The 58,906-nt window shown below is 50.2% G+C and overlaps 2 protein-coding genes across 2 annotated transcripts; both read left to right on the forward strand.

Moving 5' to 3' along the window:
- Window positions 1-6,919: 6,919 nt before the first annotated feature.
- Window positions 6,920-28,551, forward strand: CFAP45 (cilia and flagella associated protein 45). The gene is made up of 11 exons (XM_061185847.1): window positions 6,920-7,010; window positions 9,261-9,397; window positions 11,550-11,694; window positions 12,033-12,203; window positions 13,381-13,559; window positions 15,681-15,810; window positions 19,378-19,524; window positions 21,984-22,097; window positions 22,688-22,881; window positions 27,818-28,042; window positions 28,441-28,551. The coding sequence occupies exons 2-11, from the start codon at window positions 9,381-9,383 to the stop codon at window positions 28,517-28,519; spliced, it is 1,401 nt and encodes a 466-aa protein (XP_061041830.1). The 5' UTR covers window positions 6,920-7,010; window positions 9,261-9,380; the 3' UTR covers window positions 28,520-28,551.
- Window positions 28,552-38,292: 9,741 nt separating this feature from the next.
- Window positions 38,293-46,197, forward strand: VSIG8 (V-set and immunoglobulin domain containing 8). The gene is made up of 7 exons (XM_061185848.1): window positions 38,293-38,341; window positions 42,338-42,513; window positions 43,067-43,268; window positions 43,393-43,614; window positions 44,359-44,478; window positions 44,814-44,991; window positions 45,915-46,197. Exons 1-7 carry the CDS (start codon window positions 38,293-38,295, stop codon window positions 46,195-46,197), a joined length of 1,230 nt encoding a protein of 409 aa, XP_061041831.1.
- Window positions 46,198-58,906: the final 12,709 nt, after the last annotated feature.

Consider the following 58,906-nt stretch of genomic DNA (forward strand, 5'->3'; position numbering starts at 1 on the left):
TCCTTCAGCCCTGAGTATGTCAGAGGAGGCAGTGACTGGCTTTACAACACAAAAGTCAGGTTGGAGTAAGCCCCAGAAAGGTGGGCTGTGGAGGGAGGTTTGGGCGTGGGAAAGTAGCTCAGAACTGCAGTCACCACTTCTTTTTGGTCTAAGAGTTCAGTTTATCAGCACTGGAGAAAAAAACAAAAGGAGTTGGTCTTGTGGGAAGGCTTTGTGAGGCTTGGAGCAGGCACAGCTGTGGGGTAAGTCCAATCTTGTCCCTGCAGGTTGGGAGGTATAGGTGCCAAACCAAATTGGGAAAATCATAAAACTCCTAAAAAGCTTTCCAGAACAGTACATACAAACTGGGAAGCATTAAAAGGCAGGTTCCCTAAAGCCATGTCCATAGATTTCGATTCAGATACTCTAGTAGGGTCTACATTTCATTTTTAATAAACTCTCCTAGGCGATTCGGAGCTGGAGGTCTGAGGCCCACATTTTAAGGAACTGCTCCTGAAACTACATACACATCCTCACGGCTGGAAGTTCCTTCTTTGGTCTAACCAGACTCTCTGCTGCTGTGAAACTTGTTTCGTCTGATCCTGCTTGCTTCTCTGCAGACTAAATTCTCATCAGGGTTTGGCTTGGCTCCTCACAGGCACTGGGGCAACGGTTACCATGGTAACCTAGATGGGGTGTAGGGGAAAAACCGTGACCCTGGGCCTGGCTCCTGGAGTGGCTGCCAGCAAGTCAGACCCGCTGGGTCCATGCTAGGACCTTGACGGTTTGGGTCCTGACCCAAGAGTTCAGCCAAAGCAAAGTGAAGAGCGGGGCGCGCCAGGGCGGGTCAGTCTTTCAGAGCCAGTTCCCGCTCGAGCGCCGGCGGGAATGGTCAGAGGGTGGGGCTAGTGTTCCTAAAGCCACAGCGCGCCGCGTCTACCAGCCAGAGCGGATCAGAGCGGAGGGGCGGGGCCGGGGCGGGGCGGGGGCGGGGCCCGGGCCGGAGAACGCGGGCTCTTGGTTACTATGGTAACGCGTCAACACCTAGCGTCGGTGGTGCAGTGGGTGGCGGAAGCGGTGGAGGCGCGGAGTTAGTGCGGCTGAGATGGTGAGGTCCCGGGTGTGGAGGAGAACCTCGGATGGGGGCCTCATGTGTCCTCAATTGGGTTGGGGTTCTAATCTGGGAAAGTGGGCATCTGGGAGATAGACAGAAGTTGGGTCTGGGGTCAGGAAGGCCCAGGAGCGGGGATGACACCCCTGGAAGAGGCAAGGGAAGTCCTGAGGGGGGTCCAAAAGAGAAATTAGGGGTGGGGTCGATAGCGATTGGAAATGTGATCCGGTGCTGAGCAGAGGCAGTAGGGAGAAGGGCTGTCCCAACCTTCTTCCCCCTCCTATCGGTCTGGGGCCTCCATGGGCTGGGGATTGTGGGATGTGATGTGGGAAAACCATTGGTGAGGAGGCCAGATAACAGGTTATGGTACGCGTTCTGCCTCTGACCAGCAGGGTGACAATGTGTAAGTCACCTAATGTCCTGAGCCTAAGTTTTGTCTTCTGTTACTGGGGCTCTGGGTCACTCCTAGGTACTCAACAAACATTTGCAAATGAATGAATGAATGAATGAAGAGGGTACCAGATTTGAAAGTCCCTGGAGAGGGATTGGGACTGTCTAGCAGGTCTGGGGTTCCCCAGGATGGAGAGGACAAGGGTCATGAGGGTTGAAAGGGCAGTGGGCCTGGGAGGAGGTATGAAGGAGATGTCTGGGATCCCATGAGGATGGTGTGGTCCCTGAGGAATAAGTGAGAGGGGCAGAGGATAGGTGTTGGAGCCTTGGGTTACTGGAAATAACCTTAGAATTTCTGCGTGCACACCCGGTGGCAAAGGAGTCTGTGATGTACCTGTGGACACACTTCATGCTCAGAGGTCACAGTGCTTTTCTGGGGCTCAGTGGTTCAAATTCAGGGTCCCCAAGTCAGGATTTCAAGAAGAGCCTTGTTAATTATAAAAGAAACAAATCTCCCACAAAGAGCACTTACGCATTTTACGATGCATATTTATCTCCAGCTCTCCTGGGTGATTTACAGGCCCAGTGCTGTGTGTCTGTCTCTGAGGGCCTAGCATCACACTTGGCATCTAAGGGCACACAGTAAATGTTAGTTCTCTTTTTCTCCTGTTTCAAAAATGTCATATTTCCGAGTCCACATTAATCAGTGAGTTGCACCTGGGCTAGACTTGTGGGCTTTGGCTCATGCAAATCAGGGATTCCCCACCCAAGGGCCACTCAGGGAGGGGTTTTGGTCTGTTGACTGAGACCTTCTGAAGTCCCTTGGACAGGACTGGGCATATGGGCACCTTTGAGAAGCAATGGGTCAAGTTAATGATCTCTGCGCTTCTGTGAGACCAAGAGTGTGTGTGTGTGTGTGTGTGTGTGTGTGTGTGTGTGTGTATGGTGCTACTAGCTTTTGAGAGTGTTTGGAGGAGTGGGGAGAGGTGATAGTTGGGGGGAGGGTCACAATTAGGCAGACCTCCAGGATTCTTAGAAAAACAATGAATAACATCCCCCAGAAGGACGGACAGGGCCTCAGTACTGAGTAGGATGTCATCTTCAAGTGGTACTCCACAGATGGCCAACCTAGTCTTATTTGAGGAAAGAGGTGACCCGAATGTATCACTCAGTGGAAGGTAAGGTGCCTGGTTCATGGGCATCCCCACCTTCTTAGTAACCAAAGTCTACAGAAAGGAGGTAGAATCAGACTAAGAGCTCAAAGCCTGAATTTGCCAGCCTGCGGTGAACCTATATGCAAAAGAGACACTAGATCCCAGGGTGGAGAGGACATCCAGGAAAGGACAAGCCTTTGTCTTTGTTCAGTTGACAGGTGTTACAGTTACGTCATGGAAACTCCACACTGCCCTGTTCCAGCCCTGTTCGAGATCTGTCTTGTCGGATTTGAGCTGAACATCCCAGATCTCGGGACATCTGGCACTGCAGCTTTTTAAGGGCTGCACTCTCCGTGTTCAGAGTCAGGGCACCAGGTCCACTGCTTTGTTTTGTAGTCAAATAAAAATAGTTCCCTCCTCCCCCTGCCCCAGTCATAAAGAGAGTTACCTACTCAGTGCAGAACATTGTTCAATACAAGGAACACCTTAAGATGCTAATACTCACCTGAAATTACTGTTAAACATTCTTGTGAACTTTCTTTTAGTAACACATTCTGGGTGCATACCCTTCATATGAACATTTTTACTGCTGTACTTGCATGTTTCTTATAATCTGCTTTCTTTAACACTTAATATGGGGACTTCCCTGGTGGTCCAGTGGTTAAGAATCGGTCTTGCAATGCAGGGGATGCCGGTTCAATCCCTGGTTGGGGAGCTAAGATCCCACATGCCGCGGGGCAACTAAGCCCACGCGCCACAATTAGTGAGCCCGCGTGCCACAAGGAAAGAGCCCACATGCAGCAACTAAGACCCGACGCAGCCAGTAAATAAATATTAAACAAAAAAAGAATTGAAAGCAGGGACTAGAACATATATATATATATATATAAACTTAATGTGTTAGGGAGATCATCCTGTATCTATAACGGAGTGAAAATCATCTTCTGAATGACCAGCTAATCTTTCTGCATCAGTCTCTCCCAAAGCCCCCAGCAATGGCTGAATTCTTGTAAACCTGGGATAGAATGGTATTTGAAGAGACAGGGAGTCAGCTAGGTCACCAAAAGGAAAATATCAAGGCAGAGCTGGCATCTTTTTCTGTCCCAGTCCTCATCTTTGCCAATCATCCTTGTCTCCTCAGCGGTCTTTCGTTACCTTCAAGAGCCGCCTTGGGACTTCCTTGGTGGTGCAGTGGTTGAGAATCCGCCTGCCAATGCAGGGGACACGGGTTTGAGCCCCGGTCTGGGAAGATTCCACATGCCACGGAGCAACTAAGCCCGTGCGCCGCAACTACTGAGCCTGTGCTCTAGAGCCCACGAGCCACAACTACTGAGCCCGTGTGCCACAACTACTGAAGCCCATGTGCCTAGAGCCCGTGCTCCGCAGCAAGAGAAGCCACTGCAATGAGAGGCCCGTGCACCGCAAGGAAGAGTAGCCCCTGCTCGCCACAACTAGAGAAAGCCCGCGTGTAGCAGCGAAGACCCAGTGCAGCCAAAAATAAATAAATAAAAGAAAAAAGAAAAAAGAAAAAAAAAGAGCTGCCTTCCCCCAGGGAAGACTAGCCGGCTTCTCTCTAGGTATGGCTCAGCTTCTTGGGGATATTTTTGGTCATGCAAGAAATAAAACCAGCCCTTCACCTCCTGAAAGAACCTCTTGGCTATTGCCTCTAGCCCAGAGGGATCTAACTTTCCATTTCTGCTTGGTTCTTCATTTTTTCTAGTACTTTTACACAGTGACCTCCCTAATCCTTCTTGTTGCTTTTGGCAAAACTGCTTATTCTAACCCTGGTGTAAGGCTTGTGGCTTCAAAGTCAGCATTTCCCCAATAAGGTTTTTCAGCCACCCAACCCCAGAGCTCAGGGCTTCCTTATACTCTGCCCAGTGGCCGCTTTTCTGTGGTCATCATCTGTTTTCCTTCCTATGTTCTGACTTCGAGGCTCAGGCAGTCGAGTATCTCTTGTGCGACTTCCTTTTGACCTGGGTATCAAGAGCATAGGAGAGAAGCGATGCAGTCCCAGCCCTGGAGGAACCTACAGTCTGGTGGACACCCAAGGCCAAGGGAAAAGCTTGCAGGAGCCCTTGAAAAGGAACAGGAAAACAAATGCAAAACAACAATAATGCTTTCCATCTGTGCTCCAAAGCCCTTTCTCATACATTATTTTCCACAGTGCAGAGCACATACGTGATATGGAAAATGTGGAGTGGTGGCATACTTGGGAAAGGCTTCCGTCTCAATCTGGTCTGCAGCCCCCAAGAGGTCATCTTGTTTGGCTTCATTCATTCATTCTTCCCCAAATACATATCGAGCTCCTACTACATGCCAGGCACCTTTCCCCTTAGCTGTCTACAGAATTCACACCATCTCTCATGTTCCATTGCCCTCCATCTTTTCTGGTTATTCCCAATGCTTTGCCTCAATCCCACCTATAGTGGTTTCTATTCATTTCCTCTTATTCTATTTTTGGTGGAAAGGGGAGCTGTTGGTCCCCAGTTACCATATAATAACCCTTCAGAGTCTGTTCTTAGGCATCCTTGGGGCTGCTGTATTAACCTTTTAATAAAGCCGAGCTTCTCTGCTCTACTGTATGGGGGCTGACTGAGGCTGTAAAGGGAGGCGCCCTCTGTAAGCCTGTTGCTGGCTGTGCCAGGCTGGGAGGGAAAGGGTGCACACAGCAGTGCTCGTTGTATGGAACAGAGCCAGCTGGAGAATAAGTGCCCGATTTAGTGTGAAAACCTGATACAGGTGGAACAGGTGCTGCTGGGGTGGGAGGGTGTCTGTGTGGTCATGGCAGATCAGAGGGAACTTTCAAAACACGCTGTCCAGTGTTTAGTGACCTGGAATGCATCTCCCCATTCACCCTGTCCTCCTGACAGCTGCTCATTCCCAGGCTTGGTAGACCCGACGTGTCCAGCCCATTCCCCCGAGGTGTCCCAGCTCAGAGAACTGCGGGAGATGTGGGCTCCTCCAGAGTGAGATTTGAATCAGCTTTAGATTAAGCCTGGAGTTGTCCTGCAGTCCTCACAGAAACTGCCTCCTGGAGATAGACTTCTCCTCTTGGGTGTGAGCTGAAGCTGGACTGACCTTGGGGAAAGGAGGTTGTATCAGTCAGGGTTCTTGGTTATAAGCAACAGAGCCAGAACTCGAATTTAAGGAGACGGGAATGTATGAAGAGGATTTTGGAGCGCGCACAGACTTCACACCAACGCTGGGCAAGTAGGCTTGGAAAATGAGAACAGAGGAGGCACTGCAGCCAGAACCTAGGCCTAAATCACAATCCAGAAATGGTCTGGCAAAGACCCTCGATGCACTGTTGCACCTCCAGCACTTGCAGCTTTATTGTGGGCAGTTGCCGCTGTTACCCTTATCAGCATTGCCCCAGACACGGGGTGTGGCTGCCTTTGTCAGAAGGGGTTTCCATGTTCTCCTTCTTGCATCACTAGTTCCCTATTTATTGTCAGGCTTGGGGCATCTGATGGCTCAGCCTAGGGGTCATTTGCCCAGGCTTGGAAGGCAAACATCTGGTGTTTTCAGCTTCTACATTCAGGGATGATCCTTGTCTCTCTCACCTCATTAGATGGTGAGAGAAATCTAGAAAATACTGGATGGTTAAAAACTGACTAATGCACGTTAAAGGGGTCCTGGGAGTGAAAGAGCATCATGGTGGATGCTGTGAACCGGTCTGCCTAACTGTAGCTGGCAGCTGTTAATACACTGAAGTTTATCAGGCACCAACCACCCGCCAGCAGTGGGCGAAGTGCTTTTCCATCCTGAGTGTCCTCAGGTCCCCAGCACAACCTTGTGAGATGGTGGGGACATGAAGGAGGTCAAATAGTAGTGTCAGTTGTGAAGGGGGTTTGGCACTCGGGCTGAGGAGGTTGGAGGTGAAGAGGACACTACGTATCTGGGCAGGAAAGCCCACGTGGCCTCACAAGACTGTGCTTGTGGGAAACTAGAACCGAGCTGACACTGAGGTCATCCTTCTGCCATCCTGTGTCCTTTCTCCTTCCTTCCCTGCCGCACGATGTCTTGGCCTTCTTTAGCCGGGGACCCTCAGGAGTCCTCCTCCTCACTGAGCTGGTGTGCCAGCCTCTGCTCCTGTGGGGTGTCCCCTACGTTTCAGGGCATACCCAGGTGCTTTCCCACATGCCCATCCAACATCCCCCCAGCACGGGCTGGCGAAGTGTCTACCTTGCCCGGGGTCCAGATGGCACTCAGTGCTGATGTCCGCAACTCTCTGCCTCTCCCTGCAGCCGTTAAGCACAGCCGGCGTCCTGAGCTCCTCCTCTACCACTTCCAACAGGTCAAGGAACAGGCCTTGCTATCGGACCAAAGCCCTGAACTCCGAGGTGGATGAGAGCCTCTTCGGAGCTATCAAGGTAACCCTCACCCAGCCCCTCCAGGGAGCTGCCACTTGGAGGCAGTGACCCAAACTAGCGTTACTCAGGACAATGCTAGCTCTGGGCAGGCCACCCCCTCCCAGGTGATTCTCAGACTGAAGACCGGGAGGGGTTCTGAGGCTCGAGTGCACGAGCTCGGACGCCTAGTGGGGCCCAAGCAAACAGGGCACCTGGCTTCCTCCACCATGAGATCCTTACGTCTTCACAGCATTTAAAAATCTGTTATAACGTTGAAGGGAGTCTCAGCTGCAGAGCGCTCAATATTTGCTATTTGTTCAGCGAGTGCCCCGTGATGGAAATGTTTGAGGGCCACTGGCCCAAGCTTGCAGATACAGACCAACATAATTCCCCCTCCATCCGAGAATAGCATCAGAGTGAAAAAGCACAAAATCATCCTTCTTTCCCAGTTGCTCAGCTAAAACAGTTACTTTGCTTTGGGAAACAGGCAGGTGTTTATTTGCAAATGTCATCCCGTCCAAGAGGCTGACGACTAGAGAAGGGGAACCAGAGTGTAACTTGAAGTAACCTTGGTACACGTGATGTTCAGGCGGTAAGAAGGAAGAGAGGCAAGGAGAGAAGAAAGATGAGACATGGAGAGAAGGGTGGTGAGCGATTGAGAGAGGAAAGGGACACTGCCTGTATGTTATCTATGAAAGTTGTTAGAGTAAATCCTAAGAGTTCTCAGCACAAGGAAAATGTTTTTCTCTGTTTCTTTAATTTTGCATCTGTATGAGATGATGGGTATTCCCTAAACTTATTGTGATTATCACTTCATGATGGATGTAAATCAAATCATTATGCTGTACACTTATACAGTGCTGTATGTCAACTATGTCTCAAGAAAACTGGAAGAAAAAAAAAAAAAGAAAAAGAAGCAGAGAAAAGCGAAAAAGAAGAAAGATACCAGTGGTGGTGTGAATACTAGTGTGAATAGCTCTGGCTGCAGGCAGACTGGGGAGACGAGAGTTGATGTCTACCCCTGCCCCTCACTATCCTCATTGCAAACAAAAAAGGACTTTCCAGAGTGTTCCAGATGGGCATCTTTATCCATTTAGAAGATGCCCACTCTGCAACAGTTTCCTATTGACAAGGGAAAGAATCAAAGCAATGCAATTTCACTTACAGACGTGTCGTTTATTTGTTTTGAGTCCATGGGGAGTCTTCTAGTTAAAGTGAAGATAGATTTGGAAATGGCCGAGTTCTCCAGACTTAGTCCTGCTGACTTGCAAGAGTGTGCAGGCAAAGTAATGCCTATTCCTGGCCTGTTCTTTGGCCTTTTTGCTGGGTGAGAGTCCCGGAAGTCTCCCAGCCGGCAGTAGGGGGCAGAAGTGGCCTGTGACCTGACTGAGTTGTGCCACTTGGAAGCAGAGGTGGGCACCAGGTGGCAGCAGCACTCCAGGGACGGGTGTGCAAAGCGGGATTCTCCAGACAGGAAGGACCTCCACCGAAGCCATGCCCCTGCCTCTACTCAGGACCACAGATACTGCGTTCATGACAAATGAAATTCTCTCCTGTGTTCAAAATTTCCTGAAAAGTGATTTCATTTTCTTATTATGTAACTCCTTCATGGTCAGAACGTTTTAAAAAAACCTCATATATCTAATTTGTATTCTCCTTGCTGAATTCTAACTCACTGACTTCCTCACCCCATTAGATTTAAGGGCAGGTCTCCACCAGGGCCATTTAGCTATTTCTAACTTCCTCCATATGGCTTTTTTTGGGGGATGAAAGTAAATGAATCATTAGAAAGGATTAAAAATAACAAATTTCATAAATTGGATGGGTCCGTAACAAATTGTATGCTTCAAACCCACAGTGTGGTCAGGAGAGCTAATTATTTTTTCTTTCGTAAACCATGGAGGGAGGAGAACCTAGAGACCCCAAATTTTCATTCCTGATGGTTTTAGGTTAGGAATGGACGTACGCTAGCAACCCTCCCCCCGCGCCCCCATTGCTCTGGGAGTATCTGTACAAGGTATAAAGAAACCTTGCTCTCAGAAGAGTTGGTCGTTACAGAGCACATTTGGCCATGTTCAAGGGCAGAGTACGCTGCTGCTCTCTCAGTGCCCTGGCTACTCTTGGTGGTCCTGCAGTCTGGGCCCCAGCCAGCCTCCCCTGCCGCTGGATGGGGTAGAAGCCCCAGGAGAGGGGAAGGCTGAACTTGAAGTTAGGGCTGACCAGCAGGAAGTGTGGTGACCAGCTTTTAAGCTGTCCTTCCTGACACCACAGCCTCTGACCCAGAGCGACAGCCCCCTCGTGCTGCTCCGAGATAAGCATGCCATTCGGAAAACTCTCACTGCCCTGGGCTTGGACCACAAGCCAGAGACCGTCCAGCTCATCACCCGGGACATGGTCCGGGAGCTCATGTGAGTACCTAGCGCACGGAGCCTTTCCTCTGAGGACCTCTGCGGGGAGATGGGGAAACCCACCTGGTCTCATTCTGTCATTGCGGACCCCACCTCTTTCCTATTCATTCCCCCCTTTTGTTTCTTGGTTCTCCTTTTTTCTCCATTTTGATTTCTTTTGTTTCTCCCCACCTTGTATCTATTACTGCCATTGTCCTTGATTCTCTTTCTCTTCCCTTTCTTCTGGCTGCCGTGGGTCCTATGGGGCTGGTAGAGGGGAGGTGCTTAGGGGTCCTCTCTGAGCCCCCATTAGTGCACTTTCCCACTGGTAAAGGGAAATGTCCAGATGAGTCACTTCCTTTTGGCTGCATCAAGAATAGGAAGCAAAGGGAAACTGACCAGATGCCTAATTAGCCCCTTGGCTTCTTCCCAGGCTCTGAGGCCAGAAGAGGAAATTCCCAAGGGCTCTTGGGTTCCTTTGGGATTAGCTCAGCATGGCTTCCTGACTGGAGCGGTCCCCTTGCTTGGGCCCCTCCTGTGGGGTTTAGGCCCAGCTCAGCCATGTGAAATGAGCCAACACCATCACTCAGTGGTTTAGCTCTTGTGCTAGTGCTTCATTCTCCAAACCGTTCTTCCTACTCTGGCTCCACTCACTAAAAACTTGAATTCCCAGGAAATGCAGCCTGTGTCACAAGCTGGGGAGGCATGGCTGGGACACAGCTCCAGGAGCACTCCGGTCAGCTCTGGCATCAAATGGCCAGATGTGGTAGCAGCCCTGCAGATACTCCTGGAGCCCAAGAAATGTCTCCTTCTTGGACTGGTCCAGTCCTAAAAAACACGTTGGAGGTGAAGTTGCTGGTGACTTGTCAGGGCTGCTGAGAGCAGCGTGAGATGCTGTCTCAGATTTAGATCATTTTTTGTTATTCCAGATCCCAGATGTTTGGGGCCATGCCACCCAGTGAACCACAAGATCTTGGCTAAGCCTCAAGTCCACTTGCTCATTCGTCCACCTCCTGGACACCTTCCCTGCACCAGTTTTATTGGAGGAAGTTTAACTTCCTGCCTCCTAGCCATGTACCTGTTACATCGCCTCACCCAGAGGCATCTTTAATGCCTCTGCTCCATCTTTAATGTGTGCCATTTGTTTGTAATTATTATAATTATCTATTGGTTTGTTGAATGTGTTGGGCGGCTAGAAAGGTCTATAAACACGTCTCTGACTATTGTTGATCAGAGAGTTTAATTAATATTTAGGGTTCAAAGCTTCCCTCTGGGCTGGATGCACAGGGATGTTTTTGTTTCTCACTGGCATCCGCTTCATCCTTGTCTGGCATCCCCTTGCTCTTTTTATGTCATCCTTGAGGAATCATCTTTTTTTTTTTTTTAAATTAATTAATTATTTTATTTTTGGCTGTGTTGGGTCTTCGTTTCTGTGCGAGGGCTCTCTCTAGTTGTGGCAGGCGGGGGTCACTCTTCATCGCGGTGCGCGGGCCTCTCACTATCGCGGCCTCTCTTGTTGCGGAGCACAGGCTCCAGACGCGCAGGCTCAGTAGTTGTGGCTCACGGGCCTAGCCGCTCCGCGGCATGTGGGATCTTCCCAGACCAGGGCTCGAACCCATGTCCCCTGCATTGGCAGGCAGATTCTCAACCACTGCGCCACCAGGGAAGCCCAGGAATCATCTATTTTAAAAGTTCAATTCAATAGCTTTATTTATCCTCACTCTGTGCCCAGCACTGTGCCAGACACTGGGTTGCCTGTGGGGTTAAGACAGAGTCCGTATCCTGGAGGAGCTTGTGATCCAGCAAGGGAAACAGAAGTTGCCCACAACACTGGCAGGGAGAGCAGAGGGAAGGAGGTGGTCTATGTATGTATACATGGGGGAGGGTCATACACGGCGGTGCAGAGAAAGTAGCATATGAACTGGACCTTTTAGAAAAAGTCCTTAAACTGTCCCTTTTTTAGCCCGTGACGCTACTCCACCCTTGCCTGGGACCCCTTTTCCCCAGTGGACCCGTTGCGCAGTTGGCTGTCTTTCCTGTCCTTGCCCGAGTCCCTGCAGGTGGTGGGCAGTGATGAAGGGCGGGGAAGAGAGCCGAGCAGCCTGCAGTGTGGTGCTGAGAGCTTGCCCTCCCCTCCCCTCCCCTCCCTAATTTTGTTCAATCCTTGTGTCAGCATCCCCACCAAGGACCCCTCCGGGGAGTCCCTTATCATGAGCCCTGAGGAGTTTGAGCGGATCAAATGGGCATCCCACGTCCTGACTAGAGAAGAACTCAAGGCCAGGGAGCAGGCCTTCAAGAAGGAGAAGGAAGCCATTGTGGTAGCTACCCCCGTCCCCCATCTATGCAGAGGGGGGTTGGAGAGAAGGGCTGGGGAGAGGCCGGCTTCCCACAAGACTGGGAGCTCTAGTTAGGGGACCCTGAAATGGGGCGTGAACGTGCTAAAGAGGACATGTTGTAGAATTAAGACTGTGTGTGTGAGGAACCGCAGGGCAGCGGGAAGGGTGAGGAAGCCAGGCTGAGAAACCCCTGGGCTCTGACAGTGGTGCGGTGGGGTGATGCGAAACTCATCTGGGGTCAACCGTGGCAGCCAGGCTAGTGCCCAGGGCACAGGGCACAAGGAGTAACCCCCCCACTAATCCCGACGTGGCTCCCATAGGACGCAGTGACCACACGCAAGAAGATCATGAAACAGAAGGAAATGGTTTGGAGAAACAGCAAGAAGCTCAACGATCTGGAGGAGGTGGCCAAGGAGAGGGCCCAGGACCTCCTTCAGAGAGCCAGCCAGCTGCGGATGGAGCAGGAGGAGGAGCTGAAGGACATGAGAAAGGTGAGCCCTCCATTCTCTCTCCCTCCTCTTATCTCTCTTTCTCTCTCTTTTTTTCCTTTGGCCGTGCCACACAGCTTGCGAGATCTTAGTTCCCTGACCAGGGATTGAATCCATGCCCCCTGCAGTGGGAGCACAGAGTCTTAACCACTGGACCGCCAGGGAAGTCCTCCCTCCTCTTATCTCTTATTCACACACCTGACAGCATGGGCTCCAGCTGGAGACAGGGTGCAGTGATGAAAGGTCAGGGTCTGGCCTTGGCAGGGGAATGGGGTGGAGAGCTGCACTTGCCACGTGCCTGCTGTGTGACCTTCAGCAAGTCACTTGGCCTCCCTGAGCCTCACTTTCTTCCTTTGTAAAATGAGGGTGGTGAAACTACTTAGCAGAATTATTGGCAGGATTAAATATGCTAATATATGGGAGAGGCTTTGCGAACTGTGGGTTGATAAAGGCATGTGAGGATGTTACTTGTATCTTTATCCTGCTAGTTCAATTCTGGCCACGTATGGTGGTCCCAGGCAATTGGGTTCTTCTTGTCATGTTCAAAGTGCTTCCCTTAGCTGAGAGCATAAAGACCAGAGGCTCATTTGGAATTCTATTGTGTAACTCAATTGCATGTGGTTCACTTCCTGGCCAAATGAAAAATGCTGACTCCCCAACCCCTTCATCTACAGTTTCTGTCTTTCAGGTAAATCTTCTCTACTTCCTTTTATTTTCCAAAGCTTTTACTCCATAGTTCTTATTGATGGCTCATGGTTTTTCATTCCCTTATGTGTCATGTTGGGCTCTTCTAGCTTAAAAATCTAGTGGCTTGGCCTCTGCAAGAATGTTTGTTTCCCCGAAGTGTAGAACAGGGGGTCTTCACTTGGGGTTCATGGGTCTCTAAGGGGGACCATGAACTTCTGAAGTTTTATGGAAATTTTGTGTGTACAGATGCAAATGAATTTTATGGAGGCGAAAGCCCATAGCTTTCATCATATTCCCAAAGCGTGATCCATGACCCCCCAAACACTAAGATCCAATACCCTGAAAGACGCTATTGCTTTTCTGGGCTTGTGAGCACACTCAATAAGATTCTACTCCCATTTCTCCCCGCTCCAACTTCCACATCCCCGTGATGCATTTCCCCCCCCATCCTTACTCCCAGGCCTAGTACCACAACTTCATTTCCACTCCCCAGATCATCCTCAATGCTAAGTGCCATGCCATCCGGGATGCCCAAATTCTGGAGAAGCAGCTGATCCAAAAAGAACTGGATGCAGAGGAGAAGCGGTTGGATCAGATGATGGAGGTGGAGCGCCAGAAATCCGTGCAGAGGCAGGAGGAGCTGCACAGAAAGAGGCGGGAAGAGAGAATCCGGTAAAGAGATGGCTTTGGCACCTCCCTCTCTGAGTCATTTCCATGTGTCTTTAGGTCCATATAGCCTTGCAAAGGGGGAAGACGCGAGAAATGGTCATTACCATCCTCTGTTATTATCTCAAAACCTTTTTGGAGTCATTCAGAGAACCACAGAACTTCTTAAAGCTTATTTCCAAGATCACAACAGGTGCTTCATAATCTGGCCCCAATTCAGCCTCATTTTGCACCCTTTCCTGCCATCCATTCTATGAGGCTTTCCTTCATTTCCCCCAACATGCCAGGTCTTGACAAAAGCTCATGACTTTTGTTGTTCCCTCTCCTTTGAATACCCTTCTCTTTCCTTTCCCCCCGAAAAACGCGCTCTCTTCCTTTAGTATGTAGCTTTGCTGTCTCCTCCCCTGAGAAACCTCCCTCACTTCACCTGGCAGGCTTTAGGGCTCCCTTCTCTGGGTCCCGCCACACGCTGTTTATACTCTGGCACACCCCTCCTTGCACTGTGGCTCCCTGACCCTCACCAGGCTATATGCTCACTGAGGACAGGGTCCCTGTCTTATTCATTTCTGTAGCTTCTGGGCCTACCAGAGTGCTTGGACTGTAGTAGGTGCTTAATACATGTTAGAATGAATAAATTCAGTCCCCTTCATTTTGCAGGAAAGGACAAGTCCCAACGCAGGTAAATTATAGAATCATAGTATCCTGGATTTAGAACGCCAACCATATAATTCAAGAATTACCTCTATAAATAGTCCTTGTAAAAAAAATAGTCATTGCACCACGCTGAGTGGCAGTTCTTTCTCCCCATCTGTATTCTGTTCTCATGTACCATTCATCTTTGTACTTCTAGTAGGTACCTGGTCCACTATAGCAGGCTCCCAATAAAAGTTTATTTCATGGCCAAGTGGCTCTTCATTTTTTGCATTAACAGTTCCAATGAAAGGAAAATCCCTGCCTTATCAGCAGCTCTAATGATTTGACCTGATCCTTATATTGAGTCTAAACCTGCTTCCATATAACTCTTACTCATTGCTCTAGTGTATTTCATCTGGAGTCATGAAGCCATTCAAGAGCTCTATCTGAATGCCAATCTCGTACTCCTTCCCGTAGAGTCTTATCCTAATCCGTGTCTTCTCCCACTCTCCCAGCCTTTACTCCTATATCACGGTGTCTGGATGCTTCCAAATTTATTGACATCCCAATAACACATAGGGAGTCACTGGCAACACTGATAGTAGAATCTGGTTTCTCTGCTTTCCATTGTTGAGCCAGGGCACTGCTGAGTGGAGAGACTTCCTCAGACTCAGCCCTGTCCACCAGCAGCTGACGGTCTTAAAATATACGATTGGGTATAAGAAGGACAGTTAGCAAACTAGGCATGGGAGGTGGAGTGGGAAGACGAGATACGTTGGGTGATAGCAGATGCACCAGAGACAGAAGTCATGGGCTTTTTAACTCTGGGAAGCTCTGTGAAGCCAGCTTGAGAAGGTCACTCCCTCTGATTACTCTGGGAAGGCTTGGGAGGTGGTAGGATTTCAGAAGCTCTTACACACTGAAAGGGAGAGGGTGTATTACGATGTGGGTGCCTCTTGGGCAAACAAATGAAGTGAAGGAATATCAAGAAGGGTGAGGGTCTTCCCTGGTGGCACAGTGGTTAAGAATCCGCTTGCCAATGCAGGGGACGCGGGTTCGAGCCCCGGTCCGGGAAGATCCCACATGCCGCGGAGCAACTAAGCCCGTGTGCCACAGCTACTGAGCCTGTGCTCTAGAGCCCGCGAGCCACAACTACTGAAGCCCTCGTGCCTAGAGCCCATGCTCTGCAACAAGAGAAAAGTACAATCTATGAAAGAAAAAAAATCAATAAAGTGGACTGCATCAAATTTAAAAAAAAAAAAAAAAAAAGAGAGTGAGCTCCAGAACCAGGAGTTCAGAAGGGAGAGGACCAACCTGCCAGGACCCTCTGGGGAAGGACTTTGGTCTGGGTTCATGAAACATAGCCATGTTTAAGGGGCACTTGTCACATTGTTCCTACGATGCCTCCCATCTTGGGGGTTATTTGGGTGGAGGTTAGAACAGAGAGACACAGACCCTTGGTTTCTAAGACACCGTGGCACTGTTTCTTCCCAGAGGAAGACGGCACATAGTGGAACAGATGGAAAAGAACCAGGAGGAGCGATCGCTGCTTGCCAAGCAGCAGGAGCAGGAGAAGGAGCAGATGCTGGCGTATAGGGAACAGCTCCAGGAGGAGGATCTAAGGGTAACAGGGCCGCACAGATAATGCCAAGCTCCACCAGCAACAGCAAAAAAGCCCTCCAACACTGTGGGGCTTGAGCGTGTGGGCTGATGTTCCGTCAGGCACATGCTCATTTCACATCATCGTCACCATCCACTTTTTATTGCCAGATGAAACATTTGTTGGGCTGTGGAGTCATGCTGGGGGAGGAGCAGTGATTTGGATACCGTCCCTGCCTTACTGGGACTTGGGGTCCAGGACTGACATATCCGTGTGAATGGACACATGAAGGAAAGATATGGCTACATGCTTTGCACAAATAAATGTAGGGATGTTTTATTGTCTTCCTTCAATTATCTAGGGATATTATAGACTTTGTAGGTGAAGAGTAGCAGTGTCTTAGTTCCAGACTCCCTGCTGTTGCCTCATCCAAAGTACATTGCCTCCCAGTGTCATTAATTGTGTTGAGGAGCCAAACCCTTTTTTCCTGTTAGCCTAAATAAAATTAGTAAGCATAGCCATTACAAAAGAAATGATGACACACCTGTTCAGACCAGGTAGACTTAAACAAATCTTCTTCTATTGGCCTTATCTGATCTGTTGCAAAATACGAAGGCCCCTGGCACAGTGAGGTACATGGCAAGCATTTGGTGTGTTTATTCTTTTTTCCCCCTCAATCTTTTACTTTTAAAAAATTTTATACACACAGACAAGTTGAAAGAACTGTACCACCCCCATCAATGCTTCACCTATATTTAGTGGTTGTTAATCTGCCCGAGTTGCTTGTCTCTTTTAGATGTATATACATATTTTGATATTGTTAAACTCTTTGAAAGTAAGTTGCCAACGTCTTGACACTTTGCTGCTATGTGCTTCAACCTGTATCTCTGAAGAAGGACATTCGCTTACAAGTCAACAATACCATTATCAACAAAATTAGAATCCAATGATTCTATAATATCGTTTAATATTTACTCTACGCTCAAATTTACTCAGTTGTTACAAAAATATATTTTCAGTTATTTTCTTTCATCCAAACCAGGATTCAATCAAGGTTCACACATGGCATTCACTAAGTCTTTTTAGTCTATTTTGATCTAGAAGAGTTCCCTCATTCATTCATTCATTCATTTTTATAGCACTGATATTTTGAAGCATCCAGGACATTTGACTTGAAGAATGTCCCACATTCTGATTTGTCTGATTATTTCCTCATGGTGCCACTTAACTTGTGGAACACATATTCTTTTATTGTTCTCCTCCTTCCTCATGTTTAGGGGTGATTGAGTTGTCATCTCCCAGTGAATTTGATGGTGAGGAGCGACAGGGGGCCCTGAAGGATCTCATGGGGGGCCTTATAATTATGAGGGCTTCTCGAGCACTTGCAGTATGAAGATCTGTGTGAGGGGTGGGGGGCTGATCACCAGATGGTCAGGGAAATGAGGGGCAGGCAGCCTTGTGAACTGCTTGAGAAGGGGAACAACAGGGCCATGAAGACAGACAAGACCTGGCCAAGCTTCTGGCTCAGGAGAGAGAGGGAAAGGGCCAGGAAGGACAGGTCTGGGGTAGATATGCAGGAGACTGGAAAATCCAACTTGATTGTGGGGAATGGGCATTGGTGGGTTCATTGAGAAAGTTCCAGGTGTCACTGAGTCAACACAATTACTCTGGTGTTATGTCATTGTCCTTTTCCTGTCCTTCTAGGCACTCCCTAATTCTCCAGGAAGTATCATTAGGCAGAGATGGAAATCTCTGCCTCCCCAGCCTAGAACTTCATCATCTCCGGGTGATGCAAGGGCAGCTTTCCCCACCTTACTAGCAAGATGGAGAGAATGAAGGGAGTTTATCTGGGGTTGCTTTACGATGGCTTCAAAGATGAGAAACAGGGGAAGTCCTTTGGTTTCTTGGAAATGAAATGAACCCACAAAAACAACAAACCAAAAAGTAAATAAATAGGCAAAGAAGTAAGTAAATATATGATTATATGTATGTCATAGATCAGAAGTCAGCAGCTTTTCTAGCTTTGAGGGTCAGTGGGATTAAATACTGCCTGGGGTACCAATGGCATGCGTAAAACTGATGGGAAGAAGGTAGGAAGGAAAGGAAGAAAGGGAAAGGGGAAAAAAGAGTGGAGTTGGAGTGTCAGGAGGGGAACTGTGGCGTGAGCAAGGAGGCAGGTGCTTGGAGAGTGAGGGGATGCTGGCGGCCGTGACTCAGGCACCACGTGAACCTGGGGGGAGGCACACAGCACTGTGCTGGTCTGGTTCAGGAGGCTTCCTGGAGGAAAGAGCCTTGCACTGGGCAGTGAGCCAAGCTGGGAGAAGGTCAGCAGTGTTGCCTGGGATGCGTCAGGGCAGAAGCTGGGCTGAGGAGGAGCTGGGAGGCCAGGTAGGGGTTAGTCTTTGAAGAAATGGAGGGAGCTGGGAGCAGTGTGGGAGGTGGGGTGAGTTGATGGGTAGGAGAGTTTGAAGCAAGGAGTCCAAGTTTGAGACGGTAGGGAGGCCACTGCCCAAGGTCCCAGTGCCCCTCCACACTGGGACCTGAGGATGTGCTCAGAAGTGGTCTGATCACTGGGAGCTTTCAAAGGCTCAGGCTCATTCCTTAGAAGGGATCTTGTCACTCAGGGTGATGGGGACTCTGATGTCCATCACTCATTGTTTTTCTCTCAGGTTTTTTCTCTTTCTCACTTGCCACTCACCTTGGCCCCCTCTTCCCTGCCCCATTATTGGGTATTTACTGTTTCCCTCTCAGTATTGGGAAAGAGAAGAAGTGTTACACATGGTCCCTGTCCTCTGGCTGGGACAGAATGAACACACAGGAAGCGAATGGGATCCTCACGGCAACGTATGATCAAGTCCGAGGAGGTGTGGCACCATCTTAAGTGCAAAGGGAATTCAGAAATGCAGAGAGAATTAAAACCTGGGACAATCAAGTAAGAGCTCCAGAGAAGACTGGAACTTTAGTTTAGACAGACCAGGTTCCAAAATTCTGGCTCTGGAGTTCATTAGCTGTATGGCCCTTGGGCAAGTCGCTTAAACTCTGAGCCTCAGTTTTTCCACCTGTACAAGAAAGATAACAAGGACTACCTTTCAGGGTTTTTGGGGCACATTTCGGTGTTAGACGTAGGTTATATAAAGTGTCTTATGAATAAAAAGTACTCAATTAGTGCAATACTCTATTTTATCTATTTTAATCATCACTGTTGAACAGAGACCAAAAGTTTGGGTTTGAATAAGGGAAGGAAATTGAAGGCAGGAGGAAAGCATAATGAACAAAGGATAGGATTTTGCCTGACATGGGGAAGACACTGAATAGAATTTTAAGAGCCTCCACTTCCTGAGAGTGCATAGAGATCAACAGTGTCAGGGGCTGCCGCAAAGTCAAGGTGGATGAAGACTGCAAAGGCCCATTTGGCTAGAAGAGGTCATTGATGACCCTTGAAAGAACAGCTTTAATCAAGGGCAGTCATTGGAGCTAGACTTCAGAGTGTGCATCTCTCTCCCTGCCTCCATCTGTGTCTCTCTGTCCTGATAGGCCAGTATCTTTTGATCTTTCCCCTTCTACTCTGAGGCTCTCTCCTTTCGGTGGCAGGACTTGGAACGAAGACACCAGCAAAAGCTGAAGATGCAGGCTGAGATCAAACGCATCAATGATGAAAACCAGAGGCAGAAAGCAGAGCTGCTGGCTCAGGAGAAGCTGGCAGACCAGATGGTGATGGAATTTACCAAGAAGAAGATGGTAGGGACCTGCTTACTGATGCCTGGGACTTCTGAGCAGGAATGGAGTGTCTGTCTCAGGGAGATGCAGGCATGAGAACTAAGCTAACTCGACAGAAGATAGTTATGTCATCATCCTAAAATTCATGTCCTTAGTTCAAGGGCCTGGCTTCTTTTTCTCTTCAACTTGGCCAGTCCCCTTGTTCATTACCAGAGAGTAGCCTGGAAAGGACACCCCAATTAGGGTGTTATTGTCCTTGTTAACACCTTTGATTAGAAGTTGGGGTGAGGGTCAGGTGCAGGCAGGGAAGAAAATTAAAACTATTGGTGAAAGTAAAGTTTTCGTGGATTCCTCATGACCTGGATAATTATATCTTCAGTAATCAATCATGAGTCAGCTTCCCCATAAATTTCTTGTGAAAATTCCTATATTGGGCGTCCATCCTATACTGGATGCTAGGCTCAGAAAATAGAGCCTTCAACCACCAACCCCTGTAGTACTTATAAGAACAAATGCACCATGGAACAGGGAGCAATACCCTCGAACAGTTATAGGGAGATGCAGCTCATGAATGTGTGGACTCATTCTGGGGCAAGGATGAGTAATGGCATGATTGGGGTCTGTGAGGAATGGAGGGCAAGAGAAAGCTTTCAGGCATGGTTTAGATGGAGTGAACATGGATTTCTATAAGAAGAGAAGGAAAGACTTGAGGTGGCAGGAAAGTTATTCAATTCCTCATGCGTGAGTCCTGCCTTCCCTGCTAGCTTTGAGGTTCCATGATGATACCATACTTCTCTATGGTAGGGATTTTTAATTATGGGCAGGCGGAGGGTGTGGGTGCAATTGGAAAAGGCATATTTGATATACCTCTATACTCCAAATGCAAACGATAGAAAATGAAGCTCAGCAAAGCTCATTTATTGGCTCTGGCTTCCTTACTGGATGCCAGGGATATGCAGGCAACAGAGTGAGAACGTGAGACTGGGGACATGGGGGTTCCAGCATAATAACGATCACACAACTACCATTAATCAAGCACTTAGTCTGTACACAGGCTCTGTGCTAAGGGCTTTGTGTGTTGTCTTATCTAGTCGTTACAACAACCTTGTGAACCTAGTCATTGACTGATTGAAAAGATCCTGAATGCTTCAGTGTGTGTTCAGTATCAGACAGGATGAATGTACCTAGAGTAATGCTATGTACAACGTATGGAACTCAGCAACTGTTGCCCTGAATGGGCGAAGGTGGTGATAATAAGCCAATCACGTGTAGGAATTGGTGAACAGTTTCACTGGCTGCAGCAGAGAGTCTCTGGTGGTTGTGATGGGAAATGAGGTAGCGAGATGATGGAGAGCTGAGAGCAGTTGTTGGGAATGTCTTGGACCTTGAGCAGAACTGGAAGTGTGGAATGATGAGGAATTGCCATTGATTTCTGAGCAGGAGAGGAATATGTCTTGTCTTCATACATGAAAATGTCATTGGCAGGAGGAGCTGGGAGAGGCAGGAAACTGGCAAAGGGATCAGGCACTTGGGCATGCCCACAGCCCACCATAAGTATCCAAGTATATCACAAGCCCTTCCCTGACCTCACAGTGGTCTCTGCTCTTACAGCCGGGGCTGCCGCTTTAGAGCTAAAGGCAGAGATTGGTGGTGGAAGCCTCCAGAGTTCCCTGCCCTGCCATCTAGGGCAACGTGGAGCAGAGAGACCAGCTTGACACACAGCCAGCTGTGCACAGCTCACAAGCTGACAACTCATTGGGTGCACAGAAATCTGGAAAGGTGGAACAAGGCTAAGGAACGTTCTTTGCGGGATGATCACATTTCCACCCAACCTAAGCCATTAGTCTTATGACTACCCAAGAATGGCAGTTGGGAAGCTGTGTATGGAAAGCTTTTAGGGATATGTCTGCTCTTTCAGAGAAGTGGCAAAGGGAGCTAATTTCGATAGTTCATTCCTTAGGTATCTGCTAACCACTGGGGGACCGCACATCGCACGGTTGGCCATTTGCCCAAGGACTAATGAGACAACTTCCACCTCCTGTACTTTACAAAACAGGCAGGAAGCCACAGTTGTTATTTCTAGAAACTTGGCCCAGCAGCCTTGCAACTTGGAAATTGTGAAGTAGCAGACAGAGCATGAAGGCTGGGCTCACCTGCATTTGAATCCGTTTGGTAGTTTACTAGCTGTGCCATCTTGGACAGGACCCTTGAATTCTATGAACATCAGTTTCTTTATAATATCAATCTAATGAGATGTTGTGAGGACCATCTGGGATATTACAGGAGAAGGCATTTTGTAAGCAACGAAGCATCTTACAAATGCTGATTAGTTTCATGTCAATGCATTGCTAGTCATTTTGCCCTACCTTAAAAGGAGTCAGGAAAGGGTAGGGGGAATATTGAATAGACAAGGGGCTCAGTTTCTCTCTGCAAGGCTGGGGCAATGGGAGCCATTCTGTGAGGCCTTTTCTTCCTGGCAGGCTCGAGAAGCAGAGTTTGAGGCTGAGCAGGAGAGAATCCGGAGGGAGAAAGAGAAGGAGATCGCCCGCCTGAGGGCAATGCAGGAGAAGGCCCAGGATTACCAGGCAGAGCAGGTACCTATTCAGTCTCAGCTTCTCTCGGCCTCTCCCATCCCCTTAACTATTCCTTTGACAGCCTGTAGAATGGTCTCAAGGGTGAGGGTATAGAAGAGAGGATGCAAGTTATCTCGACTTCAGTAGCTGGAGGACGGAGGGATGGGCCTCCTTCCAAGCCTATGGCAGCAAGGATCGAGAAGTGTATTACGTGCTTAAGGTCCAAGAGAAAGATTTTGGCTGCCACATAAAGAACTTTCAACCTCAACTAACCATTGAAATGTGTCACCAGAGGAAACTGTGCCATCTCCATCATTAGCAGTTATTAAAATTAGAAGCAATCGCAGGACAGCCGGGAGGTGTTTCAGGTATAGGGAAAGAACTGGGATGAGCTGGGGGTGGGGGAAGGACAAGATGACCCCTTAAGGTATCTTCTGACCTGAAAGTTCTATGACAGGATTCCCTTTATTCTTTCCTAGCATAACCCTGCTGCTAGAGAAATTCGGGGGGCTTCTCAAAGCAAGCTGAGGCAGAGTCCGAAGTAGGTGTCTTCCTAAAGGGACCTGAAGTTATTTTGCATCCTCAGTGGTCCCCCCCCCCTCCTTTCCCAGGATGCCTTGCGGGCCAAACGCAACCAGGAGGTTGCCGACAGAGAGTGGCGCAGAAAGGAAAAGGAAAACGCACAGAAGAAGATGGAAACTGAGGCCAAACTGCGGAAAAGTCGGCTAGAACAGGTGGCTTTCAAGGAGCACACTCTGGCCATTCAGGTGCAACGGGACCGGGATGAGTTCGAGAGGATTCTTCGGTAGGTGGAGCTGGGAACCTCAGCTTCCCTTCCTGGTACTGTGGCAGGGATGGTCCGTACTGGGCGGAGAGGCAATTTCTGGCATGTCCACGGACAGATGTGCATCCACCTTGGCCAGGTTGGTGGGGTCATTCTAAGTAGATGGATAATTGAAATATTTCAAAGACACTTGAGCCAAGAATTTTATTAAAGAATTGGAAAATAGCACCTGGAAGTGATTAAGGAATTGGGGATTATAGGGATTATTTCCCCGGGAGCATTAAAAGTGTAAGTAAAGGTATAAATCTGGTCCCTTTTGCCCTCCCCACCTCCATGTCCCTCGACAACTTTGGGCTGAAACTGCAGCAGGGGAGGTTGAAGAGAGAGGGAGAGAAGAACTCACACACTCAGGGTTGCGAGTCATCAGAGCAGGGCTTTTAGGGAGGTCTTTTGACAAATATGTACTAAGCACAGAAAGTCAAGGCTCTGTGTTAGATGCTATGGGAGATATTAGAGATGAATAAAACACCATTCTTGCCCATTCATCTGAGAAGGATGTTAGAGACTCGTATTTGGATGGACTTCACCTATATTTCTCCATCTTTCTGGCCTTGTCAGCTCTTTATCCTTTTATTTTTGTTCTCTCTGTTGGCTCAGTTATAATTCCAACACATAAGTGGAAGTTAAGTGTTCACACCTCTCACTGTCTGTCTCCCTTCTCCTACCCCAAAGCAGTGAGCAGTCTCAGTAGTTCTACTTTCTACCAGTTAGATCTGCCACCACCAGACCTGGCCCCTGGGACGTTCTACTGGCTCCAAGTGTTCTGGCCTAACTGGGAAAGACTCTCTTCTTGCTCTGGTCCAGACTCTATAACATCAAAAAAATTTTTTAAAGGAAACAAACCAGGGAATTCCCTGGCTGTCCAGTGGTTAGGACTCGGCACTTTCATTGCCAGGCCCATTTTCGATCCCTGGTCGGGGAATTAAGATCCTGCATGCTGTGCAGTGCAGCCATTAAAAAATAATAAAATAAAAAATAAAATAAAATAAAATAGGAAATAAACCAAACAAAATTTTAATTAGGGTGGAGGGCTACAAAAATTACAGAAATTTTGCTCAGATAAGTAGAGATTGAGTGATGCAGCCCATCTTTCTTTTTTTTTTTGAATTTTATTTAAATTATTTTTTTATACAGCAGGTTCTTATTAGTTATCCATTTTATACATATTAGTGTATATATGTCAATCCCAATCTCCCTATTCATCACACCACCACCCCACCCCTCTGCCACTTTCCCCCCTTGGTGTCCATACGTTTGTTCTCTACATCTGTGTCTCAATTTCTGCCCTGCAAATCAGTTCATCTGTACCATTTTTCTAGGTTCCACATATATGCATTAATATACAATATTTGTTTTTCTCTTTCTGACTTACTTCACTCTGTATGACAGTCTCTAGATCTATCCACATCTCTACAAATGACCCAAGTTTGTTCTTTTTTATGGCTGAGTAATATTCCATTGTATATATGTACCACATCTTCATTATCCATTCGTCTGTTGCTGGGCATTTAGGTTGCTTCCATGTCCTGGCTATTGTAAATAGTGCTGCAATGAACATTGGGGTGCATGTGCCTTTTTGAATTATGGTTTTCTCTGGGTATATACCCAGTAGTGGGATTGCTGGGTCATATGGTAATTCTATTCTTAGTTTTTTAAGGAACATTCATACTGTTCTCCATAGTGGCTGTATCAATTTACATTCCCACCAACAGTGCAAGAGGGTTCCCTTTTCTCCACATCCTCTCCAGCATTTATTGTTTGTAGATTTTCTGATGATGCCCATTCTAACTGGTGTGAGGTGATACCTCACTGTAGTTTTGATTTGCATTTCTCTAATAATTAGTGATGTTGAGCAGCTTTTCATGTGCCTCTTGGCCATCTGTATGTCTTCTTTGGAGAAATGTCTGTTTAGGTCTGCCCATTTTTGGATTGGGTTTTTTTTTTTTTTTTAATATTGAGCTGCATGAGCTCTTTATATATTTTGGAGACTAATCCTTTGTCCGTTGATTTGTTTGCAAATATTTTCTCCCATTCTGAGGGTTATCTTTTCGTCTTGTTTGTGGTTTCCTTTGCTGTGCAAAAACTTTTAAGTTTCATTAGGTCCCATTTGTTTATTTTTGTTTTTATTTCCATTACTCTAGGAGGTGGATCAAAAAAGATCTTGCTGTGATTTATGTCAAAGAGTGTTCTTCCTATGTTTTCCTCTAAGAGTTTGATAGTGTCCAGTCTTACATTTAGGTCTCGAATCCATTTTGAGTTTATTTTTGTGTATGGTGTTAGGGAGTGTTCTAATTTCATTCTTTTCCATGTAGCTGTCCAGTTTTCCCAGCACCAATTATTGAAGAGACTGTCTTTTCTCCATTGTATATCCTTGCCTCCTTTGTCATAGATTAGTTGACCATAGGTGCGCAGGTTTATCTCTGGGCTTTCCATCCTGTTCCATGGATCTATATATCTGTTTTTGTGCCAGTACCATATTGTCTTGATTACTGTAGCTTTGTAGTATAGTCTGAAGTCAGGGAGTCTGATTCCTCCAGCTCTGTTTTTTTCCCTCAAGACCACTTTGGCTATTCGGGGTCTTTTGTGTCTCCGTACAAATTTTAAGATTTTTTGTTCTAGTTCTGTAAAAAATGCCGTTGGTAATTTGATAGGGATTGCATTGAATCTGTAGATTGCTTTGGGTAGTAGAGTCATTTTCACAATATTGATTCTTCCAATCCGAGAACATGGTATATCTCTCCATCTGTCTGTATCATCTTTAATTTCTTTCATCAGTGTCTTATAGTTTTCTGCATACAGGTCTTTTGTCTCCTTAGGTAGGTTTATTCCTAGATATTTTATTCTTTTTGTTGCAGTGGTAAAAGGGAGTGTTTCCTTAATTTCTCTTTCAGATATTTCATCATTAGTGTATAGGAATGCAAGAGATTTCTGTGCATTAATTTTGTATCCTGCAACTTTACCAAATTCATTCATTAGCTCTAGTAGTTTTCTAGTGGCATCTTCAGGATTCTCTGTGTATAGTATCATGTCATCTGCAAACAGTGACAGTTTTACTTCTTCTTTTCCAATTTGAATTCCTTTTATTTCTTTTTCTTCTCTGATTGCCATGGCTAGGACTTCCAAAACTATGTTGAATAATAGTGGTGAGAGTGGACATCCTTGTCTTGTTCCTGATCTTAGAGGAAATGCTTTCAGTTTTTCACCATTGAGAACGATGTTGCCCTCCCTAGCTTTAAGTTCAATTTCATCTTTTTCTAGGTTAGCATCTGGACCTAGGGTCTCCAGGGCCATGTGACCACCATGATGCGCATCTCCAAGTGCTAGGAGCGTCTCTTCCATGGCCAACATTCCAACTTTTCCTACTTCGAGAGCATGGCCTCCTCTGTGGCCTATATATGGACTTCCTGCTTCTGGACAGAGGGATGCCTTTAACTGTCAGCCTGTTGACTAAGCAGAAATAGCCGACCTTCCCTACCCAATGGTTCTTAGAAATGCCTGGCAGCTTTCAAAGAGTACTGGTGCCCAGGAGCCAACTCCATAGATTCTCATTTAACTGGTCTGGGGTGAGGCCCAGGCATCAGTAGTTTTGAAAGCCCCAAGATGATTGTAATGCAGCCAGCCTCCAGGATCCGTGCCCCAGCCCTGTGAAATGACCAGGCCCTTCCCTGTTTAGTTCCAATTGCCTGCCAACCCAGGGGCTCTCTGTTGACACATACAGGTTCCCCATTTCCACCCTGTTTCACATAATGTGAAACAATAGAAAACTGCTCTCTATATAGGAAAATAATGGCAAGGCAAGGAGGAGAATCTTTCTGCTTTCATAGATGTGTCCGAGCAGTGGGGATTTGGTGTATAAGTACAGAGGGGCAAGGAAGTCAGCAGTTTTCTTCTGATAAACCTGGAAGGTACAGAATTTTAAGAGGTGTCTACATGGTGTAAAAGAGTTGCTGAGCACCGAGAGGACATGCCATGCATGGTGGAGCTTGGAAGATAGCTAGAGGGAAATGAGTCTGTGAAGTGGTGCTTTTGGTTGGGGTATGAGTGACCCCAGCTGAGAGGTCCTGGCCTAAGGTGATTTTACATTTAGTTTTTGTTTTTGATTACACTGAGAAAGAAAAAAGGAGTTAGCTCAGGATGGCCTATGACTGCGTTTCCTCTGAGATGTGAATACATTTCATTTGAGTTTTTTTTCTCGGAACATCTGGTCTACATTAGCCGTTTTCCTTCTGATGTCAGGGTTCGTGAAGTTTTCTTGCAGAAGAGGCTCCCGAGAGTTGGAGACTTGGAGCAGTAAGAGAAATCAGAGATAACAGGCTAAGTTCCTTCTTCTTCCAGCAACTAAGAAGAGCCAGCATTGCAGACTTTACAACTTCTTTGAACTTCCTAAACATCCTCTTTGTTGGTTTTGTTAATGTCATTATTATTGTTAGTGGAAAGGAAGGAAGAGAGAGAGAAAGAAAGCTATCTCAGAACAAGCTGGAGAGGAGTTAGGCATTGTTATAAGAGAGAAGAGTAGGAACAATAGCTTCCAGTGGGTGACATCCTGGGTGTAGGGCCAGCTACAAAATTTGCAGGGCTCAGTGAAAAACGAGAATGTGGAGCCCTTTGTTCAACAATTAAGAATTTCAAAACAGTGACAGCAGAGCCTTAGCTCTGGGCCCAAGCACTGGGCCCTTCTAAACATGCCCATGGCATCGAGTCACACGCCATGAACCCGGGCCTGGCTGGGATCAGCCTTTGGGGCTGATCTCTGAGCCACAGAAGAGGAGGGCCTGAGCGTGGAGGGCCTTGGTCTCTGCAGCGTGTCCCCTGGAGGAGGCTACCCAGCAGCTCCCCCAAAGACTTCCCTGGGCTGGGACAGCTCAGCCTAGCCCATTCGACCGTGTCCCTCCTCTAGGGCTCAGAGAGAGCAGATTGAAAAAGAGCAGCTGGAGGAGGAGAAAAAGGCCATGGGGCGCTTACAGTATGCCAATGAGCTCCGGCGCCAGGTGCGGGAGAGCCAGCAGCAGCAGGTAAAGGACCGGATTGCCACCTTCGAGGAGGGCCGGCGCCTCAAAGAGGAGGCCCAGAAGCGGCGTGAGCGCATTGAAGACATCAAGAAGAAAAAGATAGAGGAGCTGAGGTGTGCCGGAATCCCTTCCTGCCCAGCTCCTCTCCTCTTCCCCAGGGAGGTGGGCTGGAAAGTGTGGGATCCGGGGAATGAAGGGATGGTGACAAGGGTGCGGGGAGGGCCTCCCTCCTGACTCCAGGCCCACATGGGCTGTTGCCCTCTGAAGGGGGCTCCTGGAGAAAGTTCTGGGATGGGGTCTTCCTGGCTCTCTGGGAACTCCTTGGCAGGATGCTGGAGCCTCGACAGGGATGTGTTTGGGGGATGGATTGGGGGACCAGGGTTGGGGTACAGGTCCCTAGGTTCTGTAAACGCCACCCAGAGCCTGCCTCTGCTGCCTCCTCTTTGGTCTCCTCCTCTATCCCTACCCATTACACCCCTTACACCCCCTTACACCTGTGTTTCCCCTGCAGAGCCACCGGCCTTCCTGAGAAGTACTGCACTGAAGCTGAGCGCAAAGCTAACATCGCACCCGACACCTCTGTGAACTGAGGGTGCCTCTCTGCCCCTCGGGAGGCCTTCAGGGGGCAGCTTCCTCCCAGGCTCTCGGTGTCCATAACTGCTGCTAATCTAGACACTTCTGAGTTACGATTAAATCTATTCTACTTCTCTAAGGAGCAGTCCAGCTTTCTTGCTGCGGGGATGTGGCTGCCACGGGCACTGAACGAGGAGCAAAATAGGTTATGGGAGCCCCAGGCTGTGGGCGGTATGATGCTCAGAGGCAGAGAATAGAAGGATGCTCTCTCATGGTCAGACCTCCTAAGCCAGATGGTCCCTTTGTCCTGGTGTCTCCCGGCTTTTCTGTGACTCTCTGGGATGCTGTCATCATGTCCACTTTCAGCTCAGTCTTTTTTTTTTTAATTTTATTTATTTATGGCTGTGTTGGGTCTTCGTTTCTGTGCGAGGGCTTTCTCTAGTTGTGGCAAGCGGGAGCCACTCTTCATCGCGGTACGCGGGCCTCTCACTATCGTGGCCTCTCTTGTTGCGGAGCACGGGCTCCAGACGCGCAGGCTCAGTAATGGTGGCTCACGGGCCCAGCTGCTCCGCGGCATGTGGGATCTTCCCAGACGAGGGCTCGAACCCGTGTCTCCTGCATTGGCAGGCAGATTCTCAACCACTGTGCCACCAGGGGAGCCCTCAGATCAGTCTTATCTCTGTCTCCGTTCCACGGCCAGCTCAGAGGCACTTCAGGGCAAGGAGCTAGAGATGCTCTCTCAGGGTGGGGCTGGGGCAAGGGCTGGGCTGGGCGGTGCTGGGGAAGCAGGTGTCAGAGCTCTTACCAGTTGCATGCCTGTGACTCAGATCATGAATGTGGAGAGGGTGATGTTTGAACCTGTGGCTCACACTCCTGTCTCAGCCCTCTCATGCCAGAGCCCTTTAAATGCCAGGCAGTGTCACGACATAGGCTCCATCCTCCATCGGGGCATGACCAGGGCCCAGCGTCTCACCCTGCCAGCCTGGTCCCCTCACCCAAACACAGCCCCCCACCCCACTCAGGTGGCCGGCTCTCCTTAGTCGACCTCTCTCCAACAAGTGAGGCTCCGCAAAGCTTTATCCCCAAAGATAAAGATCTGTGTTAGCTTGCCTCGCTTTTCCCCCAAATATTCTTCATTCATTCATTCACTCATCCAAGTACCTCTGAGTGCCTACCATGTGCTAGGTACATGCTAGTGAAGTCAGTTCTCAGTGAATCAGCAGACCTGTTTCCATCTCCACAGTAGCTTCTCATCTGTGTCAGTCAGTCTGCTCTAGCTTCCCACTGCCCCCGTGCTGCTTCCCACAAAATTTCTTGTAGCTTTAGAAGAGTCTCACCCTATTTGGAAGGACCTGGACGATCAGGCTCCCATTTTGGGCTGTGTGCTAGCTTTCAGGGATGGAGCCATTTCCCCCATTTTTGTATGCCTTTGAAGGGAAAGGGCCTCCATCCGGCTCCCATCACTATGGCAGACTCCTTCTCCCTCGGTTCCATTTCTCAAATCCAGAGCCAAGTCTTGTCTCCTTCGGTGGGTCCTGCACTAAGAGGAGGCAGAGGATAGCTGCTGGGTGCGTCCCCAATGTTTACAATGCCAGGTTACAAGGACCTCTGGCAAGAATCCTCTTTTCACAGGGCCCAGGGAGAGTGGGCAAGCTGCTTCCTGTGCTTCCTCTGCCTCAGGACAACTGCAGCTTCCCCAGGCACCTTCCTCACCTTCCCCACCAGAGAAGACTGCGGCCCCCTTTTCCCCCAGACCAGGGGGGCAGCCCCACCAGCTGCTAGGGGAAGAGGCTTTCTCACCTTCCCTGCTCCATACCCCTAAGTGCATACCTCCTACCTAAAGAGGTTAATCCCTTCCTCCCTAGGGGTCTTGGGAAGATGTGGTACCCAGCCTGGGATGGGAGAGAAGACATGGCAATGCCACTGAGGCAGCTGGCATACTTGCTCAGGTTCTCTCTAAGCATTCCTATTGCATGATTAAGAATACCTGCAGGGACCGAGGAGTGAGACTTTACTTGTTTCAGGGGACCCTCTTCCCAGGAAAGCCAGAAAGGACCTCAGGTGCCTGGAGTTTGCCCAGCTCCCTACTGATGTCATCCATCTCAGGGCTGAGAGGAACAAACTCCCTTGGAGTACAGGCCAAGAAGTGGACCTCCCCCCAACTGCCCCCACCTGCCCTGCTCGGGAACAACCAGCCTCAGACTTGTTGCTAGAGGTTGGACTTTTGGGTGGGCAGTGTTTTCTCCTAGGGATGGCTTCAACTTTCCCTCCTAGGGCTCAAGGGTAGAAATAAACTCTGTGCACCCCTCCAAGCTGCTGAATCATCTTCAGGGTATCTAGGAAGCTGTGAGATTCCAAGCTGTAGAGCAGCGCTGGGGAAATCTGGAGATGAGTAAGAAGTGCTGTTTGGTGGATTGTCTTTGTTGATGTAAAGATATTAGAAGCTTGCAAAAAAAAAAAAAAAAAAAAAAGTGCCCAAGCTACTAACTTTGTGGTATGTGTACCTGATTGACTTCCCAGCTTCCTTCTCAGTTCCTTGGGTCTACCGGTCTTTTCAGCATCAGACTGGGCTGGTGCTGCCTGGAATATCCAGTGGCTGGGTGCCACCTTGGAGCACTGAGTCAGGTCTGCAGGCAGCTGCCTCCTGGGAACGTATGCCCCAGCTCCTGGCTGGGCTCCATGCTCTCCCTGCCCATGTGTGCGTGTTGCCTGAGTCATGCTGCACTGGGGCTTGGAGGCGGTCTCAGAACATTTGCACCTGCTGCAGGAGCAGCACCAGTTGGGCGTGACTCAGCAGCCCACCCTGGTGGCCCGGCCAGGCTGTCCCTGACTCAGTGGAGTCCTGGGATGTCCTCCAATACCCCTGAAAGCCTCAGCATCCCTGTCAATGACTCGGGCCCCCCGCTGGGCATTAACTGGTTTCAGTAAAATCACTCTGATTAAGCTCGAATGAAAGGGGCTCAGGAGATTTCAAAGCCAATCAGGGCTTTTGGGGTGAGGGAGTGGCAGCTGTTGAGGTGACAGTGGAGGGGAGACACTTTAGTCTCAGACAAGAAGTCTGGGTGTTGAGGCCATGGAGCGCCTCACTCTGTTTTCTCACTCATCCGACCCCACTGCTGCTTCTGGGGAGCTTGGGGCCTCGGAGAGGACTGTTGGGGAGGGGATGGGCCACTCCAGACCAGAGGTCTCTCCCCAATTCTAGGCTGCCGCCAAGGTGACCTGCCCCCCTTTCCCTCCCCCTCCCACACTCTGAGAGATATCCTGGCAAATCACACCAAGGTTACCTGGAAGAAGCTCATGTCCAACATCACAGAAATCTAGAGTCCCAGAAAGGGCTAAGTTATTTTTGATTTGATTGGCTTTAAATAGCTTAGACTTTCCCTCTGCCTTAGCTCCCAAAGCTCCCAGCCTCCCAGCTCTGCGTTTCTTCCTGCATTTTCCATGTCCTCTTGGGAGCGGGGTAGTCATCACCTCCCTGCCCTTTGATGACTTTGAGGCTGGGACAGGAATAGGGTTGAGATTTTGGGTGACTTTCTCAGGAGACTCCTGGAAAGAGGAGTCAAGGGGGTGGGTGGGAGTGGGGAGTCAGAGAAACTGCCCAGAGCTCATGCACATTTTTGCATGGCTCCTGGGGAAAGACTGTTTGTCCCCAGGCTAGTGGGGGTGAGCACCAAATTTTAGAATGTCGAGGCTGGAAAGGACCTCCAAGACTCTCTGGTCCTTGAATCTCCTTTGTAAACAAATCCAATGGTTGGACAGTCTGAGTTTGCACACCCTAAGTGATGGGGTGCTCATTACCTCATAAGGCCAAACCCAAATTGTCTCAGATCAGCCCTGATGCTCAGACATTTCTTAATGTTGAGTCAATACGTGTCTTCCTGAGCATCCGCTGTGGGGCCCTAGTTCTGCCCTTTGGGATCACATAAGTTTTCTTCATGACACTTGTTCAGGTATCTCCTACCCCAGCTGCTGTGTGGCCCGACCCCATGTGGGGAAGTGTCCGAAGTTCTGGAACATGATGCTCTTCTGAGCATTTGGTGGGGGGAGAGAGGGGTGTGCTGGAGGGAGGAAGTGGGAGAAATTGAGGAACCTTCCACTTTATCCCTTGGACTGGGCATGTTGCTCTCCTGTGACAGTTAACACTCCCACTGTCTCAGGCAGCCTTGGCTAAGCTGTGTTGCCTCTGAGCCCCGCCCCCTCTGGTACCACCTTCCCCTCTCCCAGTGTCCAGGAAACAAGAAACAAACTGGAAGAGCAGAGTGAGGGCTGGTTGGAAGGACTTAGTGGGGAAGGCTTTGAAGCAGACACACACCCAGCTTTGCTCTGCTACCTGCCAGCTCCACACACCTTCCCTGGCAACTTCCAAGAAGGCCAGGCAGGCCTGGGGCTGCCCCAGGGGCCAAGGGGGACCACAGCTCCCTTCTGTGGATATGTGTTGGGGGATCCAGATGGCAGAATCCAAGGCAAATTTTATTTCTATAAATTCAAAGGTCAAAGTCCCATTGGACACGTGGATTAATCCATCACAAGGTCCTTCTCTCCACACCCAAACACACACGGTTCAGGATGATCAATCTTAGTTGCCTAGGCTATCCTGAGGGTCTGGCTCTGACCCCATTGAGCACTCAGGAGGTCCTAGAGGTTCAGTTCTCAAGGATCTTCCCTCCTCAGTCCAAAAATACCCATCAGCTATCTATCCTGACTTCACTCTCTTCTCTGCCATGTCTGGCAGGGCCCTGGTTTATTTTTCAAGGACTGAGATACTCTTCCGGCCACCTCTCTCCACTCTCAATCCTCCTCGACACATCCTTAGTTATCCTTCAGATCGCCATTTAAAGGTCATTTCCACCAGGCCAGGGGGTCTTGCCAGATATCACCATAGCTCAGCAGCCTGTGATGAGGGGTTGGTGCCCCTTCCCTTGTCTGTCTCCCCCTCCAGACTGGGCGCTCTAGAAGATAGAGTTTTGTTAATCACTGCTTCCCCAGGGCCTAGCACAAGGCCCCGCTGGTTTGTTGAATGAATGAAGGATATGGTTGATCTCAGCCAGGTGCAATATCTTTTATCTTCAGGGTCTCTTAATTCTTCTTCAGGTTTGTCATCAGGGATTCACATACTCTTTAAAAGCAAATTCTTCTTTCCTCCACTGTTCCCTTGATAACAGTTCAGTTTATAGCATTTAATCAGCCGCCCTTTGCTAAGATGCTTTGCTGATAAAGTAGGTTAGGCCACTCCTTTTAGGGATGGGGACCATTTCAGGGCTGTTTGCTCCTATGAGTCTGGGTCAGCTCCAGGATATCATCACCCGCTGGGAGAGAGCTGGGCATATCCAGGCTCCCTCCTAGGATCCCCCTTCTTCTGAAGTGGACCAGCAGGGATCACTGAGGCTTGGGAAGCCTGAGCCAAGACCCAGGGAATCCCTGTGTCTCACGTGTCAGAAGCTCTTGTCCACTAGCCTTGATCTGGGCCTCAGTCCTTAAACCCCAATCCCATTCCTGAAACTGAACCCCACACGTGGATCTTGTCTTTCTCTCTACAACTAACTGTAACCCTTCCTCGTCTCAACGTAATTGCTCCCATCACACCACCTGTACCACCTCTAAGCTCCACCACTCTTGTCGTCCAAGCCAGGGCCTCACCTGGGGGTCCTCCAACCCCAAACCTTCACTGAGAGCTGGTGGAAGGGCAGCAGCTGCTGGGGCTCCCTGACTTCTCTGTGACTGTGTGTGCCCTGTGCCTCTGTCCGTCCTCTCTAAGCATGGCATTGTCTATCCCATGGCCCTCCTGCTCCCAGACCATTTCCTCTGAGGTTTTCTCTACATGGCCACTCCAAGGGCTGCTTCTCACTCCATGGATGTTGCAGGGGTGAGTCTGGGTCTACAGGGGGACTTGGGAGAGGGGCTCAGGAGCCTGTTGACTGTGTGTGTGAGGGCTTAGAAAGGGTCAAGCTGCAGACCCGCGGCCCTGGAGGGGAAATGGGGAGCTTGAACCTGAGCCTGGGAGGCCTGGGGAGAGGGGTTGGGGGTAGGTCCAGGCAGGTGAGGGGAGAGCCTACAGGCGTTGTGCAGAGTTGCTGTGAAGGGCACTTTGGAGGAAGAGTAGATGGGCCACATCCTTGGCCTGTCCCTCCCCACGATGTTCTGGGGTTGGGCTGTACCTCCTCTCAGAAGCAATCTCTGGGCTTCTCTGGGTCCTTGTCTCACCTCTTCCCTCTGCTTCTGTACCTCTGTTCACTCCTTTCCAAGCTTCTGTCTTTGTGTTTCTCCTTCTGCCTTAGAACAGGAACAAATACAACCCAATCTGGGGGTGGGGTATGCAGAAAAGAGAGGCCATTCTGCCCCCGGGGAGCTATGGATTACTCAGGGAAAAGCAAGGGGCCCTTCTGGAAATTGGTGTGCTGGGACCCTGACTGTAGCCTGGGCCCTCTGCCTCCTGTCTCTCTCTCAGTCTCTGGTTGAGCCATTTGGATGGCACATGTGTTTCTCTGCTCCTTTTCTAACCACTGCCTCTCCCAATCTCTTTCTCCCTGGGGGCACAGAGGGAATCGCAGTAGTCTCCGAGATCTGTCCAGACCTTTATGGGACCTGAAAAGGAAGTGGATGGGGCAATGGGATGTTTGGGGCTGAGACTGGTGGGGAAGAAGAGAGGGAGGAGTTGGGGGAGGTGGCCTCCCAGGAATGGGCCCTCTTCCTCCGCTGAGGATGAAGCCCACAGAGAAATGTGAGCTGCAGGCTGGTCCCAGGGGAGGGGCCATGGGCTGGACTTGTGCTATGAAAACTGAGCTGATGCCCCAGTGCCCTCACTCCAACACTGCCCCCTCAAAACCCTTGCAGGGCTCAGGGCACAGGGCAGGAATGCTGACAGTTTCTTTAATGGGCCCCAGATTGCAAGGAGGTGGCAATTAGACCTAGGTGGGTCAAAGGAGAGCAACAATGTGCCCTGCCTTTTGAGGCTTTGAGGGGCCCCTGTATGGAGCTCTCAAAAGTGGCTGTTCTTCCGAGAGCATCTAGGCCCTCAGTCTTCCCCAACTCCCGTCTCCTAGACTCCAAAACCAGAACTCCCCTCCTCCCTAGTAAAACTGCCTCTGATGGACCCCATCTTCCAGTTCAATTTGGTGTCAGAGCCCCACTCATTGCTGTACGTTCCTGCATCCCCTCCCCAAATGCCCTTCTGGGAGCTTGACCAGGTGGTGAGCTTAGGTCGTGGAGCAGAATTTCAGAGGTTACATTTGTTGTGGAATTCAGTTGCTTTATACCCCTGAGATGGGCTCATGTGTATCTGGAACTCTTGCCAAAATCTTGGGACCCCAATCAACATGTGCCATTGGTACTCTCCCAGAGCAAAGGGATGAAAATTCTAACCAAACTTAGATTTAGTGAATGGAGGCTAAGGTCTTTCTGTATCATAAATAAAACCTAATTTTTGATCCCCATGAATCCTCTGTCCATATAACTTTAACCCAAGTTCTAACCCTAACCACAGCCTATTCTAACTCAAATCCCAAACTGAAGTCTAACACAGTTATAAATCCAATCCTAAATCAATCTCCGCAGCCTTCAGTTTAGCTCTAACTGTATTCCCAGGCAAAGCTCTAAATGAAGCTAAAACACTATTCCTTATTGTAACATGAATCCCAGCCATAAACCCTAGCCTCAGTTCTAGCTGTTGTTCTAGGCTTAATCTCAGTGTTAACTCTCATCCCAACTTCAAATCTGACCTCAACCTCATTCATCATTCCACCTAACTAACCCCAACCTTAATCCCAGCTCCAGCCTTCACTCCAACTCTAACATCAGCTAAAATCCAGAACCCAGTTAAACTCCAGCCTTATACTTCAGTCTAATGGAACCACGAACTTACTCCTCTCTTTTCAGACTCCCTCTTCCTGGTCCCACCTGTTCACCCCTCCACCCATCACTGACTTTCCCCATGGGTGGGTCTGGTAACCCATAGGGTCACCATGCCCTTTTCTTGGTCCACTCTGGATTGAGAGTCGGGACGCCTGCATACCCCCCACGCAGGCCCCAGCAGCATCATCTGTGCTGAATCCTCACGTTTCTCCAGGCTTCTGTTTCCCCATCTGTGAAGTGGGGATAATGATCCCTGCTCTCCAGAGTGCGCAGGACAACCCCATAATCCTCAAAATAAATAAGGAAATAAGGCTATTCATTGTGTACATTTTGTGGGTCCCAGAGCGCCCTGTTATCGTTGGGAGTGCAGCTGGGGGGCTGCAATGCAGAGATGCACGGAGTCCTTGTGCTTCCTTATTGTTCTGTCTTATTTTTTCCCAGGGGGTGGGCCCTGGCAGCATCCTGAGCCCCATAACTCTCTCCAAAACTCTTCGCCCCCACCCTTCTTGCGCATCTGTCAGCGACGGGGGCAGGCCCTTGATTCCTTTGAGAGGGCTAAGCTGTTGAACAAGGCAACTCATGACCAGACCCTTACTATTGTTGATGGGGCAGTCCTGGAATCCAGGGGAGACTCAAGGCCTGTTCTGGGACCCCCTGGACCAATAAGCAAGGGCTGGCCCTCCATCTTCTCCCTCTGCCCAGCAGGACATCCCCACCCCAGCTCCAACCTGCCCAGAACTGTGATGGCTTAGTCACCTGATGCCTGTCCAGGTTATGAGGTCCTTGGTTTCCCTTCCTGTGCATAGAAGCCAGGGCACCAAGCGATCCCTAAAAGAGGGGCACGTAGAGGGGCTTGGCGCTCTTCAACAAAGATGCACGGACACATCCTGGTGAGGGGGTATACAGGCACTCAGGCACACCCTTTCCTGGCCCTCCTGGCGCTATTCTCCCTAGCAGCCCCTCAACCACCTGCCCACTCACCTCGCCCACTCCACGCACCCTGGTCCCTCTCCTCTCAGGCCTCACTGAACTGGTTGTAGATCTGTGTGGGAGGTGGGGGTCTGGATCCCCTGTAACACCCCCAGCTCCCAGGGATCCCCTGCACCTGAGGGTGACCTCACGTCAGGTATGGGTGGGGGGTACAGCTCCAGAGGGGGCAGCCAGGGGAAGACCCTGTTCCCCTACACACCCCTTCCCTCCTTCTTTCAGCTCAGGAGGCCTGGCTCCCTTTGAAGTCCTGGGGCCCTTTCATCTGCCAGGACCTCCCCTCCAGCCCCAGTGACCCCTTCCCTGGTGCCCTTTCCCACAGACTTTGACCTGGGTGGGAGGGCGTCTGGAGGGTCAGGGATAGGAGGAGGGGACCGCAATTTGGAATGCTGGAGCCTGCGCTGGGCGGGCTTGTCAGACACCAGTGCCCTGGGGTCAGTGTGAGCCCTTCAAGGCCTGACCACCCTTCCATCCCCAGCCTGGCTTCTCCTTCTTCTTCTCCCTTTCCCCTGGGGAAGGAGGCAGTAAATGTGTGGTGAGGGGAGCTCCGTGGACACTGTAAAATTGGGCAACTGTCGTCACCCCGAGGCTGGGGCCGGGAGGAAGTGGAAGTTTAACAGGTGTCTAATTACATGTCCCGTTGGCCGTCCTGCACCACTCTCAGCATAGGGAAGAGCTTGGGGAAGGGCTGGGTAATTCCCGGGTAAGCCACTCTGTCACCCTGCTAATTAGGGCTCCTGGGACTCCTCCCCAAGGTGGGGACCAGGACCCCTCCCTCTCATAGTAATAACTCTGGCTGCTCCCCAGCCGGGCCCTCACTGCACCTTCCTGCCACTCCGGGCAGCGTCTGGGCCCTCAGCTCCCCCTCCATCTACTGGTCCCTACGTACCCAACACCGCCGGCCCCATAGCCCCTGGGCCCCAGCCCAGGCGGAGGAAACACCGAGCCTAGAGACATGAGAGTCCGAGGAGCATTCCGCCTTCTGCTAGTGTGCCTGAGCCCAGGTATGGGGCTGGGGAGGGGCAGGGGTGCCTGCACGACGCCGGATGGGCAGGAAAAGGGCAGCGAGGGGCTCACAGAGGAACCTGGAAGGTGGGCTGAGATGCCCTGGCAGGATGCCGCTCACCCTCGCCCTGCTGCTACCGGGGTTTGGATGTTGCCAAGGGGGACTCTCCCCAGGAGAACCCTGCACCTGAAGGTTTGGGGCATGTGTTCTTGGATGGTTCTTCATCGTGTCTGTGAACGTGTGGGGCTCATACATGTATGCACATGTTGTGCATGGGAGCATAGGGCTCGCCCTGAGTTACTGGGGGATCTGGGGGTGGGGTAGGAGGGGCAGGTGAGCAGCAAAGCTGGTTGGGGGCTGAGGAAGAGCCTGGGAAAGATCCCCTTTCCATTGGTCTCTGTGCTTCCAGCAGGAGGGCCTCTCCCCCAACCCTGCTTGCCTCGAGAGGGCAGAGCCTCAGGCTGGTGGAGTGTGAGTGGGCCAGGGAGAGCCGGGGCCTGAGACCTCTGCTCAGGTCCCCTGTGCTGTGAGTGTTCCAGGGTAGCACCCACCCCGTCTAGGATAAGCCTGGGAGGGTGGGGAGGGTAACTCCCAGAGCCCGCTCCCTGGGGCAGTCTGCAGGGCAGGGCTCAGGATTGGACATCACGGCTGCCTGCCTGGGATGGGGCAAGTCCCAGCAAGGGCCCATCTGTGTGGGCATTGCTGGAAATGGCTCTGAGACCCTCCTGGGGGTCTGGGTTCAGGCTAAGGGGGCCTGGGGGAGGAGCTCAGGAAGGGGGGGGTGCATTTTCAGCCTTGGTGTGAGAGTGTGACTATGTGTGAATGACTGCATTTCTAGCAGGATGCCTGCAACACCCTCTCTGTCTGGCAAGAGCTGGCCGGGCAGAGCTCACTCAGGGGCTGTGCTGTGGGACATCTCTGTGTATAGTGTCTTAATGTCATAATGCACCAATACCCTCTGTGGGAGCCACCTTTTCTCCCCTCCCTTTTCTTGCCCTCCCTTCTCTTCCCCTCCCTCATCTGCAGAGGGAGGGTTAGGAGCTCTGGAAGAAGCTGAAAAATTCACAAAGGACTTACAAGCTTAGAGTAGACATGACTATTGAGGTGTCTGCCCTCTTCCCTGGAGAGCCTGTTGTGATTTCCTTCCCTCCCTCCAAGTCTCTGCGCCCACCTCTCTCTCCCACTCTGGTCTTCTTCCCTCCCTCCAGCCTCTCTCTTCTCTCACATTCGCTGGAAGTACTTCCTCAGTGCCACAGCAAGAGGAATGAAGGTGAGACACCAGGGACGACTTCCCCAGGAGAGCGAGGGGTGCAGAAAAGCTGGAACCCTTGGCAGGAGGTTGAGAAAGCTTTTAGGGAGACGGAAAGGCTAGGGTGAGGCTCCCTGGCCTGGGACAAGGGCAGACACTCTGCCTAGTGCAGGGTGGAGGCACTCTCTTCCAGCTTGTCCTTCCTTCTCAAGCCCCCTTCCCGGAATGCTTACCCTCCTGTCCGGCTGGCTCCCAGGGCATGGAGACCATTCTCTTGTTGTGGGTTGCTTTCGGCAGTCCTTCCCCAGGGTGGGGCCTCTGCTCTCTGCTGAGTTCTGGCTCATTCCTGGTTTGCCTTGTGACAGCCCAGGACCTGGCAGATGGCATCAGGATCCTTATCTCAGGAGTGGGCTGGTGTTAGCTTGGCCTGGCGCTTTAGGAGGCATCACCAGGTCCCGTTAGAGCCCCAGCAGCTAACCTGCCTGCTCTGGGTTACCCTGGAGCCTAAGGGGTTAGGACATGGCTGACGGCCCAGCCAGGATTCCGAGGGGCAGGTTCAGTGATGCCTGAGTTGTTAGGGGTGTTGAAAGGGTGCCTGCTGGCTCTCTAGAACCGGACTAAGCTTCTGCAGGTATGTTTGGTCTTGCATGAATACACATGCGGGGCTCTAAGTGTGCACAGCGGGTGTGTCTTCTGGATTAATACGCACTTGTGTTTGTGTGTAGATGTGTGTCTGTATGGATCCGACAGTGTGTGTGTGTGAGAAGGTGGGACTGCCTAGGTAGGTATCTGCATTTTGAAGGCTTATAAGAGTGTGTCTATGTGTTGATCTCTTTGGCTGTGACAGTGTGCAGTTGTGTGTGTGAGATGCTCTCTAAGTGTGAAGGTGGTCCCAGGAGAGAGCCAGAGAAGGGCAGAGCAGGATGAGTTGCTGAGACCAAGGGCTAGGGCTCCAAAGGACGTGCTGACTCTCACAGGAGGAGACTGAGTCAGGCTGGGTGAGGGGCCGGCAGAGGGAGGATTGCAGGAGGCTGGGAGGTGGCATGCTGCCAGCCCAGCCAGGGTTGGGGCCCTGGGCACACCTCCACCTTCATATTCCTCTCTAGGTCCAACCGGTTGGGGCTAGCACTTGCCTGGGGCTTCAGGGTAGGGAGGGAGAGATCAGTTCTGAGCTTCCAGATCCTGGCTCCTCATCCCAGGCTGACTCAGTGGGGCTGAGGCTGGCAGTAGTGGGAGAGGCCCCAACTGGAGCGAGCACATGGAGGTGGCCACACGGTCACACAAGGGGAAGGACGCAAAGCGCACAATGCCACACGCCTTCACACGAGGCTCACCTGTCCTACAGATGCGTGTGGCCATGGTCCCCGCACCATCGTTCACTGTCACACACAGACCCAGCTAGGCTCGCGGTCACAGTCACGCGCAGGCACGCACTATCACTCAGAGCACTTACACAACCAGGCATTCACTGTCACACGGGCACACAGCCGCAGACACGCACTGTCATACACAGACACACAGAGACATACGCATTCTTCTGCTCCTTGGGCTGGAAAGGGACTCCAGGGGCCATGGTGTCCATCCTCCTGCCTCTAGACACGACCACCTCACTTGGTCCAGTCAGAGGTGGCTTTTTTTTTAAAATAAATTTATTTATTTATTTTTGGCTGTGTTGGGTCTTTGTTGCTGCTTGTGGGCTTTCTCTAGTTGTGGTGAGCAGGGGCTACTCTTCGTTGTGGTGTGCGGGCTTCTCATTGCAGTGGCCTCTCCTGCTGCAGAGCACGAGCTCTAGGCATGCGGGCTTCAGTAGTTGTGGCACACGGGCTCAGTAGTTGTGGCTCACGAGCTCCAGAATGCAAGCTCAGCAGTTGTGGCGCACGGGCTTAGTTGCTCCGCGGCATGTGGGATCCTCCCAGACCAGGGCTCGAACCCGTGTCCCCTGCATTGGCAGGCGGACTCCCAACCACTGCGCCACCAGGGAAGCCCCAGAGGTGGCTTTTAACCAACGAGTCTCTTCCATCAGAGCATTTAACAACTCTATGTGCTCCATGTGCCTGTACACACACACACACACACACACACACACACACACACATGCACACACATGCGCTGTCATGTAAATATATAAGCAGACACTCTACCTGGTCATGTGCATGAATCTCCCTACAGTACACATAAGCGGCCACAAACACTCGTAAACATACAATGTACATATGTGTATACACCCATACATGGATACGCAATCATGCAAACATACAAGCATTCTTTTTTTTTTTTAAGATTCTTTTGATGTGGACTGTTTTTAAAGTCTTTATTGAATTTGTTACAATATCACTCTGTTTTATGTTTTGGTTCCTTGGCCGCGAGGCATGTGGGATCTCAGCTCCCCGACCAGGGATCAAACCCGCACTCCATGCATTGAAAGGCGAAGTCTTAACCACTGGACCACCAGGGAAGTCCCCCATACAAGCATTCTTAACAGCTATATATATATATACAAACTGTATAGATGCAACCCTACACAATCATAGAATACAGACATGCTTACACAAGTCTGCATAGACATGCGTCTATCAATTCACGCACACACCTATGCACACGCTCAGAGCAGCCCCTCCTCCTTGTGGAACCCCCACTGAGCCCTGGGTTGCCACTGACAGGAATGGTGGAGGGAGGGGGGCTGAAGCTGACCACCCAAGCCCTGGTCCTGCTCCCCTTACCCCGTCTGCCCTGCCTGTGTCCTAGCACTGCTGTCCGCTGTGCAGATCAATGGGGATGACAAGGAAACCCTGCAGGTGGCAGAAGGTGACAGTGTGAAACTGGGCTGCCCCTACACCCTGGACCCTGAGGACTATGGTCCTAATGGGCTGGGCATCGAGTGGATGCAGGTCAACGCAGAACCCTCACGTCAGGAGAATGTGGTAGGTGCTGGGCACAGGATTCCCCTTACTCTACACTTCATGGTATCTACCTGTTGGGCAGCCAGCACCCTGAGGGGAAAAGCAGGGCAGATAAGAAAACCAAGGCCTTGAACTTCCCCCAAGACTTCTCAGAGAATGAGGGAACAGGGAGGAGCTCTGCAATCACCAATCAAGTCAGCCAGTCAGTCAGCTTCCTCCCACCCCACTCCAAAGGGAAGACGAGGCACTGTCCTGGCCCAGACAATATACTTCCAGCTCTGATCGTCTTTGATTTTGAGTACCAGCCAGCTTCTCTGTGTGCCAGCAGCTTTATACACCTCATCCCATTTAATCCTCACATGCCGCTGGAAGGTAGACGTTAGGCAGATAGTGCTTGATCTCATCTGATCTCACACATTCTGTTAAAAGTCAGTGGATCAGGCATCATGGTTCCCATTTTTCAGCTGAGAAAGCTGAGTCTCAGAAAAGTTCAGTGAATTGCCCAAGACAGCCAATCCACAAGGCCTTCCTTGGCTCTGCCTGTCTCACCATCTCTGTTTTCTTCTCTTCACAGTTCCTTAGTTACCAGAACAAGAGGGTCAACCATGGCGGCCTCCCCAGTCTGCAGCAGAGGGTCAGCTTTACAGCCCCAGATCCCAGCCAGTACGATGCCTCCATCAACCTCTCGAACCTGAAGGTATCCGACACAGCTACCTATGAGTGCCGGGTGAAGAAGACCACCGTGGCCACCCGGACGGTCATCATCACTGTCCAAGGTATGACCAGACTCCTCTGAGCTCCTCTTCCCCAGACTTCAGAGCCAAGGGCGGCTTGGCCACCCTGAGCCTGGCTCTGCCTCTTGGCTGGACCCTGGCTCACAACTGCCCCCCTTCCCTGCAGCACGGCCTGTGGTGCCCAAGTGCTGGTCTGAGGGCCGCATGTCATTCGGCAACAATGTGATACTGAAGTGCTCTGTCAGTGGGGGCAGCCTGCCTCTCACCTACAAGTGGAACAAGATCAGTGGGCACACCAGCCCCTACCGTGCCAGCTCTTACCAGTCCCAGGGCAGCTTCCATTCTGTGGCCTCCTATGACGAGTCCTTCTACAGCTCCACAAGTCAAGGTGAGGGGACCCGGGGAGAGGGGAAGATTGGGACGCTGGGTCCCGCTGGGGCTTTCCTGGTTCATCAGTGGCACCAAGTCAAACATAAAACCCCTGTGGGAGACCCCTCCTCTGAGCCTGTTCCAGAAGCTGCTATTGAGGGAAGAGGAGGCAAAAGGGGAGAGTCAGTTGAAAGCAGTATGGTTAATTTGGAAAGAGCATGGTCTGGGATAGAGCTGGGCTTGAATCCTGGCTGGACCACGACTGGCTACAAGACTCAGGCAAGTGGCTTAACCTCTCTGTTTCATTCTACAGTATATGAAAAGGGAGTGATAATGTCTATCTTCCAGGGGCGTGTAAGGATTAAATGGATGAGGTGTATAAAGCTTCTGGCACAGGCAGAAGCTGCCTAGTACTCACAATCAAAGACTATCAGAGCTGGAAGAGACCTTAGACTTCCTCTGGTGTAACCCTGCCCTCGCTGTACAAATGAGGAGACCAAGGCTCAGGGAGGGGACATATTCCCCTAAGGTCACCGAGTGAATTCACAGTTTCTCTCCTGTTGCTGGAAAAGGGCCCCTTCCTTGCCTCTCTGTTTCAGCAGGGGGAAGGTGACTCACCTGGAGGGTGGGGTGGACCCGTGTGTGTGCATACACCCTTCCCTCCTTCCATGCCCCACCCTGCAGTGGTCTAGGCTGGGGTGAAGCTCTCAGATACCAGGCCCCTCGGCCTCACCACAGCCCTCTGATGCTCCTTCAATTTCAGACCTGAACGATGGTGAGCTGGTGTTGACGCGCATCTCCTACATGGATGATGGGCTGTATCAGTGCACAGTGGCCAACAATGTAGGCTACAGCGTATGTGTGGTGGAGATGAAGGTCTCAGGTGGGTGCAGGGGCAGTGGCCCTGGAGGCCCCGTGGCTGGGAGGGTTGGACTGGAGGAACTTGTGCTGTATTTTGGAGCCTCAGCTGGCTCTGCCTTCCCACTGCCATCAGCGCATAGCTCTGCCAGGGGCAGCTGGGAAGCCCTGGGAGAAACATGCAAACATGAGGGGTTAACTTGCATCTCCCCATATATTCCTCCCTGTGTGTCCAGGGGCCCTGAGATCCCCTGGGTCCCCCATCCTCTTTCCCAGAGACACCCTGCCCCTGCAACTCCTGGTTAGCCAGCCATCTGCCAGGCTGCAGAAAGCCTGACTAATCTTTATTTCTCTCCCCAGCACGCTGGCGCATAGGAATAATCATTGGTGCAGTGGTGGGCTCTTTACTCCTGCTGGGCTGTCTGACGTTGGGCATCTGGGGGCTCGTCTGGGGCTGCTGCAGGGGGCCCCGCGGTGCCTCCTGCTACAGTGGCAAGGTCCGCAGAAACGCCTGCTGCGACTTGCCTAATGATATCAGGTAAAATCTGATGTATGCTGCTGTGCGGCAGGGGGCTGGCGCCCTGCCCCTTCTCACCCCTGCCTGCCACCGGCTGGCTGGGACCCCCACCCCATCCCTGCCTGCCATCACCATGGAGTGCTGGGACCCCAGCATGTTGACCGGCCACTCGTTGTATGGCTTTTCTCTCTCCGCCTTCCCATGTCCAGTCTTCACTTCTGCTTCCCTGCCCTCCATCTCCCTCCCGTCTTTGCACCTGTCTGTCTGTCTTGTCTAGACTGTAAGCTCCTGCAGGGCAGGGCCTGTACTTATTTTCTCACTTTTCCCCTGTATTGCACCAGTGAGAACTCTTGGACATGCTTACTTAAGAAGAGTTAATTAATATAAATAATAGCGCTAATAACTTATATTAGAAACAAACTAGAAATAAAAATAGAACAAGACTAGCAGTGCTAATGATTGCAAGGCCCTGGGTATGGAGGAAAAGAGGGAGAAGATTAAGAGGCAGGTGAGGAGAAGAGAGAGAGAGAGAGAGAGAGAGAGACAGAGGGCAAGGTCAAGGTTAGTTAAGGAAAGGACAGGGAAAGCAGCTCCTTCTGGATCTCCAAGGTGCCCTCTCTATCCGAGCCGGTGGTCTTGCGAAAAGATCAGAAGGGGAGTGGAGGGCGCCTAGATGGGGCTGCCTGCCTACCGTGGGCTGTCCGGACACGTGTGGATAAGCCTTGTCTGGAGGGTGGGGATGGTGCCCCCGGGAGTGCTGCGGAGTCTCTGGCCCAGGAAGAGGCAGAGAAAAGAGTAGGTCGAGGCTGAGGTTGACAGGCGAGGGGAGGCGGAGGGAGGCGCGGGAGAGGAGAGGTTGCCAAGAGCCCCCGGCTCTGCCCAGGGCGTACCCACGCCGCGCCGCGGAGGAGCCCGCTCACCCGCGCGTCTGTTGTTTTCCACAGAGAGGACGACGTGGCGCCCGGGTGCAAGGCCAAGGGGCGCGGCAGCAGCGTTACCCAGTTCCTGGGGTACCCGATGCAGAAGATCAGGCGCTCCCTGCGCCTCAAGTCCGCGTCTCCTCACTGCGAAGGCCCCGAGGACTTGGCCCTGCCGTCCAGCGCCGCCCCCGCCGCTCTGGACTGCGAAGCGGACCAGTCCCCGGTCTACGCCAAGGTCAAGAGTGCAGAGCCAGCCGACTGCGCCGCCGAGGGGCCGCTGCCGTGCAAGGACAGCCTCCTGGTGTGAGCGCGCGGCGCCGGCCTCCTGCCCAGCCAGGAGGAGGGTGCGGGCTCTCTGCCTGCAGCTGGGGACGCGCTCGGGCCGGCGCCGACCTCGCCTGCCCGGGGCCGCCCGGCGGCAGGGGGCCTGGAAGAGTTTCCCTCGGGAACTGAGTTGGGCGGCTGCGCCTCCTCCCCTAAAGTGGGAGGGGGCGGGGGAGGGAAGAGAGGCCGTCTCGGCCCTCTCCGCATCCCCGGGGCCATGAGGCTCGGGCAGAGGGAGGGAGGAGGAAGTGTCCGAGAGCGCTGGAGGCCGGAGGCCAGGTGTCCCCAGCCAAGGGAGCCCCGGGGGACGGGTGGGTGGGGGTCTGGACTGAATTGTGCGTGTGAGGTCTGAGCTCCGAGGCGGCAGTGTTAGCACAATAAAGAAAATGTAAGACTCGAGACTGAGGTGACTGGTTCCACGGAGGGCTGGGCATGGGGTCAGGGTGGTGGGCCCTGCTCAAGGGTGGGGGGGAGGGGCGTTGCTCCCTGTCGTCCCGCATCATTTCTGCACCATTTCCCCCCTCCCCCTCCTTAGATCGGGAACAGTTAGAGCTGGAAGGGGCTGTCTAATCCTATCCCTTCCCTATGCAGATGGGGAAACTGAGACTCCTCAGGCTTGATTTTAAATCCAGAATCCCACTTCTCTCTTTTATTCCAGAAATCAAAAGAAAGGAAACAAGGTAACGGCAGGGATGACCTCTCTGAATATTCCCTGACCATTCTCAGCATCCTCCTTCCTTCTCCCCTTACCTACCAAATCTTGACTTCCTTATCTCTCCCAGATGTATGCCATCCTTCTCAAAAAACCAGGAAGGGTTCCAGAGTCATACTCTGGGGGTAGAAAGACCAAATTCATCTAACCTAGTCCCTTTTTTAATGGAAGGGGGATTGACACTTATTGGGCACCCTCTGAATGCCAGGTGCTTTCCCATATTTTGTCTAATTTAATCCTTACTTTAATCCTATGAGGTGCAGTATCCATTATATAGATGAAGAAACTGAGGCTCAGAGGATTTAGTTATCTTAACCAAGGCCACAAAGGTAATAACAGGTTTTGATCCGGGCATGTTTGACTCTAGGACATCAGGATTTTTCTCTGACATTTGAATTCCTTCTACTGCATTCCTGACAAAAGATATTTTCTTGACAAAAGATCTCTTCTTGAATACCTGCAGTGGCAACTCACCACCTCCCAAAGCAGTCCATTTGGCCTCTGACGGTCAGAGATGTATCCATATTTCTCCTATTCAACCCAATTTTGGACCCCACGTAGTTTTTATCCCTTGGTCCAAGTTCTACTCTTAGGGAGCCCTAAGCATCACATTTCCAATTCAGCTGCCTCTAGTGGACCAAGTGGTTGTACTCCGTACAGGATGACTGCAACAGGCACACAAATGGACCTATGCCTAGTCTAGGGGTTGAGGGTCTTCTGAAGAGCATAATACTTGAAGGTCACTCTGTTCTACCTGCCTCTGCCCAGCCACCTGCCTGTTGAGAGCCCAGGCACTTCCTTTTCTTTTTGCCTCTTCTTCTCTTGAGGAGAAGCTGGGCTTCCTAATTCTTTCTGCTTCTACCCTGTGGCCATGTGAAGTGTGGGGTATGGATGGACCTCAGAGTCTGTTGGTCTGTTGACAGAGGAAGCCCTGAAACCCTGCTTGGTTGTACATAACTAGGAAACCCTTCTGGTTGGCTTGGGTATTTGCAAAAGGGTGATGGCATCTCTGGTTCTGCCTTGATAGAGCTTGGGAAGAGAAAGTAGAGATGATGGTGGGACAGAGGGAGCCAGGAACAAATGTCTTGGAGTGAGGGTGGGGAGGTGGGGATTACTGAGGATGGATGGGGATACAGCGGGTAAGGGGATTAAGCAGTGAGGGGAACAGAACTGCAGGAACCATCCATCCCCTCATTTATTTGGAAACATTTATGAGCACCTATAGGATGATTTGTTCATAAATAGAGAGTTAGAGCTTCAGCAGGGTGCTGGGCCTGGCACACTTTTGCCCTAAGGCAGGGGATTGAATAGGGTGACTTGGGGAGGGCTCTCCCAGTCTGAGGAGCCTCCAGCTCAGCTTCCTGCAAGGAGGTGAGGGACAGAGGCAGTCAGCTGTACAGGTTGTGTTGAATGACATCATCTTCCCCATTCTAGCAACCAGGGAGCTGGGCTCAGACTTAGCCTTCCTTCGAAGGGTGAGAACAGCGAGGCTCTGGCAAGAAAAGCTCATTAAAGTGCAGTAAGAGATTTTAGAGAGACTCTGCAAACAACTTTTGGCAGGGTGACTCGACAGGGAAGCCAGGGAAGTTCCCAAATCTCTAAATAAATTATCACTGCACTCATCACCTCTGGGTGAGGAGGGAGGGAAGTTTCTGCTTCTAAGGTTTTGCTTCAGGGACACCTTGACCTTTTTTCATTTCTCCTGCATGAAACGTTGTCAGTGTTAGAGGAGAACATTTCTGGTGGTAAATGTTTACCAGTGCCTTTGGGAGCGAGGTTGAGGGTATAGGGGGCTGGGAAGCCCTGATGTGTATCATGTGCTATTTCCCTGAAGAAAATTCTCCGATCATGGCTGCTTTCAGGCTACCAGTGTGATGTCCTGGCGTGGAGTCGTGAGAAATGTGCAGTATCACACCATCCGTGCTGAAGTAAATAACCTCAAGAACTGAGACAATCATGAACTATAGAAACTAATTAGGAAGGGATGAATTTTGAGTACTTATCTCCTGTGTCTCAGTAGAATTCACTTAATTGTAAATTGATATAGTTTAAATTTTAATAATGGCTGCATTTAATGATTGGCTTGCAAAACTTAGGCAGACCACGTCCCCAGGCAGGCAGAAGGCTGTGTACACAAATGTTGCTTCACGAGAGGGAATCTTGGGGCTTCCCTGGTGGCGCAGTGGTGAAGAATCCGCCTACCAATGCAGGCGACATGGGTTCGAGCCCTGGTCAGGGATCCCACATGCCGCGGAGCAACTAAGCCCGTACACCACAATTACTGAGCCTGCGCTCTAGACCCCACGAGCCACAACTACTGAGCCCACATGCCACAACTACTGAAGCCTGCACGCCTAGAGCCCGTGCTCCGCAACGAGAGAAGCCACTGCAATGAGAAGCCCGCACACTGCAACGAAGAGTAGCCCCCGCTCACTGCAACTAGAGAAAGCCTACGCGCAGCAGCGAAGACCCAACGCAGCCAAAAATAAATAAATAAATAGAGAGGGAATCTTAAGTTCAGTCTTGATTTTTCTCGTTTTTCCAGAGAGACACAGACAGCACCAAGTCAGTTGTCTTCATCCCACTTCCTAGTTCTGCCTTTTTGTGTCCCAGCCTTGCGGAAACTGAATTCTAGTTCCTCTGGTTGATGAAAACTTATTCAGATAATTTATATGTCCTTGGTAACCATCAGAAACCTAACTTGGCATCCACAGAATTTCCGTGAATGGGTCTCCCAGGGCATCCAACCCTGGAAAATCTACTCAAGGGACATTCTGAGTCCTTCCTGACTCAGTTCCTTCTCTAATCCTCTTGCTTAGGTTTTAGGAAATAATTCTCTAGTCATCTTCTCTTAAACCCGAAATTCTCAACAGCATGACTGTATGGGATCCCGGTGATTTTTCTTCTGTGTTCCTAGTAGAATAACTATGCTTGCTGCCCTGTTACATTTCAGTGACTCTAGGCCCAGTCACACTGTGTGACTCTGGGGAGGGATTAACGTTTTTTTTTTTTTTTTTTCCCATGCTTTGCTGGAAACAAAGGAGTTTTGAGAATTAATTACCCAATCACAACTTAGGCAGCAACCTGTCTGGAGGTTTAGCCCTGTCGCCTCTGCTCCAAGGGAGCCTCAGGTGAGTCTCTGGAGTTCACGCGCTTTGTCTATCCAGCCCACCTGGAGGAATCATTTCATTTATTCCTGGTGTATGGAAACAAAATTGTTTCCATTCAGTTCCTTGCAGTTAGATTAGGAAAAACATGGCAAAGGGAAAGAGTGTTGAGAGATGTGGAACTGTACAGGCGGGGAGATGGTGGCTGCTTTGGAGAATCTGGAAAAGCATGGGCATGGTCTTTGTGCCTGCCAGTGAGGAGAGGGCAAGATAGTCTTCTGCCACTCTTCTGTGGCCATTGCCCTCAGCAGCCTTCCCAGGTGTATTTTATTTGATTTATTTTTTTAAATTTAAATTTTTATTTTTATTAATTTATTTTTTCCGGTTATGTTTTAGAAGGACAGCAGGATGGGACACTGTTAAGGAGGAGACTGAAGCCCTTGACAAAGGCAGGACATTGAGCAGAGGAGGATGGGGTGAAGCTGTAGAGCTCATTTTTATAGTGGCTGAGTTTGAGGTGATGGTGGGCCCATGCTGGGTGTCTTGGGGAGAAAAGAAGGAAAAGAGGGAGGAAGAAAACTTGTACTAAATATTTGTGATTTAGTCATGCCCACATATGCAAAGGAAAAGTCCTCCGTTTTGGATTCAGACAAACCTAGATTCCTCGTTATTATTAAGCTCCCAAAGCCTTAACTTCTTCATCTTTAAAATGGAATAGTAATAGGGCTATTTTGTGTGACGTGCTTATTACAGAGCCTGGTATATAGTAGGGGCTCTGCAAATGGTTGATCCCAAGCCCCTAGTCTTCAATGTAATTTCATCTCCCAGAGGAGGGCAGGCCTGGAGGCAGAGATCTAACCACACAGGGGTGGGGGGTGGAGGCTGAGGCAGTGGGAGATCCAAGGCAGGGAGGGAGTGAGGAGAATGAAGCCTTGGGATTGAATTTGGAGATGGCTCACCATCTGGGGGATGAGTCAAGCAGCCCAGGAAGCAGCAACTAGAAAAGTAGGAGAACCAGGCCTTGCCTCTGAATCCTGGGAGCCACGTGCATGTATTAATACTGATGACAATCCTCCTTAGTAATAGTGATACTAGTAATAACAGGAAGCACCTGAAACACAAGCTCGGCAGGGTCCAGAGCCAGGCCTGAGGATGAGCTGCGAGAATTCTCAAGGCCACCTCCTTGGACCAGGGTGTGCCCTCTGTGCCCTTTCCCATCTATCTGCCTGCTTGCAGTTCCTGGGGCTCAGGCCACATCCACTGCCCACTGGGCCCAGTGCCCACTGCAGCACCCCGTGGAGCACTGACCTGACAGCCCCTCCAGCAGGGTCTCCACACAGCTCTCCCAAAGCTGAGGAGAGACCCTCCCAGCTGAGGGCACAGAGATTTTCTTCAACGTTTTTGGGAGAATCAGTTCCACCTTGGAACTGAACTCCTTCAGTGATGACAGGCCCCACTTGCTGCCTATCAGGCCCCACAGACACCCGTGGTCAGGGCACCCCCCCCTTCTTCTTCTGGCACCCCCTGGGTGCCACCTGCAGCCTGTGGCGCCTCCCCTTCCTGCCCTGACTCGCCTGAACTTGCTCACCTCCTTGGCTCTGCAGATGCTGGAATTCAATGCAGCTCCCAACCCCGACTCCAGACCCAGCCCCCAGCGGGACTCAGCCCCTTGGTCAAGGCTGTTTTCCTTGCCTGTGACTCTCTCTCTCTCTCCCCCTCTCACATCCTCTTTCTCACCCAGCATCCGTTCTTCAGAAAGGTGGCCTGGCCATATTCTGTTTTATGATTGCAGTCTCTACCCTGCTCCCAGGTAAGGGGAAGTGGTGTTTACTTTGCTATCTTTGCCCTGTCCTGGGAATGTCCTGTCATCCTCTTATATCCATCAGATTAGGCTTCCACTGAGGGCAGGGCTGTGTCACCTCTTTTCTCAATCTACTCCCTTCAAGAGTTCAGAATCTCTTCATGAGCTGACCTTCCCTAAACTTAGTGTGATGGATACAGATTGGACTAAATACTCCTCTCCTAACTTAGGGTGACAATAGCCAATGCCCGTAATGACTTCAGTGGCACATGATGGACAAAGCCACACATATCCCCCCAGATCCTTCTCAAATGTACATGTGAAAACTGCCCTCCCTGAAAGGGCCTGGCAGCCAATGAGCAGAGTCATGCAGGACCTGGGAAAGCCCCCACTGATGCTCCAGGCCTCCCTGGACTGGGGCAAGTGGGCATGCCAGGCATGGCTCTACTGAGCAGATCAAGGTGCCCCTGTTCCTTTGGCTAACAGGCTCCTTAGGAAGCTCTTTCCTGTACAGCATGCAGGCTTCCCATTCGGTATATTAAGGACTTGTGGAAATACCGTCTTCTGATTACTGCCATTAAAAAACTGAGCAACAGGTTCTCGGGCAGGAGCCTAATCTGCTATGATAACACGGTTCCTGTGGGGAAATCGGATTCCTTCCTTTCAATACCCATCAGCCTTTCCAGGAATGGAGCACTCAGTCGGAAAAAGTGAGGGATGAGGATGGGAATCATCTCCTACCTGGCCCCCCACTTTTCTATCTATCCATCCATCTAAAATCGATATGCCCAAGGACCTCTCTTTAGTCCTGAATGGCTGAGGTTTTTCCTTCAATTACATGGCTTGGCCCTGTACTTGTGCTCCTGAGTATATAAAGTTATATAGTTATACCACACCCTAGGTTGTCTCTAGTTGTTGACTACATTGTACCTTAAAACTGCCTGTCCATTTATCTTTATATCAAATCTGAACGTAGGGCCAGTATATGCTTGAGCTCATTGTTTGAAATTTAAGTGTTAATTAAAAAATAGTATACCCCCCAGTAAATAAATAAATAAATAAAATTAATATGCCTACAAAACCCGAATTTATGCACCCGGGCCAGGCCTCTCTCCCACATTGCACACTCCCTTACCTGCTTTGATGTGTAACAGAAACCTCAAACTCAGCATGCCCCAAACCCTGCCCCTGGTCTTCCCCAAAGCTACTGCCCCCACTGCCTTGCCCACTGCAGTTGATGGCCACTCTGTCCTTCCTTAATACCTTTCTTTCTCTCACCACTCTCCCCACAACATCCAATCTGTCAGGAAGTCCTGTTGGCTATACCTTCCGTAGATCCAGAATCTGACCATCGTCTCCTCCGCCACTGTCACCTGCTGGCTCCCAGCCACCATCATCTCTTGCATGGGTTACAGCAGCAGTGTCTCAACGGATCTCCCTGTTTCCTCCCCTGTTCATCTACACTTTGTCTCAACGGAGAAGCCGGGGTGATATAGAATCTCCCAACCGGAGACTTTTGGCTTCCTCACTGAGGGGATGTCTGAACCATGGTCACTTGTCTTCCACCTGTATGTCCCCAACTTCTGCATCAACCACTTAGTTCACAAGTATGTTTGGCGACGCATTTACTGCGTGTCTGTGGTAGGACTGGAGTATTAAACCTGATCCTTCCAGGAGCTCCCAGCCTCCCTAGGGAGACCATTAATCCATTTGGAAAAATTAAAGAGCGATGCGCATGATTGTTGATTCAGCTTCATGCAAGGCTGGGAGAGGTGATGCTATGAGATCCCTTGAGGGAAGTATTCTGGGAGGAGGAGTGCCCAGGGCTGGGCTTTGAAAATCTGATTGGAGAACAAGGTGGATAAAGAATATATTTTAGGCTGAGAGGTAGGGGAAGAGCCTGCAAAAAGGGGCAATGTGCATGAGCTTGTTAGGTTCAGGGACAGACAAAATCTGGGCCTGTCTGGAATGGAGGGTGTGAGATGGGGCTGCGAATTGCTGAGTCATCTCCATCTTAAGGCCTCCCAGGGTGGGGTTGGGGGAGAGGGGAGGGGAGGTGTGTGTGTCAGCTGGTATGCTCCCCACTAAGGGGTAGGGGTGAGCATGAAGGGAGGTGTGTCCTCCTCCACGCTCTAGTCTGAGGGCCCTTATTTCTTTCACTGAAAGTGACCATGAAGCCTCATGTGCCCGGCACTCCAACTTCCTCTCCATCTTCCCCAGACTTACCTGACCCTCCTCTTCTCTTTAGCGTAAGGGACTCAGATGACTCAGTCCTCCAGGAATGAGGCTGTGCTCTGATGGCAGCATTTAAGCTATGTTGGTCCCCGAGGAAAAGAGGGAACTTGGTGGTGGGATGTTTGGGTGTCCCTCAAACCGGGCGCTTGGACTGTCTCACAGGAGGCTGTGTGTCAGCGGAGAGGATCTTCACTGCGGTCAGTGATGGCTAGATGACCACAGCTTCAAGGGATGGGACACAGCAGACCACTAGTACCCTCCTCTGCTGGCCTGAGAACACCGCCACCCCAAGGCCCTGATTCATGCTGCCTCTGCCTCTCAGCCCTGCCCTCCCCTCCCCTAGGTACCCATTGGCCCTTTGGAAGAATAAGGAACATTCCCAGTCCAGAGCACTGAGTAGCCAGATAGTCTCTGCTTTAGTACTACTCCAGCTCTGTGGCTGAGAACCCCCTGCTGGCAGGTACTGGTTTCCATCCCAGGAAGCTGCACCCTCCTTACTGTCCAGCAAGGCACAGCCGACCACTCTCCTTTCCCCAGCCAGCCTGACCCTGAGGCGGCTCCTCTTGAAGTCCCCCCATGAAAGGATGCCTCAGAGAGAGGCCCAGGGCCTCTGACCTGGCTGGTGAGACCTATCTCTATGGGACGATCATGGTGTCTGACAATGACTCCTTTGGAGTGACTGATGTGCTGTTCTTCTCTGTCTGACCATGACACTGGCTCTGCTTGGAAAGGCTCTCCTGAGACAGCATCGGGGATCCACCTGGACAATCTAGGTGGGACTCTGAATGCTGAGGGTGTGGGTTGCATTCAGAGGGTGCTGGGGTCAAGGACGGCCCCTCATGGTCAGAGAGGCAGCTCCAGTGTGCCCCACCATTATTAACCTCGGGTCCTGAATGTTTAGGGGCTCTCTGGGGGTGAGTAGGCAGGATTCAGGCCAGGTGGCTGAGAAACTAACCAGGACAGGATCTGCTGGGGCAGTTGGCACTGAGGGTGCTGTGGGAGGCCCCCTCTGCCCGAGCTGTCTTGCAGCCCTTTCAACCTCAGGTTCATGTTGGGGGGTCTAGAATGTAATTCTGGAGCTGAATGTAAAAACTCAACTGGTTACAGGCATGAAACAGCTGTCCTGGGTGGGAGTGGACCGGGGCAGAGGGGTCGATGGCTTCTCTTCCTTAAATCGATTTACATTTAAATTATTAGTTTGGGTCATATGAAATCTCCTATATTTGAGCATTTTTTAACCTATAAAAATGACCATTTTCATATGATGCCACCCAATACATCGTTCAGCCTCCAAATGTCTTGTTGCTTTTAAAGTCCTGTTCCCTGATAATTAAGGGCCAATTAACTTTTAACTACCCCCTAAAACTTGCCCTTCTTTCTGTATTTCCAGTTTGGGTAAGTGGCACCTCTATCTGCCTAATTACTCAGGTCAGAAACCACAGTGTCATTCCTGACCCCGCCCAGACCCCCCTTCGCATAACTAAAAGTCCTTTCTATTCTAGCTCCTAGATATTTCTCGAATCATCCACTTCTTCACCCCGCCCCCGCCCTCGCGCACCTCAGTTCAAAACTATCATCGTGTTTTGCCAGGATCCCTGCACTAACTTCGTCTTCCTGCTTTCACACTCTCCCCGCATCAATCCATTCTCCACACAGCCTCCAGAGTGAGCTTTTAAAAGTGCAAGTCTGAAAAAAAAAAAAAAAACAACAAAAAAACCCCAAAACAAACAAAAAAAACCAAAACAAACAAACAAAAAAAAGTGCAAGTCTGATCATGTCATTTCCCTTCTTAAAACTCTTCAGTGGCCTCCGTTTACATTTAGAATTAAAATTTAAATCTTGCCATGTCCTACCAGACCCTGCATGATCTGGCCTCTGCTGTTTTCTCCTCCCAGGGTCCCCCTTGCTCATTAAACTCTGGCCATGGGGACCTTCCTTCAGACGTTCGTATATGCCAAGGTCTTTCCAGGAGGGCTTCCCAGCACTCTCATCCTCAGCGTAGCAGGCCTCCCTACTTTGCTTTACTAACTACTGTCCCTGCTAGTCTCAGCGGGAACATCCCTCCTCAGAGGCGCCATTGGGGTTGCCCTGCACCAGCTATATTCTGCTCCCTCATTATTCTTGCTCACAATTTTCAGTTCTTTTCCTCTCTAGAGCTTAGCACAATTTTAATTAAATAGTTGTGTGTATTTGTTTCATGTTGCTCTCTCCAACTAGATGGCAAGCTTCCTGGGTGCAGAGCCCCATCTGCCCTACTCACAGCTGTATTCCCTGCGTCTCTGGCCATGGTAGCTGCCTGCAAGAGACACGCTGAGTGATGAACGCTGGAGATGCACGGCTCAGTCCTGCAGGGAATCAGGGGCTGCTGTCCCCCGTTTGATTCCAGAACAGTTTGATTCTGGGCTGCAGTGGGAGCTGGGGGCTTGCTCTTCATCATGGGGAGGCAGGGGGGAGGGTCTCAGGTTCAGGAGGTGGATGGGAATCATGATAGAAAAAAGTCCAGGGAGAGGGGTCCCCATATTCAGGCCTGCCCTTAACTTTTCTAATGATAAATCAGGCTAACAAACTGTTACATAAAACATGTCCTGTCCTCCTACTTTGACACATATACCTTCAAAATGGCCTGGAAGTCTAGATTTGGATTCAGAAATTTTGGACTATTGGAGTTTCATACCAGAACTTGGTAGCATAGGAGGAACTGGCCCTTTGCCCCAGAGCCAAGGCCAGCTCAATATTTTGTTGAGAGTTTTAATCTTCAGTGAGTAACATGGGAACAGAAAACAGAACAGATTTATCCCACAGTGGCCCCTAAGGAAGGGGCCTGAGGTCTGCATTCCCCAAGGCCACCTGGCTTTGTTCTTTCCAAGGCCTGGTTGGTCAGGGTTTTCTTTGGTTCTCTAAGTGCTATAGACTGAATGTTTATGTTCCCCAAAATTCATATGCTGAAACCTAATTCCCAGTGTGATGGTATTTGGAGGTGAGATCTTTGGGAGGTGATTAGGTCCTGAGGATGGAGTCCTCAGGAGTAGAATTAGTGCCCCTAAAAACAGACCCCAGAGAGCTCCCTTGCCCCTTCCACCATGTGAGGACACAGCAAGAAGACAGCTGTCTATGAACCAGGAAGTCTGGCTCTCACCAGACACTGAATCTGCTGTTGCCTTGATCTTGGACTTCCCAGCCTCCAGAAACATAAGAAATCAATTTCTGGTGTTTATAAGCCACCTAGACTATCATATTCTTTTACAGCAGCTTAAGCTGACTACGACACTGAGCTACCCATGAATTTCTAATAAATTCTTTCTCCCACTTTAGTTAGAACCAGGGTTGGTTTCTGTTGCTTGCATCCAAAGATAGTCTCCCATTGTTCTTAAATATTTTGAAGAATGTGATTTTTAAAAGGCTATATGTATTATATTCACTTATTTGGCTGATATCCTGTTGTTTTGTGCTTTCCTGCTAATAGCATTACCACTTTCGATCCATCTCTCCTTTTTTTCAGTTCTGATACATTCCCTGAGCACATACTGAGCAAAATGGCAGAAGCAAGCAAGCTAGAGAAAGTCTTCTTATAGGAAGCATGGCTTGTTTCTGACACCCTAGTGGAATCCTTTCACTGGCCAATTTTGTTCCCCTGTTTCGTCATTCATTCTTTAATTTATAATCCATTCTTAACGTTGGAAGGATCCTATGGATTTTCTAGGGCAGGAATGGCATCTTGGCTTCCCGCTTCAATTAATTGGTCAGAGTTACTTGAGCGTTGTGAATTCAGGGGGAAAATTGTGTCATAATTAGTTCTCCACGTTTGACATGGTCATGGAAGGTGGAAGTCTGGATATATGTACCACATATTTGTCATTCCTGATCTAATGCAACTTCCCACCTAGTCTGAAAATTCTCTGATCTATAATATTGCTCTGAGATGGTTTCTGATTAAGCACATTCATTGGAAGAGCTCACTTCATATTTGGGTTTCTCCTTTTGTTATTAAGTTCTTCCCTGGGAGTATGGGGCAGAGTAAAGGGCTGGGTTGATTTAGATAACCTAAAGCTAATTCCGATTAACTACCACTGATTAGTTATGTGATTCTAGGGAGTAACAATCTCTTCCGGCCTCGGTCTTCCACCTGAGAAATGAAAAACTTGAACCGAGTAACCACAAAGTTTCCTTCCAGCTTGAAGATCCTATTATTCATATGAGTCAGTATTTGCCTCACAGAGAATATTCCATTGGCCTCACTTACACAGTAGGGCTTACGTGAGAGCCCCTCAAATATTGGAGGACCAATGGCCTTCTGAGCTTTTTGTTATCAGCTAAACATGCCCAGTTTCTTTAATCATTTCTCATATGATGAGGTTTCCAGACTTTTCACCATCTGGTCATTCTTTTCTGGACAGTTGAGTTTTCCAATGTCTCCCTGGAGGTGTGGTTCCCAGAACTGGACCTGGGCTAGTCGTGCAGTGGGGGTATCCCCACTCTTTTTTTTTTTTTTAACATTTTTTTTTTGATGTGGACCACTTTTAAAGTCTTTATTGAATTTGTTACAATATTGTTTCTGTTTTATGTTTTGGTTTTTTGGCCGCGAGGCATGTGGGATCTTAGCTCCCTGACCAGGGATCGAACCCACACCCCCTGCAGTGGAAGGCGAAATCTTAACCACTGGACCACCAGGGAAGTCCCCTATCCCCACTCTTTACCCATGTGATCAGCCTGCCCCTCCTGGCCGATGGGACCCGTGCTGACCAGTGCACAGCCCACTAAAACTTTCCTGAATCTAGGGATATATTGTATAGTTTAGAGGCCCTCCTTCAAGCTGCATGCAGAACGGATGCAGGGAGCC

The sequence above is a fragment of the Eubalaena glacialis genome, chromosome 3 (assembly GCF_028564815.1).
Source record: "Eubalaena glacialis isolate mEubGla1 chromosome 3, mEubGla1.1.hap2.+ XY, whole genome shotgun sequence".
NCBI lineage: Eukaryota > Metazoa > Chordata > Mammalia > Artiodactyla > Balaenidae > Eubalaena > Eubalaena glacialis.

Bases quoted from the DNA above. Each gene is read 5' to 3' on its own strand.
- CFAP45 (XM_061185847.1), top strand. The intron at 19,525-21,983 runs GTAGGGACCTGC...TCTTCCTGGCAG, and splicing joins AATTTACCAAGAAGAAGATG to GCTCGAGAAGCAGAGTTTGA. The intron at 28,043-28,440 runs GTGTGCCGGAAT...TTTCCCCTGCAG, and splicing joins AAAAAGATAGAGGAGCTGAG to AGCCACCGGCCTTCCTGAGA.
- VSIG8 (XM_061185848.1), top strand. From the start codon at position 38,293: ATGAGAGTCCGAGGAGCATTCCGCCTTCTGCTAGTGTGCCTGAGCCCA. The intron at 43,615-44,358 runs GTGAGGGGACCC...CTTCAATTTCAG, and splicing joins CTACAGCTCCACAAGTCAAG to ACCTGAACGATGGTGAGCTG. The intron at 44,479-44,813 runs GTGGGTGCAGGG...TTCTCTCCCCAG, and splicing joins GGTGGAGATGAAGGTCTCAG to CACGCTGGCGCATAGGAATA.